The 72,089-nt window shown below is 39.9% G+C and overlaps 1 protein-coding gene and 1 non-coding gene across 4 annotated transcripts; both read left to right on the forward strand.

The window, feature by feature from the left end:
- Window positions 1–616: 616 nt before the first annotated feature.
- FMR1NB (FMR1 neighbor) lies at window positions 617–35,676 on the forward strand. Of its 3 annotated transcripts, none has more exons than XM_047844464.1 (6): window positions 617–1,024; window positions 15,425–15,544; window positions 20,284–20,424; window positions 21,799–21,895; window positions 33,904–34,065; window positions 35,525–35,676. In XM_047844464.1, the coding sequence occupies exons 1-5, from the start codon at window positions 703–705 to the stop codon at window positions 34,019–34,021; spliced, it is 798 nt and encodes a 265-aa protein (XP_047700420.1). In that variant the 5' UTR covers window positions 617–702; the 3' UTR covers window positions 34,022–34,065; window positions 35,525–35,676. The 3 variants fall into 3 exon arrangements, with proteins under 3 accessions (XP_047700420.1, XP_047700421.1, XP_047700422.1); XM_047844465.1 differs by having other exon boundaries at window positions 33,904–34,055; XM_047844466.1 differs by lacking the exon at window positions 20,284–20,424 and having other exon boundaries at window positions 620–1,024.
- A 16,554-nt stretch (window positions 35,677–52,230) lies between these two features.
- Window positions 52,231–52,358, forward strand: LOC125158021 (small nucleolar RNA SNORA70). Its single transcript, XR_007149146.1, has one exon. It is a non-coding gene; the product is annotated as a small nucleolar RNA SNORA70 (small nucleolar RNA).
- Window positions 52,359–72,089: the final 19,731 nt, after the last annotated feature.

The following is a 72,089-nucleotide window of genomic DNA, read 5'->3' on the forward strand; positions in this document are numbered from 1 at the left end:
CTCTCTCTCTCTCTCTCTCTCTCTCTCTCAGAAATAAACACTAACAAGTTATAAAAAGTTAAAGCAAAAACAAAAAAAAAAATTTATTTTTTAAAAGGTTTAGTGCACACACGCATGGGGGAGGGACAGAGAGGGAGGGGAGAGAGCATCCCAAGCAGGCTCCCCGCTGTCAGTGCAGAGGCAGGGCTCGAGCTCACCAACCCGTGAGATCAGGACCTGAGCTACCCCGGCCCCCCTGTTCGGTTTAATGTTAATGAATTAGAATTTACATTTAAACGGCCACATGTGGCTAGTGGCTACGTCTTGAGCCCCGCGGGGACTAACTGTAGGGATCGCAGAGCCCACAGCGCGTCACAGGGACGGAACCTGAGGGACAATCAGCAGCCAAGGCTGGAGTCGGATTCTCGCGAGGCGTTGTGCCGTCTGGGACGAGCGGACACTCACGCGGCGCGGGCCTCGGGCCCCATTCGTTCGTTCCTTCGACGACGTTCCACAAGCACCAGCAGCCCGGGCCTTGATTGGGGGAGGGCCCCAGGCACCACCCCCGCCCCGCCCATAGCCGTCAGAAAGGGGCGGGGCCTGGGGACGACGGTTGGCACGCGCGGCCGAGGGGGTGCCGCGCAAGCGCCACCGCCCGGGGGCTTGTGGGAGACGGGCCTGCCGTCCTGAGGCGTCGTCTCTGCGAGGCTGCCGTCCGGAGCCATGCCTTCTGACAGGAGGTCGTTGCGGAAGAGGACCAGGTCGAAGATCGGCTCGCTGAAGGGGCCTCACTCCAGGGTGATAAGCTGCAACGCGGGGTGCACCGGGGAGACCCCGGCCGACAAGTCGCACCCGGGAGGCAGCGTCCCCGGGCGCGAGGGAGGCGCGACGGCCAAGCCTCAGGCGGGCTGGCGGGCGTCCCTGCGCACCTTCGGGGCCGAGACGCGCCGCTGTCTGCTGAAGATGTGGGTCCACCGGTGCCTCGGGCTGCTCTTGCTCGCCTCGTGCGCCCTGCTGCTCGGGCTGTGCTACTACGTGAGCACCTGTGAGTCCCCCCCCCGCCCCCCGCAGGTCCCCTCACCCCCCGGCCCCCCGGCCCCCCGGCCGCCGCCCCGGCTGGCCGCGTCTGCGCGTGTACCTTCGGTGGGACGGGTCGTACCCACGGAAAACGGAACCTGTGTCCTGGACCCAGGTCATCCCACTTCGCGTCGCGTTCTCGAGATTTACGCCCGTGAGAGCAGGCGTCGCCCCTTCTTTCTGTTCAGTGGCCGAATGATATTCTGTTGTGTGAATATTTCGCATTTCGTGTCTCCGTTTCTCACTTGGTGGGCGTTTGGCTCACTTCAGGTGTTGGCTGTGGTGGCTAACAGTGCCGCGGATGTCCCCATACAAGGTTTCGCGGTACCAGTTCTCTTGGGCCTGCCCCTGGGAGTAAAATTGCCGGGGCATATGGGAAGCCCGTGTTGAATTCTTTGAGGGAGTCCTAAACTGTTCTACAAAGCGATTGAACCGTTTTTACGTGCCCACGAACGATGTGCGAGGGTCTCAAGTTCACCAGCATTTGTTATCCTCCCCCTCTTTGGTTATCACCGTCCTGGTCTGTATAAGTGATATCTTACTATGGATTTCGTTAGTATTCCTGTAAAGACTAATGATACTGAGCATCTTTTCATGTGCTTTTAGACATTTGTATGTTTGGAGAAATGTCTGTTCGTGTTCTTTGGCCATTTTTAACTGGATTGTTTGTGGTTTTGTTACTGAGTTGTAAGTGTTCTTTATATATTCCAGATATGTGAATTGGAAATATTTTCTCCCACCCTGTAGGTTGGCTTTTTACTTTCTTGTTAATGTGTTTGTTTGTTTGTTTGTTTGTTTGTTTGTTTTGGTGGACAAAAGTTTCTAATTTTGAGGAAGTCCAATTTATTTGTTTTTTTAAATTATTTTGTCACTTGTGCTTTTGGTGTCATATCTAAGAATCCATTGCCAAATCGAAAGTCATAAAGATTTATTTCTATGATTTCTGTAAAGAGTTTTGTGGTTCTAGCCCTTCTATGTAGGTTGTGGATCCATTTTGAATTAATTTTTGTATATGGTATGTGTTAGGGGGCCCAGCATCATTCTTTCTATATGTGGATATCCAGCTGTCTCGGCACCATTTGTTGAAGAGACTAGTCATTCCCCGTTGAATGGTCTTGCCACCCTTGTTGAAAATCAGTTGACCATAGATTTATGGGTTTATTTCTGGACTCTTAGGTTTTATTCTACTGGTCTGTGTATCTATCCCTATGCCAGTATCATCCTCTTTTGATTACTATAGCTTTGTAGCAAGTTGAGAAATTGGGACATGTGAGTTCCCCAATTCTGTCTTTTATTCATAATGTTTTGAGCATTCAAGGCCCCTTGTAATTCCATGTGACTTTAAGGATCAGCTTTTCCATTTATGCAAAAAAGCCACTGAAGTTTGTTTTTCTTTTAATTTTTTTATACATCCAAATTAGCATCTAGTGCAACAATGATTTCAGGAGTAGATTCCTTAATGCCCCTTCCCCATTTAGCCCATCCCCCCTCCCACACCCCCTCCAGGAACCCTCTGTTTGTTCTCCATATTTAAGAGTCTGTTATGTGTTGTCCCCCTCCCTGTTTTTAGATTATTTTTGTTTCCCTTCCCTTATGTTCATCTGTTTTGGATCTTAAAGTCCTCATATGAGTGAAGTCATACAATATTTGTCTTTCTCTGACTGAATAATTTCGCTTAGCATAATAGCCTCCAGTTCCATCCATGTAGTTGCAAATGGCAAGATTTCATTCTTTTTGATTGCCGAGTAATACTCCATTGTATATATATACCACATCTTCTTTATCCATTCATCCATCGATGGACATTTAGGCTCCTTCCATACTTTGGCTATTGTTGATAGTGCTGCTATAAACATGGGGGTGCATGTGTCCCTTCGAAACAGCACACCTGTATCCCTTGGATAAATACCTAGTATTGCTATTGCTGGGTCGTAGGGTAGTTCTATTTTTAGTTTTTTGAGGAACCTCCATACTGTTTTCCAGAGTGGCTGCACCAGCTTGCATTCCCAAGGCCACTGAAGTTTTGATAAGGATTACTGCGAATCTGTAGATCACTTTGGGCAGTCTTGCCATCTTAACAATATTAAGTCTTTCAACCCATAAAAATGAGATGTCTTCAGAGATGTTTTGTCGTTTTCAGGGTACAAGTCTTTACCCTCATTGGGTACATTTTATTCCTAGATATTTTGTTCTTTTGAATGCTGCTGTAAACGGAATTGTTTTCTTAATTTCCTTTTTGGATTGTTCATTGCTGCTGTATAGAAGCACAATTGATTTTTTCATGTTGATCTTGCAAATTCAGCAGAGCTGCAGGGTACAAGATCAACATGCAAAAATCAAAGTACTAGCCTCCATTTTACCCTCCCTTAAAGCTCTTCCACCTCTAACCTCATCTTACTAACCCCCCTTACCTCACCTCTCAAATTCCTTTCTCCATCACCTCCCTTCACAGAGACCTTTCCTTGCTCACTTCCCCATACCAAGGCCTTCCCTTCTTTTATGGTTGCCTCCTCTGCCTCCTTTACTCTCATAATTGACTTCCCTCTTTCACCCTTTTCCTTAAGGAAGTTCTTTTCTTTCCTTACACTCCTAAAAGCTTTCTCTTCATCACCGCAGTTCACAAATGTCTTCCCTCCATCATTATAGCTCAAAAATTCTTCTCAACTTTCAATCAAGGTCCTTTCATTCTTCACCTCCCCACAGACTTTTCTTGGATCACCTTACAGGCCTCCTCTTCCCTCATTCAAAGCTGGTCTTCTTTATCTCACAAAGCCCTTTACTTCTCTCACACAAGGTCTTCCCTCCCTCCCCTCCCTTTGAAAATACCTTCATTCACATTGTCCTCTCTCTAACTTACCTTCACAAAGCCCTTCCTTCCCTCAGTCAAAATACTTCTTTTACCTCCTCATTTACCCTCCTCCAGGCCTTCTTCACTCACTGTCCTCTTAGATGCCTCTTTCAGCCCTCCAAAGCCTCCCCCGCATCTCCCCACTCACAGGTTTCTCCTCCTTCTCCACTCAAAGGCACTGTCTCCCTCTTCCCCAAAGTCTTCTTTTCCTTCATTTTACTCCGTGGTCTTGCTGCCTCACTCTCCTCACTGAAAGTCTTTCTCAGCTCCTTCTCCAAATATTTCTTGCCCCCATTCAAATACTTTTCCTTTCCCCACAGCCTCTCTCCTTAGCTCCAAGTTGGCCTTCTCAAAAGGGCCTTCTCTACCTTACCTCCTGTGGCCTGCCCTCCCTCCCAACTCCCTCACAGTGGTATTCTGTCTCCTCATCTGTACAAAGGCCTTGGCTTTTCCACAGTCTTTCTCCCTCTCTCAAGCCCCAGCCTCAAGCCCAAAGCCCTTCTACCATCCCCACCTCTAATCTCAATGACTTCTCTCTCCCTGCCTGCTCCAGTGCCTTCCCTCCCCCCAGCCAATGTTCTCCCACAGTCAAAGAAGGAGGCAAAAATTGGGCAGGGGCATTGTAAGTAAATGGAACAAAGGCTTCTGTATACTATGTCATAAAGTTGTGGGTTTATAACTTTTGGTGAAGGATGAAATTCAAAGTTAAATAATGTATATCCTGTGCATTCTTTTTATCAGCTATTTTACATAAGTTAGGAAAATATGATTTCTGTTCTTTGACAAATATCTTAAGATACTTTTTAAATGATTGCTTGCAAATCATATTACTTCAAATTATTCATTTTTCCTACTATTCATCTAAAATACCAAAATATTTCTGAATTACTTTTACTGTATTTGTAAATGTTAGTTACAAATACATTTGAGAGCCTTACAAACTGAGGGCTTTTTCATTCTCTGAAAAAGAAAGTTAAAAAACAAAACTATAAATTGTACATCATTTTTTTCTTAGTCCATGAGTTCTTCATTTTCTGTTTCTATTTTGAGTAGAACTCTTACAAAAAAAGAATACTGTTATTCAGTGTGATTTCTTTATTTCCATGGGGACTTTTTCCAATATAGGTTTAACATGTTTTCTCCTAAAATAATCCATGATTCATTCTTTATATTGTCAGATTTCCCAGATTCTGAGGAGGTGATCTATGACTAGATGGATTAAGTATCATTTTGCATTTTAAATGATTTAACTTAATTAATGTAACTAAATGCACTGTGTTATGGGTGGAATTGTGTCCCTTCCTTCCATAAAAAAAAGTTGGAATTTTAACCCCAAGTACCTGAGAATGTGACCTTTTTAGAGAAGAGGTCTTTATAGAGTTAATCAAGTTAAAATGAAGTGAGCACTAATCCAATAGGACTGGTAGGTATCCTTATGAAAAAGGGGAAATCTGGACACAGAGTTAGACATTCATAGAGGGAAAGACCAAATGAATAAACACAGGAAGAAGATAGGCATCTACAAGCCAAGGAGAGGCTTTTTCTTCCATGCCTCAGAAGTAACCAGTCCTATTGACATCTTAATTTTGGACTTTTAGCCACCAGAACCGTGAGATAATAAGTTTCTGTTGTTTTAAGCCACCTAGTTTATGGTGCTTTGTTTCAACAACCCTAGCAAACTAATAAACACAGAAGGGTAAAATAATTTGGCCATAGGCTGGAGTTTAATGGTGAAAGCAGGGCATATGATCCTAGAGCTAAAATTTCCCTTCTCCTTTCTAGACAGACCCTTGTGAGTTCTCTTAGATTTAATGCCACAAATGGAAATTGAAGTTGAGGGACTTGAGGTAGCTCAAGTCTGGGATACCTCCAGTTTTGTATTGTCATTTGGGCTCCCAAGCCACTTTGCTTTTCAGGTTATATTTATGTAGAAGGCATATAGGCTAGTGGCATACAGGATGAGGAGACTAGCGGATTCGGGACTGGGAGTTTGATCCCCTCCTCCCCCACCAACTCTCTGTAACCTATTGGAACAGTCCTCACTGCACATCTTTTTCAGGGAGATTTAAAAAAAAAAAAGATTGACTAATAGGTGGTATTTTCAGAATGCTTTAGCTCCATGGACAAAACCATGGGACTGGTTTCTGTATTATATTAGAATACTTCATTTATCTGCTATCCTTGGGGAGTGAATGAGGCAGTGCACATTGAGAGAGGGTCTGGCTACTGGCCATGTACCTCATTAAGCACCAAGCTTGCTCGTGCCTTAACCATTTGTGTATGTGGTGTGGTTGGAGGAGCTCTGAACTAAGAGCTAGGAGACCCAAGTGGTCTTGATTATGACGTTGACTTGCTGTGGGACCTTTGATGAATCACTTTTCCTCTTTAGGTTTCAGTTACCCTGTCTAAAAACTGAGATTTCACTAGATCAATGTTTCTCCTGCCTCAGTCATTTGTATAACACCTGCACAGCTCTTGGTTATCTTAACGTTACCAGTTTTTCATATTTTTTTAAACTGCCTCACTTTTTTACATAAATATATTTTATTTATTTATTTATTTTTAAATATATTTATTGTAAAAGGACACACTAACTGTGTAGCACAATTATAATGGAAAGCTGGTCATATTTGCTATTAAGAGAATTATTTATAAAAATAAATATCCTGAAAACAAGATAATGTTATTAAATTTAAAATTATAAACAATAAAAATAAACAAAGGCATATAACAACATATTTACTCATTTTACATTGTACTAAGCACTTTATTTGTGACTTCATTTAATCCTTCTAATCCTTCAAAATAAATAGTATCCCCATTTTGCAGATGAATAAACTGAAGCATAGAGAGGTTTACTGACTTGAAGCTCACCAGCTAGTATGTGTCAGTGCCAGAATGCAAATTCAGGTCGAGGCCAAAGCCCAGAAAGACTGCAGCATAGGTAGACCCTCTACTTACTAAAGTCCCAGCAGAATCTTCTCCAGTGTGATACCATTAGCCATCAATATGCCATTAGCCACTGCTCCCATTCTGTCTCCTCACCATTTAATCCATTTAATCCAGTTCCTCATCTGAGAGACCTCCCTGCAGAGCAGAGCTGGCAACATAATCTGCATAATGAAAAGGTGGGATCCCTTGTTCAAAACGTATTACAGGGGCGCCTGGGTGGCGCAGTCGGTTGAGCGTCCGACTTCAGCCAGGTCACGATCTCGCGGTCCGCGAGTTCGAGCCCCGCGTCGGGCTCTGGGCTGATGGCTCAGAGCCTGGAGCCTGTTTCCGATTCTGTGTCTCCCTCTCTCTCTGCCCCTCCCCCGTTCATGCTCTGTCTCTCTCTGTCCCAAAAATAAATTAAAAAAACATTGGAAAAAAAATTAAAAAAAAAAAAAAAAAAACGTATTACACATTTCAAGAACATCGAACCAAGAGTAGGGTTCTTCTAAGAGCCAGACTGTAGATTACACAGGTCTCATAGCCATAGAGCCTGCAGCTTTGAGTTTGTTTGTTTTCTGAAATGTAGTTAGATTTTCAGTCTTTTATTTTTTAACAGGAAAATTAAAAATAAAATTCTTTGCGACTGGGAAACATAATTGGTTCTTTACCATTTCTTGCTGCCATTTAAGGAAGCTGGCTCCTAATCTTTTGTTTGCTGAGCATGTTAGTGAATGTACAGATGCAAATTAGAGGCAGAGAGGATGGAATTATTCTGCATATGAAAAGCAATTCAGGACGGGGAAAGAGTCTGGAGCCTAATAGGGTGGAAAGGAAGATCTGAGAAGACTTGGGTGAGGGCTGATGGGAGATTTTGGAGAGAGAAAAGGACAGTTGAGTTGCTCCCAGGGATGAAAGAAAGAGATGTTAAGGGGGATTTTATAAAGGTTTACCATGCAGTGAATTATGTCAACCTTGTTTGGTGTCATGGTAGTTTTGATATGCTAGTCATATGGAAAGACAGAGAGAGAGACACACACAATCGTATGTATTTCTTTCTATACTTTTAAAATAAATACATAAATAGTAAAAATAAATACATCCTAAATATACAACTGTGTTCCTCCTAAAATCAACTCATGTAATGCTGTTGGTACGGGATATACTGCTCAAAGCAACTTGTAAATAATTGTCTTTCAGAGTAGGGAAGAAACCAGTGGTAGAGGGCAGGTTAAACATGCTGCAGAATCTTGGTTCAGGCTGCCACTGATGGTGCCTACCTGTGTAAATGTTTAATTGCTTCCTCTATTTCAAATGCCCGTTGAAATGACTAAGAGATCTATAATGGTTGAAAACCAAGGGAACCAAGAAGGATGCCATCTGCCATCAATATGCCAGAAATTTGGAGGGATTTTTGAAAGATAGAGAGGAGGCCAGGCCAAATACTACTGAGAAAAGTTGCAGCGTCCTTCGTTTCACGTCAGGCTAAGGCCAAGCTTGTCTGGTAGGAGCTGGAGGCTAGGGTACTTTGAGTTGGGGATAATCTCTGTCCTGGAGGGACTCCAGAAAGCACACCACCTGTAGAAGATAACCTAGAGTGGAGACTCAGGCCACAGTATGCTATTACTGCCAGCCAACACTTTCTTCAGATGATGCTGGGACAGTCAGTTGGGGAAGGGGAGCGCCAAGTGAACAAATGGAGGTGTCTGGTCCTGTCAGAGCCACTTGAGATTGTAGTTCCTTTCCTATATGGTGTAGGACAATGAGCCCTCTACTCTGTTGAAGTATGCCTGGCAATACTAATCTCATTTTTTGTACCCTGTGCTGGAAGCACTCTTCCAAGACCTTTGTGTGCCCAGCTTCTTCTAATCCTTTTTTTAAGCTTAAATATTATCTCAGCTAGGCCATCCTCTAGTTAAAGTAGGTCCCCTACCTTACACTGTATTGATACGACTTTCTTTGTAGCACTCACTGCAATTTGTAATTATTTAATTTGTTAGTTTACTTATTTTTTGCCTGTTTTCTCCACGGTACTTTAAGCCCCATGAGGGCAGGGTTCTTTTTTTTTCTTAATATGAAATTTATTGTCAAATTGGTTTCCATACAACACCCAGTACTCATCCCAACAGTTGCCTTCCTCAATACCCATCACCCCCCCACCCCCCCCTCCCCCCACCCCCCCTCCCCCCACCCCCTCCCCCCCTCCCCCCACCCCCCCTCCCCCCACCCCCCTCCCCCCTCCCCCCACCCCCCCCCACCCCCCTGGTCAACCCTCAGATTGTTCTCAGTTTTTCAGAGTCTCTTATGGTTTGGCTCCCTCCCTAACTTTTTTTTTCCATCCCCTCCCCCATGGTTTTCTGTTAAGTTTCAAGGGCAGGGTTCTTATCTGATTTGTTCACTAATGTATCCTCCAAACCTAGAATATAGTAGGCATTAAATGTGTATCTATTGAATGAGTAGGAGTTAGGAAAAACAAACAGAACAAAATCGGTTATTTTACATATTGTTAAGATGTGTAATATACAGTGAAGATAAAACAGTCATGAATGAACGTTTATGCATAATGTTAAAATACATAAAACAGATGGTTTTAGAAATTCAAGTAGAAATGGACAGAACCACAATTGTGGTGGGAGACTGTAATACATATCTTTTAGTCCTAGAAAAAAAAATAAGGATATTGAGCATTTGAATAATACACTGTAACTTGATTTAACATGTATAATAAAGCTCATATTCATATAATGTTCATATCATAAGAAAGTACCCTACAGGCTGAGAATACTTACTCAAGTGTATGTGTATGGAAATTGCTCTCATTAAAATGAGAAAGAGAATATTATCATTGATGTAAAGGAGATTTAAAAATTATAAGTGAATATTCCTATAATTCCATCCTAATAATAATTTTGTAAGTGGATGATTTCCTAGGAAAATAAAAATCTAAATTGGCTCATGAGCACAAAGAAGTGAAATGTTATTAAGGCACCATTCCCTCCACAAAATACAGTCAGACTAAACTAAAGTTTTCACAAACTTTTAGTGGATCAAATATTTCCTATGCTGTTTAAATAATTTCAGTATAGAAAAAAGATGGGAAGCTTCCCATATTATTTTATGAAGTAAATATAAACCCCATGCCAAATCCTACATACATAGCACAAAAGGAAAGGCAGACACACTTTACTTAGGAATGTTGATCCACAAATCCTACATAAAGCATTAGCATTTGTGGGCTTTATTTCAGGAATGCAAGAATATTTTTTTTTGTCTGTTCAGAATTTTTAATTTAATTTTTTTAAATTTACATCCAAATTAGTTAGCATCTAGTGCAACAATGATTTCAGGAGTAGATTCCTTAATGCCCCTTCCCCATTTAGCCCATCCCCCCTCCCACACCCCCTCCAAGAACCCTCTGTTTGTTCTCCATATTTAAGAGTCTGTTATGTGTTGTCCCCCTCCCTGTTTTTAGATTATTTTTGTTTCCCTTCCCTTATGTTCATCTGTTTTGGATCTTAAAGTCCTCATATGAGTGAAGTCATACAATATTTGTCTTTCTCTGACTGAATAATTTCGCTTAGCATAATACCCTCCAGTTCCATCCATGTAGTTGCAAATGGCAAGATTTCATTGTTTTTGATTGCCGAGTAGTACTCCATTGTGTGTATGTATGTATATATATATATATATATATATATATATATATATATATATATACATACACACACACACCACATCTTCTTTATCCATTCATCCATCCATGGACATTTGGGCTCTTTCCATACTTTGGCTATTGTTGGTAGTGCTGCCATAAACATGGGGGTGCATGTGTCCCTTCGAAACAGCACACCTGTATCCATTGGATAAATACCTAGTAGTGCAATTGCTGGGTCGTAGGGTAGTTCTATTTTTAGTTTTTTGAGGAACCTCCATACTGTTTTCCAGAGTGGCTGCACCAGCTTGCATTCCCACCAACAATGCAAAAGAGATCCTCTTTCTCCACATCCTCGCCAACATCTGTTGTTGCCTGATTTGTTAATGTTAGCCATTCTGTCAGGTGTAAGGTGGCATCTCATTGTGGTTATGATTTGTATTTCCCTGATGATGAGTGATGTGGAGCATTTTTTCATGTGTCGGTTGGCCACCTGGATGTCTTCTTTGGAGAAGTGTCTATTCATGTCTTTTGCCCATTCCTTCACTGGATTATTTGTTTTTTGGGTGTTGAGTTTGATAAGTTATTTATAGATTTTGGATACTAACCCTTTATTGGATATGTCATTTGCAAATACATTCTCCCATTCTGTCAGTTGCCTTTTAGTTTTGTTGATTGTTCCCTTCAGCGTGTAGAAGATTTTTGTTTTGATGAGGTCCCAATAGTTCATTTTTGCTTTTGTTTCCCTTGCCTCCAGAGACGTGTTGAGTAAGGAGTTGCAGCAGCTGAGGTCTAAGAGGTTTTTGTCTGCTTTCTTCTCTAGGATTTTGATGGCTTCCTGTCTTATGTTTAGGTCTTTCATCCATTTTGAGTTTATTTTTGTGTATGGTGTAAGACAGTGGTCCAGGTTCATTCTTCTGCATGTCACTGTCCAGTTTTCCCAGCACCACTTGCTGAAGAGACTGTCTTTATTCCAATGGATATTCTTTCCTACTTTGTCAAAGATTAGTTGGCCATACGTTTGTGGGTCCATTTCTGGGTTCTCTATTCTGTTCCATTGATCTGAGTGTCTGTTCTTGTGCCAGTACCATACAGCTTGATGGTCTTGATGATTACAGCTTTGTAGTATAGCTTGACGTCCCGGATTGTGATACCTCCTGCTTTGGTTTTCTTTTTCAAGATTGCTTTGGCTATTCGGGGTCTTTTCTGGTCCCATACAAATTTTAGGATTATTTGTTCTAGTTCTGTGAAGAATGCTGGTGTTATTTTCATAGGGATTGCATTGAATATGTAGACTGCTTTGGGTAGTATCGACATTTTAACAATATTTGTTCTTCCTGTCCAATACCATGGAATCTTTCCCCATTTTTTTGTGTCTTCTTCAATTTCTTTCATAAGCTTTCTATAGTTTTCAGTGTATAGATTTTTCACCTCTTTGGTTAGATTTATTCCTAGGTATTTTATGGTTTTTGGTGCAATTGCAAATTGGATCGATTCCTTGATTTCTCTTTCTGTTGCTTCATTATTGGTGAATAGGAATGCAACTGATTTCTGTGCATTGATTTTATATCCTGCAACTTTGCTGAATTCATGAATCTAGCAGTTTTTTGGTGGAATATTTTGGGTTTTCCATCTCATCTGTGAAGAGTGAAAGTTTGACCCCTCCTGGCCGATTTGGATGCCTTTTATTTCTTTGTGTTGTCTGATTGTGGAGGCTAAGACTTCCAATACTGTGGTGAGTAACAGTGGCGAGAGTGGACATCCCTGTCTTGTTCCTGACCTTAGGGGGAAAGCTCTCAGTTTTTCCCCATTGAGGATGATATTAGCATTGGGTCATTCATATGTGGCTTTTATGATCTTGAGGTATGATCCTTCAATCCCTACTTTCTTGAGGGTTTTTATCAAGAAAGAATGTTGTATTTTGTCGAATGCTTTCTCTGCATCTATTGAGAGGATCATATGGTTCTTGTCCTTTCTTTTATTGATGTGATGAATCATGTTAATTGTTTTGCACATATTGAACCAGCCCTGCATCCCGTATAAATCCCATTTGGTCGTGGTGAATAATTTTTTTAATGTATTGTTTGATCCTGTTGGCTAATGTCTTGTTGAGGATTTTTGCATCTGTGTTCATCAGGGAAATTGGTCTATACTTCTCCTTTTTAGTGGGGTCTCTGTCTGGTTTTGGAAGGAATGCAAGAATATTTTAATATTGAGAGATATATTAATATTTAACAATTAATAATCAGGGGGAAATATAGTGGCAGTAAGTATTGAAAACATTTGATAAAATCCCACTTGCATTCTTAATTTTTTTTTAACATTTATTTATTTTTGAGAGAGAGAGAGAGAGAGAGAGACAGAGCATAAGCAGGGGAGGAGCAGAAAGAGAGGGAGGCACAGAATCCAAAGCAGGCTCCAGGCTGTGAGCTGTCAGCACAGACCCTGACGCGGGGCTTGAAATCATGGACCTTGAGATCATGACCTGAGCCGAAGTCGGACCCTTAACCGACTGAGCCACCCTGGCACCCCCCCCCCCCCGCCTTTTAAAAAAAATTTTGTTTTACATTAAAAAAATTTTTCCCCACTTCCGTTCTTGAATAAAAATGAAAAAAAAAAGAGAAAATTTGTAGTAAACTAGGACTAGAGCAATGTACCCTTAATTTAATAAAAAATATCTATCCTAAGCCAGCAGCCAAAATTATACTTAATGATGAAACACTAGTGCTTTCACATTAAAGTCAGGATCAACTGTAGTATGCCCATTATCATAGCGTTTTTTTTCTCACCATGGTTTCAGAAGTTCTAGGCAATGCAGTGAGAGAAAAAAAAGAAATGAACTGTTAGTATTGGAAAGAAAGGAGGCAAAACCATCTATATTTAGTGATAATATGATTATGAAGAAATGAAATGAACTTTCATTTTGAGAGAGAAGGAGAAGAGAGAGAGTGTGTGTGCACATGCAAGAGCAGAGGAATGGCAGAGAGAGAGGGAAAGAGAGAATCCCAAGCAGGCTCTGTGCTGTCACATTTGACACGGGGCTCAGTCTCACGAATGTGAGGTCATGGGCTGATCCAAAATCAAGAGTTAGAGGCTTACCTGACTGAGCCACCCAGGCACCTTGGAAATCTTAGAATTTAGAATGTTTTTCTAAACATGACCTGAAAGGCAGAAATGGTAAAGGAAGAGACTGATAGATTTGATTACATAAAACATTTAAAAATTTTGAACTTCCCAAAACATCATAAAAAATATAAATGTAGCTGATTACCTTGAAAAATATTTTTAACATATGTGGCAGACTGAAGGTAAATTTCTCTACCATACAACCAATTTATGGAAGATGTAAGCTCACCGATAACTTAAAGGTGCAAATTAAACCAAAGGAATACCATTATTTTGGCCATCAAACTGGCAAAGAACAACAAAAAGTCTAGAGTGCAAGAATATTGGTACTTGCCTGCACTACTGGTAGAAGTGTACCTTGGGGCCGCCTTGCTGGAGGGTAGTGTGGCCAAGATCAAGAGCCATTCCCTACCAATTTATCCTAAGGAAATTTTCATAGCTGTTTGCAAATATATGGTTCCAATGATAATCATTGCAGTTTTCTTTCTGTTTTTTTGTTTTGATTCTTGAAGTATAATTGACATACAACATTATATTAGTTTTAGGTGTACAAGATAATGATGGGATATTTGTGTATATTGCAGAATGATCACGGTAACTATAGTTAGCATCTATCATCAGACATAGTTACAAAATGTTTTTTTCTTGTGATGAAAACTTTTAAGATCTACTTTCTTAGCAACTTTATGAAATACAGTTTTTTTTTTTAATTTTTTTTCAACGTTTATTTATTTTTGGGACAGAGAGAGACAGAGCATGAACGGGGGAGGGGCAGAGAGAGAGGGAGACACAGAATTGGAAACAGGCTCCAGGCTCTGAGCCATCAGCCCAGAGCCCCACGCGGGGCTCGAACTCACGGAGCGCGAGATCGTGACCTGGCTGAAGTCGGACGCTTAACCGACTGCACCACCCAGGCGCCCCTGAAATACAGTTTTATTAACTGTAGTAAGCATGCTGTACATTTCATCCCCAGGACTTATTTATTTTGTAACTGGAAGTTTGTGCCTTTAATTCCCTTAATCCATTTCACCTACCCCCACTGCCTGCCTCTGACAACCGCCAGTCTCTTCTTTGTATCTATGAGTTCTATGCAGTGTTCTTTATAATATGAATATCTTGTGAATAACAGATGTCTTTCTATGGGGAGATGGTTAATTCAGTTGTAATAGAGCCACATAATGGAATACTGTGAAATTATTAAAGATAGTGTTGACAAATACTGAATAATATGGACAGATCCATGCTATGTGAACAAAGATAGATATACTTTCCTCTTATATAGGAAGGAATCGTGCAAAGAAAACTAAATGCAGTTTCTTTGAGGTATTGAGGAAGAAGGAAAGGAAAGTTTTACATTGTCCAAGGCCTTGATTTTTATCAGTAAATAAAGAAGGCAACATATATGCCAAGAGTTTCTGTGATGGGGTCTGATTTAGTTGGGATACATACTGTTTCCAAGTTGTTAATTGATAGGGCCTCTGAATATCAATGCTGTTTGTCAGAGGCAACTTCACTATTGTAATTTAGTTTACAGCACAGCAATGGGATGTGTTGGTCGATGGCTTAAGAATGTTAAAATTAATTAATTTTTTAATTAATTTTTTAAATTTAATACTTAGTTTTTCAGTTTCACAGCAGAATCACATTCTGATTATTAATAGTACCTAAGCTGTTATGAGATTTAAGTATAATATCTTAGCTCTTAGGCTTTCCATAGTTAATTTAAGCAAAGGATAGTTACTGTTAAAGGACCATAGAGAGTGATCAATGCTTTATATATGTTGGGATTAATAATTTCACTTTTTCTTAAGGGTCCTCAAATCCTGTGTCTTCAAGTGAATATAATGTGTGGAGCAGTGAAAATGCTGATGGACAAACTCCAGAAAAAACTTCTGCATGGGAAGCTCTGTTCAATTTTTTCTTTCCAACAAGTAAGTTCTTTTTTTTTCCCCTCCCAGTGTCCTCATTTTGTAAAGAGTAGTTAAATGGTTAGGAGGCAGTGTGGTCTATTGGCAATAGAGTGAGATAGACCTGGGTTTTAATCCTGATTCAACCCTTTGCCGTAGGCAAGATAGCATCTGTGAACCTCAGTGTCCTCAGCTTTAATGAAAATATTTACCACAAAGAATTGTGAGGATGACCTGAGACAGTATTTTTAAGACATTTCATAAATGCAGGTTACTCTTTATAGAAATACTTTTCCTTCACAAATATCTAAACCTTACACAACTTACCTTAATGGCATTGCCTGAAATTTAGTCACTGACCCAGTATTGTGAAATTAATGCCTTCTATATCATTAATCAGGGTACTGTGTGGCTCTGATGTTACGGAATATACCAGATGTTTTCCCATCTGTTTTAATGATAAAAAGTTCAGGTTTCAAGTCACATCATCTTTTTGTGATTCTGTATATAATGTGTTTATCAAGCACATGATGACCCCTGAGAATTATTAACCACAAATAAACATGTTTCATTTTCTGCAGCATGTGGTACCCTTTCAAGGAGAAGCTTCAAATAAATTGACATATGTGAATTACAAAGATGAAGCTTTTATTAACAATCATGTGGAATTTATTCTAACAGAATTTGATGTACATATGTAAGCACAAAATTATATCCGTTTGTTTAATTTCAGATTCTGCCACTGAATTCTTCTGTGATCTTGCAGAAGTCTCCTCATTTTTCTCTATACTGGTTTCATCAAGTACAAAACAGGCATTATAACACCTAATACTAATGAGAATAGCAAAATAAATGAGCCCCTTAAGTAAATTTTAAAAACCACCCTGTTCAAGTTGAGTGAAGAAAGAGAAATTTGAGGGCTCCCTAGCTGGCTCAGTCAGTAGAGCATGTGACTGTTGATTTTAGGTCGTAAGTTTGAGCCCTACGTTGGCCATAGAGCTTACTTAAAAAACATAAAAATAATAAAATCTTTAAAAAAAGAAAGAAATTTGAGAAGGTGTTATGTTGTGAAGCTAAATGAATGGCTTAGTGAGAGTGCCAAAGTTGGTCATAAACAACAAATGATGATTTAAGTTTTTTTTTTTTTTTTTAGAAATGTTTATTTATTTATTTTTGAGGAAGAGAGAGCACAAGCAGGGGAAGGGCAGAGAGAGAGAGGGAGACAGAATCTGAAGCAGACTCCAGGCTCTGAGCTGTCAGTGCAGAGCCTGACACAGGGCTCAAACTCACAAACTGTGAGATCGTGACCCGAGCCAAAGTCGGATGCTTAATCAGCTGAGCCACCCAGGTGCCCTGATGATTTAAGCTTTAGAGCTAATGAAGATAACAGACATAAACTGTTCCATAATTACCTCTAATAACAACATTATACAAACACTGAAGCCACCTTTTCACTCTTATGTGTATCCTGAGAAACTTAACAGAAGACCATGGGGGAGGGGAAGAAAAAAAAAGAAAGAAGAGGTTAGAGAGGGAGGGAGCCAAAACATAAGAGACTCTTAAAAACAGAACAAACTGAAGGTTGATGGGGGGTGGGAGGGTGGGGAGGGTGGGTGATGGGTATTGAGGAGGGCGCCTGTTGGGATGAACACTGGGTGTTGTATGGAAACCAATTTGACAATCAATTTCATATTTAAAAAAATCAAAATTAAAAAAGTAAATAAATAAAAACAGTCTAAATAAGAATATCTGCGTTTCCAAAATATTCCTTCAACCTGGCACAGTAAATTGAGTCAAAATCAATTGTATGAGATACCCAACAAAATCAGACGGTTCCATTTTAAGAGAAACATCTGACCCAGGTTGATTCAAATCTTTAAAAAACAGTGATTAATTATTTATAAAATGTATATGCTGTTTCTTTGAAAAGAATAACTACAAGTTCATAAAATGGGAAATACTTTTAACCAATTTATTTCCTCTCCTGTATAATTGAAAAGGAACACTCTTCCCACTTAAGCACTAAAAAAAAGTCTGCTGTTTTGTCATTAGGCTGTTGTTCGTAAAAGATTTATCTCTTGCACATTAAAGTGATAACCTTGAGACCGATTGACAGGGAAGCTTGAGAGGTCACACAGTCCTTCTCTCTTTGGACAAAATTATATACTTAACACCTGGTAAAAATTTTCTACCCTTTTTGTTCTTCAAAATACAATGTCTCAGTAATTTAAGTCTGAAAGTTAATTTTAGTATCTGGCATAAAGTCCATCAGATCCAACTGCAGTATAAAATAACAGAAGCTCAGGGACACCTGGGTGACTCAGTCAGTTAAGCACCCAACTTTGGCTCAGGTGTTGATCTCACGGTTCATGGGTTCGAGGCCCGTGTTGGGCTCTGCGCTGACAGCTCAAAGCCTGGAGCCTTCTTCAGATTCTGTGTCTCATCTCTCTCTGCCCCTCCCCTGCTCACACTCTGTCTCTCTCTCTCTCAGAAATGAATACACATTAAAAAAAATTTTTAACATTTATTATTTTTTTGAGACAGAGAGAGAGAGCATGAACGGGGTGAATGGGGGAGGGTCAGAGAGAGAGAGGGAGACACAGAATCTGAAACGGGCTCCAGGCTCTGTCAGCACAGAGCCCGATGCGGGACTCGAACTCATGGACCGCAAGATCATGACCTGAGCCGAAGTTGGACGCTCAACCGACTGAGCCACCCAGGCGCCCCCCATTAAAAAAATTTTTAAGGGGCGCCTGGGTGGCGCAGTCGGTTAAGCGTCCGACTTCAGCCAGGTCACGATCTCGCGGTCCGTGGGTTCGAGCCCCGCGTCGGGCTCTGGGCTGATGGCTCAGAGCCTGGAGCCTGTTTCCGATTCTGTGTCTCCCTCTCTCTCTGCCCCTCCCCCGTTCATGCTCTGTCTCTCTCTGTCCCAAAAATAAATAAACGTTGAAAAAAAAAATTAAAAAAAAAAAAAAAAAATTTTTAAATAACAGAAGCTCAGCATTAGATGAGATCTTAATCATCCAGTCCAGTCTCTTTTGTGATTTAAAATCTCTTCTATGATTTCCATTCCTGGAAAGTGATCTTTGAATGATGCCAATAGCAAAGAATTCTGCACATAGTAAGTCCATACCATCTCTAACCGGGCCCTGATCATGGTATTCCAGATGCACTCCAGCCTGGGGAGGGAAGTCACTGTGGGCTGGGTAGAATTGAGAATAGATTGCCTAGTGTATATAACAACAAAGTAGACCAAATTCTTATATGTCTAAAATGTTTGGGAAATGAATATGCAGGGCAACTGGTAATGCATTAAATTTGTGGCCTTGCATAGGTTACTTTGATCCTTCATTTCTTTATTTCTAGAATGGGGGTTGTAAAACTCATTTTGAGAGTTTGTTATAAAGATTAGAAATAACGTGTGTAAATCAAGGTACCTGGCCCAAGTAGGTGCCTAGTGAATGGTAGCTATTATTATTTTTACCTTAGTTTTGGGAACTGCAAATCTTTAAAAAAGAGGAATATAATAAAATATACCAAGAGATAAAAATATGCTTGTAAACATCATACTGTTCTTTGCTGATGTTCAAGTGCTTGAGAGTGATTATAAAACATCAGTTATTACTTTTCTAAGTCTGTAGTTGTTGACAGTATTGAAGATTGAACTGAATCTATGCTGGCCGTAAGCCATACTGTAGAAGTTTTCTTTTTGAATAAAAATCTGGTATCTGCCGTTTTGGTTGTCATTTGTTTCTCTTACAAAGCAGGATGTTTAAAAGAATCAGCTGTTTGAGCTTGCAAGTCTTATTTATTTATTTATTTATTTATTTATGAGCTTGCAAGTCTTATAGATTCTGATATGTATGAATTTATTGCAGTTGCATGAATCTTCTTGTTCATGCCATAAATCATTGCCTGTTCAGAATTATAGAGTCATAACTTAAGGTCAAAAGGAAGAATCTTAAAACATACCGTAGTGCCAATATGGTAAGTGTTCACAGAAAGTAGGTCAATACCAATAGTATCGTTTACCTTACACTCTAACAGTAAACTGAATTTTACTTACATTCATTTTCATTGACACATTCAGTGAGTTTCTGTAGCTTAGTAGAATTGAGTGAGAGGATATTCATGGTATTATGTTATTAACAAGGCATTAGTTTTAAGGACATTTGGTATGTTCTTGTTACTTAGCTCCTTCTGTGTTATATTTGTATTACTACTACTCAGCTTATGATCTATAGTCCTTTTAAAACTACCTTACCAATGACCTGTTAACAATTTACATTTTTCTGCCATTTATCTAGAATTGAAAATGTGATGTTAAATAACTTTGTGGTAATTTTTAGCTTAACTCTTTTTTTTCAACATTCATCACCATTTGTACATGTCATTCAGTCTTTAAATGTACCAGTTTGAGGGGCGCCTGGGTAGCTCAGTCAGTTAAGTGTCCAACTTTGGCTCGGGTCATGATCTTGCAGTTCAAGCCCTGTGTCAGGCTCTGTGCTGACAGCTCAGAGACTGCAGCCCACTTTGGATTCTATGTCTCCCTCTCTCTCTGCCCCTCCCCAGCTCATGCTCTGTCTCTGTGTTTCTCTCTCTCTCTCTCTCTCTCTCTCAAAAATAAATAATAAAACATTGAAAAATATTTAAACGCACCAGTTTGAATATTTTTCTTTTTTTTGTCTTGCAGTAATTATTTAATTAAGGAAAGTGCTTATTAACCATACTGAATTATTTTTCTTGGATTTTGTTGGTAAAAGCATGCATTCCAAAGCAGAATCAGGTGGTGAAGGCTTGCAATGAGCAGCAAGATTACAACAAGACTGAATGTTTGGGATATAAATGCTGTTACTCATCCTTCAAGATCAGTAACATCAACTGTTTTGTCCCATTAAAGGATAGTAAGTTCATCCTCTTACATTTATTATATCTATGTTTTTAAAAATTGAAGAAATAGGTCACAATGGCATAAGTTTAAATTTGGATCTCTCAGCTTAACACCGAAAGGGGGATCCCAGCCCTCGAGCAACACTGTCTGTAAAAGTCCAGAGGTGGGCAGGCCTCAATTCATCAACAGTTTCGGCTTAGCCTTTGATATGACTTTGGCAGTTCAAAATTAGTCTCCTCTTTTCTTTTGCTTTAGTCGATCTCTGTCTTGTTCCAGAGATTCCAGGCTCTGTGAGATCTAACCTTCAGTGCTTGGAAGAAGATACCAGTTGAGCATGCCTTAGCTTATTTTTCTCTTCTCACCTTTTCTTCCACTTGAGTAGAATTCTTCCCATTTATCTTGTCTTCAAACATAACGTTCAAAGTATGTAACGATAGACTTGCATGTTCCTTGTTAAGGTTTGTTTATTAGTTTCTCTTTGTTCTATTGTTTTTGAATCAGGTTCTTAAGATTTATTTTTTCTTTAAAAAGTTTTGAGAACTAGACCATCTGTTTTTGCTCCTGCATTTGGATTGTGGGGACATATTACCAGTTGGTCCCATGATGGACATATTAGATATGATTAAACACTAACAAATACTACAAAAAGGATGCATGCAAAACAATGTCTTAGGTTAATATAGTCCCTATTCAATTTACAGGTCTTTGTTGAACATCTAGTATTAATAATGGAAACTGAAACCTGATCATGAATACAGTATTACAGTTTCAGCACTGTCACACGGTGTTTATAATTCATTCATCAGTTTAGTCTTTATATTATGTGTGAAGAAACATTCAGCCTTTGTGGAGGGAAAAATTGTACCGTGACTTATAATTCCCCAATCATATTAGAATGCATTTCCAAATGAATATAAGAATAAAATATGCTTATTCACCTGCAAAGTCTTGATTTCTTATTTAATGTTTTATAATTTGAAGTAAACATTTAAGAAGCCATTTCTTTAACAAGTCAACTATTCGTAGTTTAATTCCCTCCTTGAGTGCTCTAGGATGTATAACATATGGCCAAGAAAAAAAACACACTTCGGCCATAGGAAGAAATATATAGTATGAGTCATAATAGTCTGCTAAGAAAAACAGTAGGATCATTTTGTTAAGGCTTCCTTAGGGAGGCATGTATTTCAAGTGTAGCTTTTAGTTGTATTTCAAGATTTCATAAACTCCTGCTACTGATAGAGTAGCAAAGATATTTACCTGTCATATAAGAATACTTCTCTTTTTTGCTTCATTCACTGATAGTTGTTTATAAAGGCTTTATGAAAGAGCTCAGATTTTCTTCTCTTGCTTAAGTCATAAAAGTAACAGAATATAATTAAACCAACAGAGCCTACACAGATGTTCCGGATGTTTGGGCTTGGTGTGATCGGCATGATCATCCTGGGATGTGTGCCCATTTTTTGCTGCTCTCTTTGGCGGAGGAGGTAGGCAAACATAAACTTTTATTTGCTGATTGCTGAGTGTATTTGGATATTTCTGTGTAGACACATTTATTCATATGCACTAGAAACACGGGGATTATGTTTGGGTCCCTTTTGTTTAAAAGAAGGTAGCTTAGGAAAAACATAAAATAGAGTTACCATCATATTTTTTAAATTTTTAAAAAATGTTTATTTATTTTTCTGAGAGAGAGAAAGAGTGAGTGAGCGCGAGCGAGCAGGGAAGGAGAAGAGAGAGAGGAGATACAGAATCCAAAACAGACTCCAGGTTCTGGGTTGTCAGAACAGAGCCCGATGCGTGGCTCGATCCCACGAGCTGTGAGATCGTGACCTGAGGTGAAGTCGGACACTTAACCGACTGAGGCACTCAGGCGCCCCAAGTTACCATAATATTTTTAAATACATGTTATTTTCTTTTTCCATAAATTTAGATGTCCTCTTGGAAGGAAAAATACATTAGTGATCTGGGAGCCTGTGAGTGGAAGTGGTTATTAACTGCAAATCAGAAAGGCTCCTAGAAGTGTTATCACCATCTAGTAAATGGTCATCTACCATTGGGTCTTAAAAGCCTTGGTCTCTCTTCAAACCAGTTTGCATCATGTTTCTTCTTAGCATCTTATATAAAATCCCTGTGGCCTATCAGTGTGATACCTCTAAGGTTTTTTTTTTTTAATTTTTTAAAAATTTAATGTTTATTTTTATTTTGAGAGAGAGAGAGAGAGAGAGAGACAGAGCATGAGTAGGGGGAGGGGCAGAGAGAGAGGGAGACACAGAATCTGAGGCAGGCTCCAGGCTCCAAGCTGTCAGCACAGAGCCTGACATGGGGCTCGAACCCACGAGCCGTGAGATCATGACCTGAGCTGAAGTCGGACGTTCAACTGACTGAGCCAACCAGGCGCCCCTATACATCTAAAGTTTTTTTTTAATTTTTTTTTTCAACGTTTATTTATTTTTGGGACAGAGAGAGACAGAGCATGAACGGGGGAGGGGCAGAGAGAGAGGGAGACACAGAATCAGAAACAGGCTCCAGGCTCTGAGCCATCAGCCCAGAGCCTGACGCGGGGCTCGAACTCACGGACCGCGAGATCGTGACCTGGCTGAAGTCGGACGCTTAACCGACTGCGCCACCCAGGCGCCCCTAAAGTTTTTTTTTTTTAAAATAGCTCACTACCTCCTGGAACGGTGGGTGTGGAGACAGAGCAGGGCCAGGAGCAGGGTGGTGTGAGTGAGGCAATTAGAGCACAAAATTTAAGGAGACACTCACTCTGAAGTTTGTGCAAGTGGAGGGTCGGCACTAGCATGACCCTGAGAGTATTTCCTTCAGTTCTCTGGTAAAGAAAAGCTACCAGTTGAAGAGTAAGCATCTTTGATGTTTTTATTTGAGTTAATAAGAAAGTAGTGGTATTTGAGTTACCAAAACGTTGGTTAGATTTCACAGGAAGATTGAGACTATACACAAGTTACCTTATTTTCCATAAAGATCATTAAGTCTTTTTTTTTCTTTTTTGTACCTTTTCCTTGAGTTTGATGAATGTGTTATATTCATCACTGTATTTTCAATCCATAGCACAGTGCGTCATGTGTTAAGATACTTAATACATTTTTGTTGAATAAATTAATGGTTGAGTGAATACAGAAATATAGTGGATGGCATTGACTAGCCTGGAAGGCAGTCCTATAGTAATTTAAACTTCTCATCACTCACATCATTTTCTCAGACCATTTTGAAGATACAGTAGAGTCATAGCCTTTCAACTCCTCCCATTTGCTATATGACAGTTCTTCTGTCAGTTTTCACTTAGTTTTGTATACTGAGTGTGTAATCCCTGTTCTTAGGCCTCTCCCATTTTCTTTGTTCCCACAAGTAATTGAGAATAGGAGTGGAATTTTTTACCCTTCCTTCTTCAGAGTCTGATTTCAGAAAAAAGATAACCATGAACAAAAATGAAATAATATTTGCTAGCAAATGGTGGCTAGGATTATGCCATGCAGTCTAGATGTCTGGTATAATAGGCCGGTGTAATAATTTCATTATGGCTCCTCCACTGTGTCTCTGCCAAGGAGTTTTAAAGGGATGTTCAGGTACGCTGGATTTTTCTTTAAAATTAATTTCAAAGAATTCTTCCCTGATAATATATTTTCTTCTTTATATATAGTAAAAACTGTTCGAGAGATTTGAACAGTGTGAATTGTGTATTTATTGAACCCCCAAAATTTGGTTTTCTATAAGTTATTTATTTATTTCTAAAATTTATTTGTTTCTTCAGACATCCTGGGTTGATTTTGCAACCCCAGAGTATGTGCTTAGTGCTTGGTGCTTAGCTTAATTTCCGGTAACAATGGGTGTGTGCGGGTGGATGGGGCACTGTCAAGATTTTCCTGGTAAGCTGATTTTAGAGGCAAGGAGAATAATTGTGTTCGAATAAAGATCCTATCCTTGATACCAAACAAGGAGCTTAAATGGAAGCCAAAGCCTGCTAACCACTCCTTTCTTTTTGGGGTCAAGATATCTCTTTAGAACTATCCCTTAACTTGTTTCCTGTTCTTCATTTCCAAGAATAAAGAGATAGATAAAATATTACAGTAGGTAGAATAAATGACCCATAAAAGGGAAATAGATGCAGCAGTAAAATCAATATGTAGTGGTTTAAAACAGAAAAGGAGGTAGCCAAACACAGTTGTTTATCTCAATCAACTAACTAGGGGCTAAAAGCCAGAAGCAGATCTGCAGTAACATGATCTGGGCCTATTTGTTGGAAGAACTCTTGAGGCATTGGAAGAAACTATTAAGCTCCTCCTCCTGCTGGGTCCTGTCCTTTACATTAAATATACGTTCCTTCAGATGTTGTAGCTCTCCCCTCTCGGCCTCCAGTTGTAAGCCAAAACAAGTGATGTTTTGACGTTCCGTAGCTCCTACAATTTGGACAGTGTGTTTTATTCACAGATCGCCTCAGGAGCTAACAACTGGCAAGGGTTAGAGGGATGAAACATGAGAAGTAATATGAGCAGGTGGGAGAAATGAAAGCAGTTTGGGGGAAGAGGATAATCACTTTCCAGAGCCAAATGTATTTTATTCTTTTGGTGTCTAATTTGTGCTTTCTACAGTTGAGCATATTTAGTTATTGCTTGTGCTAGGCATTGTGGATGATACAGAAATGTCTGAGACATAGGCCCTACTTTCAAAGAGCTTAAACCTACCTTAAAATAAGCCCCAAGCATGACATGTTAAATAATAACATATGATGGAATATAATTAAGGATTAAGAGAGTGGTGGCAATAACTTACCAAAGTTTTGAGGCAGTGGGGATCAGGATGAATGGGAGAGGGCACAGTGGGCTCTGTGGTGGAGGTACTATTTGAGCTGAGTTTTGAAGGGAGGACAAGATTTGGAGGGGGGGCTCCCGCATAATTCATTACATCCAGATGGAATCTCCTCACTATAGACCCCTTAACTGCTTGTCATTTCTAAGCAGAAGTGGCAGAATTTTGCCCCTGGAATAATCTGTAACGTAATCTCTAGTTTGCTTCTACTTGACTCAAGTTCAGGTGAGGTATGAACCAGGTACACCGAGAACTCAAGCCAGCTTGAATTGGTTGCACATGTACAGAAGAGAGCAGACAGCACTAGTGAAAGAAAGGCTTTCTAAGAATTTTCTACTAATAGCCTTATTAAACTTGCATATAAGATGCGTTTTGAAATTCATTACGTCTTCAAGGTTATGTAAGATCTATTTTTATTCTCATTAATAGGGATCAGAAACCTCGTTAGGTTTAAGTGTCACTGGCAGGCTTAAGACTTACATAGAGATGAAGGAAGGAGGAGATCAGGTGGATGAGGATGAAAGGAAGCAGGGGAGGGGGCTCTAGTGGGAGAGAAGAGAAGAGTGGTGGCTGAATTGTTCCCGTTAGAGTAATAGAGTGCCAATAGTTATAGTCTCAAGTGCCACATTTAGTTTCTAATCTTTATCTGTTTTTAGATAAAGTTTAATCTTTATACATAGACCAGTTAAACATCTGTGTATTATATAGTGATATGATACTTGAGTGTGTACATAGCTTTGGTAAGGTGGAAAATTCAAATATTATAATACCATGCCTATTAAACTCAGATGGAATGCATTTTCTTGTGTTTCTTTCTTCCTCAGATTGGATTTGCAACTTTGAATTAAGAAAAAATCCAGAACTCAGTCTGAAAATGACAAAACTATGTTTTCTTTCAACTAATAAAAAGCCATGTTTTTTTAAGATTGTAGATCATCTGATACACAGATGATGTAAATAGCACATCCCCCATACACTTTCAATGTTGCTACTTGCCAGATGGCTGTTACTGAAAATTTCTACATTTAGACAAATCCTGCTGCGTGATTCTCTGTATTATAATGTGGTTTTCATTATGCAGATAGTCTTAATACCACTTACTTTTTAGAATGGGAGGTAAAGAATTGGGAATAAATGTGTCAAAGATTGCCTAAAAATCATCACCCATTGAATTTTAAAAATAGGCATTTACATTTTCAAATCTCCATGTTTGTGTGTTTCATTATACTGTACAACATAATTAGTAATGTTATTTTGAAAAGCTTTATGCAGTAATTAGCCAACTGCTGAAAGGTTTGAAGTTCCTAGGATTATATACATGTGAATTCAGAGAAAGGAAATAAAGTCTGTAAATTTTAAAAGTATGGCTAGTCTGTAAGAACTTTGATAAAATATGATCAGATAAGAATGTGAGCAAACTGGAACCCTGCTCTAACATGACTCACTATAGATTTGAAACTCACATAAAGCCAGTTCTTCTTGGACCCTGTTCAAGGTAATTTAGTTACTGAAATAATAAGAGAATCTCATTATATGCAGATTATATGTCTGAAATGTTCCCATAAGAGAAGTCTGGAGTAGTAGGTACTATTAAAAAGAACATTTTGTTGCCAAGTAACTAATAACCTCAATGCAAAATGCAGTGGCCTTTTCTCAGTCCCCATCCAACTTGACCTTTTGGTCACATAGAACACTGTTGATTGCTCCCTTCTTGAAACTTTCGTTCCTTGGATTTCATTGTTCCCTTTACCATTCTGATTCTTCTCGGTTTGTTTTTCTTTGTTGTCTCAACTGTGGTTGTTTCCCAAAGTCTTATTCTCATCTACCAGAGAATATTACAGGTATGTAGCAGAAAGAACATGTAAAAAGATCTATGTTCTAGTTCTGCCTTTTTTACCAGTTTTATACTGAGGTTAACTTCTTTCGGTATTGGTTTTCTCATAAAATTAGGGTAGAGAATTGAGTTAGATAATTTCTAAGGTTCTTTCTTTTTGGCGTTTAAAAAAAATTTATGGGTGGGGGGGCAGAGAGAGAGAGAGAGAGAGAGAGAGAGAGAGAATCTTAAGCAGGATCCATGCTCAGCACAGAGCCCTATGCAGGGCTTGATCCCACGACCCTGGGATCATGACCTGAGCCAAAATCAGAAGTCAGACACTCAACTGACAGAGCCACCCAGGCGCCCCTAAGGTCCTTTCTGATCATAATATTCTGGGCTTCTCTGAGTGAATGAGTCTTTTAAATCTGAATCCTGAAATCCTTACCTCTACCTATTCCATATTTCCAAATGCCCTCATGAATTAGATGTTCTGTTAGCACCTTAAATGCAACATGTACAAAAGCAAATTTATCTTTTTTTTTTCTCTCAAACCATCTCCCCTTGATAGCTGTCCATTTCTTTCAGTGATTTTTTTAGTCTCCCAGGCTAGAAACCTTTCAGTCATCTGTGACTATTTCCTTTTCGTTATTTTTAATATGTAATCTATTCTCTTAGTCTACCTGTAATTTTTTGGTTTCCTTTGGAATGAGTCTGAGATTTGCCTCTTCTCAAATTTATTTATTGTTACATTTATTGTTACCTTAGTCCGGGTCTTATGGTGTCAATTTCTGTCCTGGGTAAGTGGTTTTAGGAGAGGAGCAAAAACAAACAAACAACAACAACAACCCCCCCCCCCCCAAGGTGTATTATTCTTCTAGGGTTGCCATAACAGAATTTCAGAGACCAGGCAACTTGAACAATAGACATTTATTTTCTCACTGTGAGAAATCATGTGTCCATGATCACAGTGCCAGCTGATTTGGTTTCTGGTAAGGGCTCTCTTCCTGGTTTGCAGTTGGCCATCTTCTCACTGTGTACTCACATTGCCTTTCCTTGATGCATGTGAGAAGGGGAGAGAGAAAGAGTAAACTCTCTTGTTTTTAATTTAAAAAACTGAAAAATCAGTTTTTATAATGACATTAATTGTACTGATTGGGGCCCCACCCTTATGACCTCATTTAAACTTAATTACTTCCTTAGAGCCCCCTATCTGCAAATTTAAACACACTGGAAGTTCGGCCTTAAATATGTGAGTTTTAGGGACACAGGCATTCAGTCCTATGAACACAAGGCTAGTTGGCATCCAAGGGCATAGAAAGGATTGAGAACTGCAGAGGACATTGGAATGAGGTGTTCAATCCAAAGAATTTATACAAGAGAGACTGTAAGTAACTAGGATGGGACTGCAAGTAGGGTTTGGAAGATGGCTAGGAGCTGAGTCCTGGAGAAGGTTCCTGGTACTTTGATAGGAATATATGACTTTGCCCTTAAGAAGGAGGGGATTTGTAAGGGTACTTGCCAAGCCAATTTGAACATATGCCTGGACTCCTAATCTACTCTCCTTCTAATCTATTATGTAATATCCTGCCAGATTCATCTTCAAGAGATAGTATATTATTTCATTTCATTATATTATTCAGGAACTTCTAATCCATTCAAGAATATCTGGATTCCAGACTTGTGTTAGGTGGTGTGAAGGACAAAATGGTGATTCAGATCATACTCTGCTCTCAAGGAGCACATAGTCTCATAAGGACTATATACAAATCCCCAAAGTAAAAAGTCACACTCCATAAAAAAATTAAAGGTAAAAACAATTAGCATGTTGGCCTTTTCTGGTTTATGTAAATTTTTCAAATACATTGTCTTATATGACCTTCAAAACAGAGGTGCAGGGAAGTTTGGTCTCTTGCTTAAGATTACATGATAGAGCAAGGATTACAATCTATCTTCTGAGTTACTTGCTTTTTCTAGTATAGAAAACAGGAAGAAAAGAAATGCAGATAAAAACACAATGGCATTTTGTTGCTTCAAGCCCACTCAAAGGGCTGTGGCTTTCAAAGTTTTCTATTTTAGACTCATTCTATAATTCCAATACCATTTCTTATAACACTACATGTATCTTTTGCTCCATCCAGGTAGCTATATTTGTTTTTCTTGGTATACCCCAGGCTTTATTCTTGCCTCTGTTCTTTTGCCCACGTTGCTCCCAAATCTTAGGATTGTTCTTCTTCATCCTCTTCATTCATTTGAATTCTTTCTTTACCTTCATATTGCAGTTGCCGCAACTCGTCCATGAAGTGTTCTGCAAAGGCTCCTGACCCCAACTTTTCTCTTTTCTCCCAGCCTCCTTCTGGACTTGTGTTCTTAACCACATAGTCTAACACATAATTATCCTTTGTTTCCTGTTATTAGTTTTCTTTCTCTGGCTAAATTGTAACTTCTGTGAGGACAAGGGGCTAAGCTTCATACTTCTTTGAATCTAGAGCTGTGGTTCCCCAAATGGGGTCCCTGTACTAGTCTCACCATCAACCCCTGGGAGCATGTCAGACATACATGTTCTCAGGCCCTACCCCAGACCTACTGAATCAGAACTCTGGGGTTAAAGCCCCAAGATTTGGGTTTTAACAAGCCCATGTATACTCAGGTCTGAGAACCATAGGTCTCTAAGACTGTTTGGTAGGCAACTCAGTAAATAATGATTGGAGTAATCTAGGCAGTTGTCTTGGTGGATTTTCTATCTTTTTGATGTTGCAAATGATAAATTTTTTGTCTATAAAATTTATGTTATGTTCTTTAACTGTCTTAAAGAATTTGTATTTATATCAGTGAATTAGAGTTTGTTAAGAAACATGGAAAAGCCAACCTATTACCAGTATTTATCATATTCTAGTCTGTAGATGGGTTCTATGGAAGTAACCTTGGGAATATTTAATAATATAGATTCCTAGGCTGTACTCAAGAGAACCTGATATAATAAGTGGGGGATTTGGACCTGAAATGTGTATTTTCTAAAGCACCCCAAATGAATCTGATACATAGTCCATTTAGAACTACACTAGACTCTCCACTTCGATCCTTTTTACATTCATTCTTTCTGCAAACATTTACTGAGCTCCTACTTTGGTCTGGGAACTTGCTAGGTGTTGTGTTCTTCTCTATCTGATCATCTCCCTGGGCAGCCTCGCTGTCCATGTTATGAGCCATCTAAGCCCATAGCTTCAGAGTTCTCTGATGTACTCAATTCTGAGTAATCTTTCCTGTATTCTGTATTGGCCAGCCACTTTCATGCCCATATCCTGAATCTTGTCATTCATCAAAAATTGAACCTCTGAGGAGGGCCTGGGTGGCAGTCGGTTAAGCTTCTGACTCTTGATTTTGGCTCAGGTCATGATCTCACGAGTTCGTGGGTTTGAGCACCACATTGGGCTCCTTGCACTGACAGTGTGGAGCCTGCTTGTAATTCTCTCTCTCTTCCTCTCTCTCTGCCCCTCCTGACATGCTCTCTCTCACAAAATTGGTAAATTCCACAAAAAAATTAAAAAATTGAACCTCAGTGTCTGAAATTTTAAACTTCAAATCTCAAACTATTCTTTGACCATAGGTGCTTTGTCTTCTAGGTTTTTCCCTTCTTTTACTCTTGCTACACCTGTTCTCATTGAGACATCCAGGTTCTTTAATTCTCTGTTTTCCCCTGGTTTTCTGTCTTTTTAGCATCGTCTGATTTCTTTATCCAGCCTGGATTCTATTGTCTGATGCATGAATCCATTGTTTCCAGTTCCTTGGTTTCATTAAAATTGAATCCACACCATTTTTCTGTTTCTAGATCTAGGTTCCTGGGAATTCTTAGAGAAAAAAATCTCACAACTATATAGATATGCATCACAAGAAATTCCCATTGTTTCCACTTAGTGTTTCCAGCCACACCACTCTGCTTGATGTTTACAAAGAACATGCTTCTTTACCACTCTGATATTTTCACACAATGTACCACCCACTGATTGAAATGCTCTTGTATTTCCCATCTCCACTCTTCTTTATCTGGCTCACCCCACTCTGAATGCAGGCCTAAGCTTAAAGTTCATCTCCTCTAGGAAGCTTACCCCAAACCTCCGCCCCAGACTGGGTCGATCTGTTTCTTGTCTGTTTCCTGTTTGTTTCCTACCAATCTCTGCTTACCTCTATTTAGATTATCTCGATGTGATAGAATTATCAGTTTATATATCTCTCTTCCATTCTAAATTTTAAGCTCCTTGAGGGCAGGACCCATATATTATTCATTTTTATGTCTCTAGTATTTAGAATGGTGTTTGTTTCAGGAATGAGCAAGTGTGTTAATGAGTGAATGCATATGAGATAAGTCGATCTGTACACTTCAAGTGTGAGTATGCTGGCCACAGTATGACATTTTATATAAAAAGAAGAAAATCACCTCTAGGACTCTGGACAAATCATTTCAACCCTACTTTCCCCCTTGGGCATTCTCATTAGATATTGAGTAGAATATCTAACTTTGGATCTCAGTAATAAATGTTAGAAGGCTGAACCTAAAACCTAGTTCTCTGCAACCTAGACTAGTACAGTACATTTTGAAATAATAAGGTCATGTTGCATTTTTCTTTGTCAGTTAAGGTGAAATTTAGGCCATTAAATTTAAAATAAAATCTTTGTATAAAGAAAACATAGTCATTTTATTTATGTGAAATAAAATATATTGAAGTCACAACATTAGAAAAAAGTGTAAGTCCCCAATTTCTTATCTAAAATTCTGAAATCCAAAAGGTCTGCAAACCTAAAGCTTTTTTCGTCTTTTGGCAGCAAAACCTGAGCTGACCTGACCTGAGACATTTTTAGTCCTTGCTTGATGCTTAAAATGAATGTTCATATATTTTGTTGTAGAAATATTACTCTGTTTGATCATGAGATGTTGCCCGGGACTTCATGGGAGTATCATGTAATATTCAGTATGTCATGTCATATTGCCTTTCTAAAACCCCAAATATTCTGCATTCTGAAACACATCTGGCCCCAAGAGACTGAGAACTACAGAGTTGTTTCAGCTATTATTATTTTTTTGATACTGAAGTTAATAGCTCTACCAAGAGGCCATAGGTAAATCATAAATACATTTTTGGCCTTCACCCACTATTTCATTTATGCCTGGATATTTTTTTATGATTGAGAAAAAAGTATTTATTTGCTCCATATCTATTCTTACCTAGTAGAGCTCAGTGACAACCTAGTAATGCAATTTGAGGGGAGAAAAGTGAATACTACCTTCAAAGTCATCATTTCAGGGGCAGGCTTAGCAATCTCTGGGCCCCACATGCTAAGAACCTGGTTGCTCTGTATAGCTAAGTAGCACCACCTGGAGCCAGGTGTCCTCTTCTGTACACTACCTAGCTTTGAGCTGAGGATAGGACTATGTATCTGTCATTCCCTGTTGGTAATATCATATGCAAATGTTTCTTTCTCTTTTGGGTTTCCATCCATACTTTTGCTTTGAGCATTTTCTAGTTTTTCTCCTTGGCTTGTGCTTAGGTCTTTAGAAAGTGAAAGCTCTTGGGGCACCTGGCTGGCTCAGTCAATACAGCATGCACCTCTTGATATTGTGGTTGTAAGTTCGAGTCCCACATTGGGTGTAGAGATTACTTAAAAATAAAATCTTTTAAAAAAAGAAAGTGGAAGCTCTTATAAATATCAACTAACATTTCCAGAACCCTCATTGGGTACCAGGCTCTCTGGGATATATAAAGTTACAAGGTAAAGCTCTAGCCTGCAGTTATTTCCAAGCTCTGAGAGGGGAAAGGGACAGGTTTGCATAGTGAATGAGAGATTGCTTTTTAGATTTAGGAAGGTCTGGATTTGAATCCTGGCACCACCAAAGAGTATTCTGATGACCTCATGCAAGTTACTTCCCTTCTCAGTGCCTCAGTTTCCCCACCTGAAAAATGGAAATGCCTCATCAGGTCATCATGAAGATTAAATAAGATCCTGCACATGAAGTGCTTATACACAGGTCTTGGCACATGGAGAAGTCTATCACACTTGTTATTAGTCATTATCTGCTAATGCTGCAGTGGTCTAATGGAAAGAGTGCATTTTAGAGTCAAACAGACCTTAGTTCAAATGCTAGCATCTCCATTTACTATCTGTGTGTGACCTTGGGTGAGTTATCTTACTTCTCCAAGCCTCAGCTTAATTATTTGGAAAGCAGGAAACACAATATCCATCTTATAGGGTTGTTGTGAGGATTAAGTGAGATCAAGTATGTAAAACACCTGGCCAAGTTCTTAGCCTGTGATATATCGGCTCTCTGGCACCCCCAACCCTGACTGTACAAATTCAAGGAAGTACAAGATTGAATTCCAAATGATCGCAATAGTGAGTAAAAGTGCAAACTTGTAAAGTTGTAGAAGATAATATAATATGAGCTATTACTATTTAGTTTTGATATTCGTAGGAGGGAAGAATCCCTATAAGCTAGGAATAAAAGGGAAGGCTACCTAGGCAAATAACATAGAAGCTAGGTCTTGAAGGGTGAGTAACATTGATGTCAGCAGAGGGAAGGTAGGACAGCATTCCTGTTGTGGAGGATCAAATGATCAAAATGACGCTATACAGAGTGATAGTAATGGTGACAATGATAAATATGAGTGAGCCAGGTACAATGTTTTCTATCAGATTTGCCGAATATGGTGAGTTAAGCGGTCAGGTGGGAATGTGTAAAAAGAGTTATGTGGGTAACTAGCCTTTTCCCTGTACCCCATCATTGTTTTCTTTTAGAACCCACCATTGTTATTGTTCTATCACTGTTGAGGAACAAGGTTTCACTTTGAACTTTTAATTTTACAGCAAATGGGCCAATCCTTTAGGAAGGAAAGTCAACAAAATTGGAAAGGGTGTGAAGAAACAAAAAAAGAAACTAAAGAAGGATGCTGAGATGTTAGGGACAGCAGCAGAAGATGAGTAAAGTTTAGGTGGTGGAAAGCAGTGAGAGAACAAAGGTAACTGGCGGTAGGTATAAAATTGAAGTGTTTAATATTTGATTATTGTTACCACCATCTTGGTTCAATGATGTATATATTTTTTTACCCGACAAATGTTTAGACCACAGAATTATCAGGTTCTGAAACCATATTATCACTAGGGATATTTGGATGCAGGAAGGTGGGCAAGAAGTGTGCCAAGTTGTTTTGGGTACAACATTATTTGGTTCAGCCCTTTAGAAGAAACAAATGGAATCTTCTTGCTTTGACTCTGAGGATCCATGAAAGATACCTTTGCTAAATAACAATGGTTATAGTTCCCCATATGTATTGACCATGGTACATATCTGGGGGAAGGAGGTTCAGGAATCTGACAGATCTGCAATTGAATCCTGGATTCTAGCTGTTAGTTTCAGCTCTCTGTTTCTCAAACTTAAATAATTCAGTATCATAAGTGATTGAGAGAGTGGATCCCAGAATCATACGCCAGGGACTACCTGGCCCTCAGGCTTACAGATTCCCCCAGGCTTGGCCTGTGTTTCCACCTCCCAAAGTAATTATGAAGATCCAACTAAAAATAAAATGGTTGGTAAGAAAAGAGGTATACTTTGGGGAATAGAATATTGGAATGGGGGTCAGGAGACTCAAGCCACTAACTAGTGGCATTTTCACGGGCAAGTAAGTTAACCTATCAGCAACTTGATACCATCAGCTGAAATTTTTTGTGTAGCTTAAACAATATAATGTATGTGAAGATGCTTTGAAAATTATAATACAATACTCAAATTTAAATTGTTAATTTCTAGCCTCAGTTGCAGAGGAGAGGAGTGGAATAATAGACTGTTGATCTTAGTGTCAGGAGACTCTCGTTTTACTCTCAATTCTGTCATTTTGTACCATGGGAGCTTGGGCAACTCCCTTAGCTTTCCTGGGCTTCAGTTCACCAAGCTGCAAAATGAGAAGTTTGGACTAGATGAATAGGAAATGTGACTTATCTAAAAAGAATTGAAATCCTTACAACAAGGCAGTTTATATTTATATATATGTGTGTATATACATATATATATATAAAATGATTTATGTAAGGTAATACATAAGTATATATAATAATAATCATACGTGTATATGATTATACATACCTATATATTACTGCTTTGTATAAGTTTAATGCAGCACATGCATGTGCATATGTATGCACACACAGACACACATATATGACATAAATAGACCAAACAATCTCTGTGTGCCATTTACTGGGGCATGGAAGTTCACTTTGTTATTCAGAAATTTTCATTGTATTTGCCACAGTGTATTTTGTCTTTACACCTCACAGATAGTACACTGGCAAACTGAAAATACATAAGTTAAACATAACGTTGAATACAGTTTGAGAACTCTGTTGCAGTCATTTCCTGTTCTAACAAAGTGTGATGTATGTATACTAGTCCTTTCGAGTTGTTTAACTCTACTTTACTTTTTTCCTGTAGCATTCTTTTCCCACTGAGAAGAATACAAACCATTCCAAGCAGAAGAGACTGTCCCAGTCATCTCAACCTGATGGAGCATTTTAGAAAGACAAAAATTTGTTCTTATTTTTGTCATGTTTACTTACAAATATGAAATAAAGTTGATAGTTCTGTTTTTGTGCATCAAACCAGGATCTGAATTCTTCTTATTAAAACTAGTTTCTACAGAATTAAAAAAAAATGTATGAAAAGCACTGGTGGCATTTCAGGTCCTATGTAGTGATTTTTGCAACTTGGGTTATGTTATCAAGATATACTTCTGTTGGTGTTAAGGCAGAGATTTCATGTTGTTATTCACCTTCTATTCAGTGAGGTGGGGCAATGAGAGGAAGGGCAGGTTTGGCAGGGGAAGATGAATCATTTGGGGATAGGCTGTTTGAAGTGCTTATGGACCATCAAGGTACAGATGACTAGTAGGCAGTTGTATATAGTTTATATATATCTAGTAGCCAGTTATATATAAATCTATGGGTCTGGAGCTCAGGGAAAAGGTCTGGCTGGATATAAAAGGTTAGGAACCATCAATATAGAGATGATAATTGAAATCATGATTTCAACCAGGAAGAATAAAAAAAGAAGGGACTGGAATAAACTGTAGAGGACCACAAGCATTTAAAAGATTATCAGAGAGACCTGAGAAGTATGAAGAAAAGCAGGAGAGTGCTGTTGGGGAGGAAAAGTTTTTCTATACTTTTCAAAATTCTTTTGGCTGGTCTAAGAATTAAATTGACACGAGACAAATTAACAGGAGAAATAAAATTTAATTATATACATACAGAGGCTCCATAAAGAATTTGAGGCCTATAGATAGTCAGACAATTGAGGCTTATATGCCATTCAGAGCTACAGAGAAATGTGGTAGGAGTCTGGGACTTCAAAGGGAAGAAGATAATTGACAGGTAGATGAAAAAGAATAAATGTTGGGTCAATAAATGTTTTCTGGGCCATACAAAAACAATGGGATATGGAGAGAAATTTTAACAAACAGATTTTGTTAGGATCCTCCCTGGCTGCCACACCTAGTTCATATTATACTATAGTTATCTATGGTAATAGCTCCCTTTCTGGAGCAGGTCCTCTATCTAAATTCTTTTAGGCAGTTAGCAGGAAGGCAAAAAAAAAAAAAACAACAAAAAACAATGAGCCTTCTGTTTCTTAAAAATAATCAGCCTAAAATAATCTGCATGCCAAAGAGACACATTTTAGGGTGCCAAATTTTGCTCCCCTACAGAGCAGTGTAATGAATTCCAAGAGGCTGGCATGTTTCAAGGAAGAGGGAATGATCAACGGTATCAAAATTCTGATTCATTTCCACTGGATTTGGCAACATGGAAATCATTGGTGACTTTGGCAATAGCAATTTCAGTGATGAGGTAGGTAGGAGCAGAAACTAGGTAAGTTTGAGTTGCATAGTGACTGGGAAGTGAGAAAGTGAAAGTGTGGACAGCTTGTTGAAGAAATTTGGCTGTGAAGGGAGTCAGAGGAACAATGGTATAGTAATTGATTGGTAGTTTAGGATAGGGAGAAAATCTTCAAGATAGGGGAGTAGAAGAACATGGAATGTAAAGACTGGGGGTGTGGGGAAGTTTCAACCTGTCCTTCTGACCCCCAATTTATCCTGTTCTGTTTTTTCCATTGCGTTTATCACCTGTGAACACACCATATAATTTAGTTATTTATTATCCTTCTCATTTATTATGCTTCCCCTGCCAGAATATAAGCTCTCCTAGGGCAGGGAGTTTTATGTGTTCAGTTCAGGGATACATCCCAAGTGCCTAGGACAGTGTCTGGCACGTATTAGGTGCTCAAGAAATAAAATACCTATTGTATGATTGGATTGGAAACAAAATATTTTTGTGGTATTCTTCACTTTTGCTATGATTATGGGTGCTTCCAAGGCAAACGGAAGTCTTAGGAAAAAAGCCAAGCTAAACTACAACAAATGATGACTAGAGTTTAGTAAACAAGTGGTTGCTTTTAAAGCCATTCCCCAAGAATCCGGTACTGCTGCTCTAAAATTTAAGAGCTGCATTTAGGGAAAACTAAATGAAAAAGACCAACCAAAGAAGTTCTCTGGGTAGAAATAGGAAGTAATAAAACAACTCATAAGGAAACAAATAATTTAGAATGTAAGATTGAAATTTTAGTAAAAGCAGGGGCAATCTGTGAATACAAACATAGTCTGATGCAGTACTTTGAAAGCTACAGATAGGAATGTCTGCAACTATTCTCTGACAGATTAGAAACTGGGTTGCAGGGGACACTGACAGAGATTACCATTAAGCGGTAATGTGAGGGGAAAGAATGTGAGTTTAGAGTGGCGGTCAAACAACTAGATATGCAGAATAAATGCTGGCCCTGAGATGAGAAGTTGAAGCGATTGTGGGTTGTTGTTATTAAAGATTAAAAGCCAAAAGGATCCTCACAAGAGTAGGAAGGATATAAGGTTGTTCAGAATGCTATCTCCAACACCAGTGCCTGATACACTACTAAATCATGTCTGACATGGGTGACCAGGTCCTATAAGAGGTAGATTGGTAGGTCATAAGCGTGTGACTAATATGCAGACTTTAATAGTCACAGAGTCATTTCCCTGAAGCCATTACCGTATCTGTTCCAAATGAAAAGACACTAGCTACAGAAGAAGTATTTCTGATACAGAACCTAAACTTAAACTGATTAGGGTGACTGCTTTAAAATCAGAGGTGATACACTTTCTCCCCAACTCCACAGAGACATTGAGACTTTAAACCAAGAATGACCAAATGGTCAAAAACAAAGCTCTTTCTCCTTAGCCTGTGGCCAACCAGACATTGGTAGAGATCTGGATAGATGTAAAGTTCAGTAGTTTGGAAAATGAGGAAAAGATCTCTCTTAGATATCAACATCATGGACAATGGAAGACATAAAATGTCTTCTTTAAAGTATAAGAATACATGTTTTATTCATTATGGAATTTTGTAAATATTTCTTGACTATGGTCTAAATGATGCACAACTTTCCCTTGGGAGGACTAGGAAAACTGATAATACTTACTATGGGATTGCCAGGCTGAATTTAAAGCCTCACACCAAGCTGTAATATGTGGGTTAGCTCCTGCCTGCCTCAGATTTCAGCCAGAGGGCTTGCCAAAAAAATGTAGCTGTACATGGGTTGTAACTTCAGGGTAGAAAGAGCAGAGGGAGGTGAAACTTACTTGGAAAATATTTAGGACTTAATGGAAAATTGTTTAGGAATAGCAAGACTAGCTCTAAAATGTGTGGGGCCTAGTACAAAATGAAAATACAGGGCTTCATGTTTACAGTTCTTAAGAATTTCAAGAAGGTGGGATGCCTGGCTGGCTCAGTCTGAAGAGCACCAGCTTTTTTTTGCAATTATTATTTTTTAATTTTTTAAAATGTTTATTTTTGAGAGACGGAGAGAGAGAGTGTGAGTGAGGAAGGGGCAGAGAGAGAGGGAGGCAGAGAATCTGAGGCAGGCTCTGTCTGCACTGACAGCAGAGAGCCCAGTGCGGGGCTCGAACCCACAAACTGTGAGATCGTGACCTGAGCCAAAATCAAGAGTCAGACGCTTAACCAACTGAGCCACCCAGGTGCCTCAGAAAAGCACCAACTCTTGATCTCGGGGTCATGAGTTCAAGCCCCACATTGGGTGTAGAGATTAATAATAATAATAATATATAATAATAATAAATAATTTCAAAATGGTGACAGCAGAACATTAACCAAGCACAGGGCCTTTTTAAGAGCTGGGCCTGTGTATGACTGCACAGGTTGTATGCCCATGAAACCAGCCTTCAGGAATAGTTGTCATATATGGCAAATTGAGTTATCATATATGGATCCCTCCCCAACCTTCACCCTTACCAATGCCCAAAAAGTGATAGAGAAGTTAATGGAACTCCGTGTCAAACTTAGCAACTAAAAATCTATCTTTAAAAGCTTTATGGCAAGGTCAGTACCTGAAGGGAAATGTAGGCAATGGCCAGGGCCTACAGATGGCAGAATGATTAGGGTAAGGGTTTGCACTCTTTAGTTTCCCCTCATTGTTCCCAGAGTCAACAATGGGGAGTCAACAATTTTTAAAGATTAATATTTTAAAGATGAATATTACTGAAATTTCAAGAACACATAATCCCAATCATACACAAATTGATCCATAAAGTAGAATAACAGAAAAAGCTGCTCATCACTTTTATGAAGCTAGTATGCTATGGATACCATGACCAGAAGAAGATAGCGCAAGAATATATTAGAGAATACAAGAGACCAATTTAACTTAAGGACACAGATACAAAAATCCTACAAGTTGTGTGTGTGTTTGTGTGTGCGCCCGCGCACGCGTATACAAACCAATGGTGTATTTGTTCCAGGAGTACAAGGATGTTCCAATCCTCAAATGCATAAGAATATAATTACATTAATGAACTGAAGGAGAAAAATTACATGATTTTCTGAAAAGGTACAGAAGAAAGCAATTGACAAATATCAACACCCATTTATGATTTAAAGAAACCTTAGAAAACTAGAAATAGAAGGAAACTCCCTTAACCTTTTAAAAGTAAATACAATAAACAGTAAGTATTGATGAAGACAACTTAGAGGTGTTCCCTTTAAGGTCAGGAACAGGGCAACGAAGCCTGGTGTCACAGCCACTATTTTGTTTTGTTTTTGTTTTGTTTAAGTAAACTCTACCCCCTACATGGGGCTTAAACCCATGACCCCAAGATCAAGAGTCGTACCACACGCTCCACGAACTGAGCCAGCCTGCCCCCCACCCCATAAAGCTGCTATTTAATATAATACTAGAGGATCTAGCCAAAGAAATAATTTAATAGAAACAAATCTCTTTTAGGGGAGCTTAGGTGGCTCAGTCAGTTAAGCCATTCGGCTCTTCATTTCAGCTCAGGTCATGATCTCCTGGTCATCAGATGGAACCCCCTGCGTCAGGCTTCAGGCTGAGTGTGGAGCCTGCTTGGGATTCTGTCTCTCCTTCTCTCTCTCTCTCTCTCTCTCTCTCTCTCTCTCTCTGTCCCTTCCCTGCGTCTCTCTCTTTCAAAATAAGTAAATAAATATTAAAACATTTTCTTTAATAAAAAAAGAAACATATCTTTTAAAGACTAGATGAGGAAATCTGTCATTTGCATACAGTGTCATCATTTACGTAGAAAATACAAGAGAATTAACAAACAATTGGGACTAGTAAAACAGTTAAGAGTGCTATATCCAGCACCTAGAGTCCATAACAAGTCCATTGCATATCAGTTTCCCTTTACTTATTGCTCCGAGCAAGGATAACCACTGTTCTGATTGTCCAGAACTGAGGGGTTTTCTTGGATGCAAGACTTTCCATGCTAAACCCAAGACAGCCAGCTTAGCTATGGCTCTGATTTCTTCTTTCCCCTTATAACCCCTGGAAATTTACTTTGCTTTCAAGCTAGTCTATGTACTAAAATTTGTTTGGGTATTATATTTTATCCAATATTCCTAGATATTTTTAGCATAAGGTATGGATCTACATCAGCTCAATCTGCTCTTTTGTCAGAATTCTCCTTATTGAACCTTTAAGAATAATGAAATGTTTAATGACATGGGAAAATGTTCATGTGTAGAGTGAAAAAGATTACATAACTGTATAGTTGAGTACTGTTTTTATTACAAAATATGTCATGTATTCATGTCTTTGAAAATTTTGAGACAGCTAATAGAATTTCTACAGACATAAATGACTTCAGTGTCTTTTGAAGGTGGATTATTGTGGGTAGGGGAGAAAAATCTGAGGTTGAGCAGTTTGGAAAAGGGGAAGGATGGTAGGGTAGGAAAAGCAAACTGGTGAAGATTGGGACAAGTAGCACAGAGGGAATGTTTCCATTGTAGTGAGAGGGTTTGTATTTTAAACATTTATGACCCATATCTCTTTCTCTTTTTTCACGTTGTGTGACTTCTCTCACACTGGAGAGAGAAAGTGATCAACTGTTATTCCTCAGAGGCTTGGATCCAGATTGCATCGTCTTATTGAGCATGCAACTAGGTCCTTGGAGCAGGCATTTTAAACAATCGCTTACTAAGGGGATTTTGTAAAATCTATGCTTCAACCAGGACAAGTTAACTAAAATATATTTGAATGTTAAATATTCTTAGGAAGGCTCTGATATATGTCGGTTTTTTTTTCTTTTTATGGTAATAAAGCAAATAAATAGCTGTGAGTCCAGACTCAAAACAGCTTTGATGAGTTGTCAGGGATTTCTTGGTCATGAAAATGATGGAGATCTGCTCTTGGAATTTTTAGGTATATATGTGTCACAATAGGGAAATCCCGTCTGAGGCAGTTTAGTCTTTTAAGAGTTAAACACAGGTTACATAGAGAGGAGTGGGTGTGTATAAATATAAAGGAGTAGCACTAGGGAGATCTTTGAGGTGATGGAATAGTTCTGTATCTGAATTGCAGTGATGGTAACAGTGAACCAACACATGTGAAAAAATGAAAGAACTATGCACACACGTTGTACCAATGTTAATTTCCTGGTTTTGATATTGCACTGTAGCCAAATGAGATGTACCTACTGGGGAAAACTAGGTGATGGATATGTGGGAATCCTCTGTTCTATCCTTGCAACTTCCTGTGAATCTATAATTATTTCAAAATAAAATTTTTAAAAATTAGGTCTTATAGACTAACATCACCCAGGAAAAGCCAACAGGACTCCCAGATATTCTGTCTACTTTGTCTTAGTTGAGCCCCATGGTTGGGAGAAGAGGTTTGGCTGACACATCTGTGTGTCTTCCTGAGTAATGTGTTAGACAATGAAAAGGTAAATATAGCCTGAAAAGCCTTGTTCATCTTCACTGTTATATAAGCCAAAGTGTCTTGCTGCAGTTAGAGAAATGACATTCCAAAACATTCTTCTACAACTGGTTTATTTTGACAGTTTAGTCAATGACCAGTTGATTCACTGAAGGGTGAAAAAAATCACCTAATGAACTGAATGATTGATCAGTCAGAATGTTAAGCCCTTCACTCTGTATAGACAGACATGGGATGCATATTCATGATAAAATTGGTTACAGAACAGCTTTTAGACAATTTGACTTACAATTTTTTTTTAAAATAGAGGGTCATTCATACTTGGAATAAGCATTAAAAATGACTAGTTCATTGGAAAATGGACTTTAACTGTCTAAGTTTAAATGTAATAACATTTAGAATTAGAAAAGATGAAAAATTGTCTAATCCAACCACCTTATTTATTTATTTATTTATTTATTTATTTAATTTTGAGAGAGAAAGAGTGTGTGAGCAGGGGAGGGGTGGAGAGAGAGAGAGGAAGAGAAAGAATCCCAAGCAGGCTCCACTCTCAGCATGGATCCTGATGCAGGGCTCAGTCCCATGACTGCAAGATCACAACCTGAGCCATTATCAAGGGTTGGATGCTTAACTAACTGAGCCACCTAAGCACCCCCAGTCACCTCATTTTATATGTGGCAGTTTTTATCTGAGTGAAAACTAAGATTTAGATATATCTAGACATCCATTTTCATTGGTTCATTACATCAGGCCTGGGGCCTGGTTAGGTGTGTGTCTGGCCACTGGGGGCAGAATCTTAGTGATCACTGGTGAGTAGAGTGTCTGTTCCTCTGATTGGCCCCATAGACTAGGCCAGAGTCCTATGGAGAGAAGAGCATTCTTTCCATTTCTCCTTGGAACATAGCATGTGTTAAAAAGAGAAGAAATAATATGCATAATAAGTAAAATATGTGGTATGTTAGAATGTAATAAATACTATAGAAAAAAGTAAAAAGTAGAGCAGAAGAGGAGGGGTTCAGGGTGGCACTGACAGGAGGCACAGGTTGTGCTACTGAACAAGATGTGATCCACAGCCAAATGCTGCGAATAGGTCGATAAGATGAGAGCTTACACTTGAAGCCTTGTCAATTCCGAGGTCATTGTAGAATTTGATGAGGGCAGTGTGGTGGAGTGGATGGAGTGAAAGCCTGCTTCAAATGAGTTTAAGAAAGACTAAGTAGAGGAATTAGAGATAGCAGATATAGGCAACTCTTTTGAGAGGTTTTGTTTCAGACAGGAACAAAGAAATCAAGCAGTGGTTGATTGGTTGGTAGGTTGAGTGGTTGGTAGGTGGTGGGGACTGAGATAAAGAGAAGTGTGGTTTTCTTGGGGCGCCTGGGTGGCGCAGTCGGTTAAGCGTCCGACTTCAGCCAGGTCACGATCTCGTGGTCCGTGAGTTCGAGCCCCGCGTCAGGCTCTGGGCTGATGGCTCAGAGCCTGGAGCCTGCTTCCGATTCTGTGTCTCCCTCTCTCTCTGCCCCTCCCCCGTTCATGCTCTGTCTCTCTCTGTCCCAAAAATAAATAAATGTTGAAAAAAAAATTTAAAGAGAAGTGTGGTTTTCTTAAGGTAATGTATTTCATAATTGGAAAAAAAGGTATTTCCCCATTTGAAGTTTATTGACAAAGGCACAATTAATGCAGATCGTGTTGAATGAAGACATGACGTGTCAAATGGAAAAAGAGGAAGTAAAGCAGAGGTTTTGAAAGTGAGGTTTTGAACAGCAAGATCAGTATCACTTGGGAGATATGTTAGAAATGCCAGTGTTAGCACCCCACCCCCACCCCAAGACGTACAGAGTCAGAAATCTGTGCTTTAACAAGTCCTTCAGTGTGATTCTGCTGCGCACTAAAATTTGAGAGCCACTGGTGAAAGCATTATTATCAGGTGAATGTACTTCAAAATCATTAACAGAGAATGTTTCCATTTCTTCATTAAGAGCAGAAGGTATACTTTTTGCCTCCCCCTTCCCATCTCTATGTTGTTCAAGTGTCTTTGCCCTAAAAGAAGTCTTTGTCTCTCATGGGAGAAATAAGAGCATATTTGTATGCTGAGGCGAATGATCCAGTACAGAGTAAAACATTGATGACGTAGGAGAGAGGTTGTAAAATTGTCAGGGTCATGTGCTTCAGCAGATGAGGGTGGAGGGACCTGATGCAGAAGTGGCGTTAGACACGGGCAAGCAAGACTCATCTACAATAAAAGGCAAGGAGGCAGAGAGACAACAAAGGCTGTGGCAGTGGGAGTCTCTGGAAGTTCTTATTGCTCTGGTTTTCTCAGTTACGTAGGAAGCAACATCATTAGTTGAGAGTGAGGACGGAGGAGTTTTGGCAAGCTTGGCATCACATTCTGTGAGCAGCACTCTGTAGAAACAGCTGCTCTCAAACATTGCTTGTGGGAGTATGGAATCATTATCAAATGACTCCTGTGGAGAAAGGTTTAGCAAGATTTTTATCCCTTGACACAGAAGTCTCACTTCTAGGAATTTAGCCTGAAGATATCCCTCCACAAATGCAAAACAACATAGGTATGAGGTTATTTATTGCAGCATTATTTGTAGTAGCAATATATTGGAAACAACCTCACTGACCATTCACAAGGTACCAGTCGATGCACTACCGTGCATCTGTAGAAAGAGTAAGGGAGATCCCTACAAGCTGATGTACAGTGATTTCCTGGCTATATTATTAAGTGAAAAATGCAAGGTACAAGAGAGTTTATATAATATGCTACCTTTTGTGTAAGAAAGAAAAGGGAATGAGAATATATACTTATTTTTACAAAAAGACACATAAGGATAAACTGGAAACTAAGAAAAATGATTACATAGAAGGGGTGGGTAGAAATAGGGTAAAGGAAACATGGATGAGGGTAAGAATTCTGAGTATCTCTTAGCATGGTATTCTTAAATAGCCTTACTGAGATATAATTCAATACATAAAGTTCACCCTTTTAAAGTGTACAATTCAATGGTTTTTAGTACATTCACAAAGTTTTTCATAATAACCACCATCTAACCCGGAATATTTTCATCAACCCCAGAAGAAACCCCATACCTATTAACACTTACCCTCTTGACTTAACCTTCCCCAGCCCCTGGCAACAACTGATATACTTTCCGTGTCTATGAATTTGCCTATCCTGGATACTTCCTATAAATGCAGCCTTTTGTGTCTGGCTTCTTTCACTGAGTATATTCAAGGTTCATCCGGGTTGTAGCATGTGTCAGTACTTCATGCCTTTTAATAGTTCAATAATATTCCACTGTATGGATATACCACATTTTGTTTATCCATTCATTAGTTTCGTGGCCATTTGAGTTGCTTCCAATTTGGGGCTATTATGAACAATGAACTTACAAACTTTCATGTACAACTTTTTCATCTCTCTTGAGTATATATCTAGTATATACCTGGAATTGCTGAGTCATATGGTACTACTGTTGAAGAACTGCCAAACTAGCAATGCATAAGGGTTCCAGTGTCTCCAAATTCTCACCAACATTTGTCATTTTCTGTCTTTTTGACTGTAACCGTTCTAGTGCGTATGAAGTGGTAATGCACCGTGGTTTTGATTTGCATTTCCCATGTGGTTGTTGAAGTTGAGCATCTTCTTAGGTGTTTTTGGTCAATGCTAGATCCTCTTTGGAGAAAAGCCTATTCAGATCCTTTGCCAAGTTTTTAATTGGGTTGTCTTTTCACTCTTGACTTATAAGACTTCTTTATGTATTCTGGATAAAAGTCTCTAATCAGGTACATGGTTTGCAAATATTTTCTCCTCTTAAGGAAAGGTTCCATAAGGTTGTCTTTTCACTGTATTGATAGTATTCTTTGAGGCACAAGTTTTTCATTTTGACAATGTCTAATTTGTTGATTTTTATTTGGTTGCTTGTACTTTTGGTGTCATATTTAAGAATGCATTACCTAACCCAGTGTCAAAAAATTTACTCGTAAGTTTTCTTGTAAGGCTTTTATACTTTTACCCCTTACATTTAGGTATATGATCCATTTTGAGATTATTGTTCTATATGGTATGAGGCGGGGGTTCAATTCAAATTCATCGTTTTGCATGTGGGTATGCAGTTGTCCCAGCACCGTTTTTTGAAAAGACTATCCTTTCCCAATTTGACTGTCTTGTCACTCTTGTTGAAAATCAATTGACCATGAATGTATTTATTTCTAGACTCTCAATTCTATTCCATTAATCTTTTATTTCTATCCTTATGTCTATACCACACTTTTTAAAAAATATCAAAGTGGATGGAACTGGAGGGTATTATGCTAAGTGAAGTAAGTCAGTCAGAGAAAGGCAGATACCATGTTTTCACTCATATGTGGAACTTGAGAAATTTAACAGAAGACCATGGGGGAAGGGAAGGGGAAAAAATAGTTCCAAACAGAGAGGGAGGGAAGCAAACCATAAGAGACTCTTAAATACAGAGAACAAGCTGAGGGTTGATGGGGGGGTGGGAGATAGGGGAAAATGGGTGATGGGCATTGAGGAGGGCACTTGTTAGGATGAGCCCTCGGTGTTGTATGTAAGCAATGAACCACAGGAATGTACCCCAAAAACCAAGAGCACACTGTACACACTGTAGGTTAGCCAATTTGACCATAAATTATATTTTAAAAAAATAATAAACTTAAAAAAATTTTTAATTAAAAAAATTTAGGGGCGCCTGGGTGGCGCAGTCGGTTAAGCGTCCGACTTCAGCCAGGTCACGATCTCGCGGTCCGTGAGTTCGAGCCCCGCGTCAGGCTCTGGGCTGATGGCTCAGAGCCTGGAGCCTGTTTCCGATCTGTGTCTCCCTCTCTCTCTGCCCCTCCCCCGTTCATTCTCTGTCTCTCTCTGTCCCAAAAATAAATAAACGTTGAAAAAAAAATTAAAAAAAAAAATTTTAAAAATACTAATCAATTTATTTTTGAGAGAGAGAGAGAGAGAGAGAGAGAGAGAGAGAGAGAGAGAGGTAGCATGTGAGCATGAATGGGGGAGAGGAAAAGAGAGAGGAAGAGAGAGAATCCCAAGGAGGGCCTGCACTGTCAGTGCAGAGCCTGCCACAGCACTCAAACTCATGGAACCGTGAGATCATGACCAGAGGGAAAATCAAGAGTCAGAGGCTTAACCGACTGAGCCACTAAAGTGCCCCTGTACCACACTGTTTTGATTACTCTTGCTTTATAGTGAGTTTTGGTTAGGAAGTGTGAGTCTTCCAACTGTTTTTTTCCTTTTCAGATTGCTTTTACTTTTCCAGACCCCTTGTATTTCCATTTGAGCTATAGTGTCTGCTTATTCATTTTTGTAAAAATGGCAGCTTGGATTTGGGTAAGGATTTCATGGACTCTGAAGATCATTTTGGGGAGTACTGCCATATTAAAATATTAAGTCTTCCAATCCCAAGACAATCTCATTTATTTAGGTCTTTAATATCTTTCACAGTTATTTCCTTAAAGCTTTCAGTGAACTAGTCCTGTATCTCCTTGGTTAGTTTTATTCCTAAGGATTTTACTTTTTTGTTGCTATTGTAAATGAAATTGTTCTCTTAATTTCATTTTCTTATTTTTATCGCTAGTGAATAAAAATACTGTTGATATTTGTATATTGATCTTGTCTCCTAAAACCTTGCTGAACTCATTTATTAGTTCTAATAGTTATTTTTAGCAGATTACTTACTATTATATATATAAAAGATAATATCTTCTATGTATAGACAGAGATAGAAAGTATGGTTTTGCTTCTTCCTTTCTAATATGAATGCTTTTTATTTCTTTTATTGGTTAATTGCCCCTTCTAGAACCTCCAGTATAACATTGAATAGAGGTGGAAAGAATGGGCAGCTTTTTCCTGTTCCTGATCTTTAGGAGAAACATCCAGTCTTTCATCTTTGAGTACAGTGTGCAGTTTTTGTAGATGTCCTTTATCAGGTTGAGAAAGATTCCTTTTATTCCTAGTTTATTCCTAGTTTATTGTCGATGGGGTGTTAGATTTTGTCAAATGCTTTTTCTGTGTCTATCAAGATTATCATGTGGTTTTTCACTTTGTTTTATTGATATGGCATATTACATTGATTGATCTTCGTATGTTGAACCAACCTTGCATTCTTGAGGTAAATCCCATTTAGTGAGGTGTATAATCCTTTTTATATACTGCTGGATTTGGTACTTTGATGAGGATTTTTGTGCCTATATTCATAATGGATATTGGTCTGTCATCTTTTTTATTGTGATGTCTGTGTCTTTTTTTATCATGAAAAAATTCAGATTTAGCCAACTGGACTCAGTTTAGATGATCCAGTTTTGTTGGCAACAGCCAAAGCATCATAGTCAAGAGCCAGTCAAACATATGCCTTCTTTTCTCCAATGATCCTGATCAAGGTGTTGACCTTGGCCACATCAATGCCATAGAGCTTCACAGCTTCACAGCCTGGTACTTGTTGGTCTTGACATCCACCATGAACGTGTGTTGTTGTTGCCTTCCATTTTCTTCATGGCTGACTCAGTAGTCAGGAGGAACTTGATGATGGCATAGTGGTCAAGCTGGTCTCTCCTGGGGGTGTTCTTTCAAGGATATCTGGGCTGCCTTCAGAGACACAGTGTCTTGGGTCATCGGAAGGTAAGTGACATGTGGATATATATTTTTTGTGACTGTGGACACCTTTCAGCACCACTTTCTTGGCCTTCTAAACCTTTGCCTTGGCTTCAGCTTTGGTAAAAGGCGAAAGATTTATACGATCTGAAGAGAAACCAGAGTATTGGCTTCACCTTTGGGAGGGGCAGGGGCCTCCTTCTTCACTTTCGGTACCATCCTCATGAAAGGGCTATGTCTGCTTTTGATATCAGAGTAATAAAGGCGTCATAGAATGAGTTGAGAAGACTTCCCTCTTCTCCTGTTGTCTGGAAGAGATTATGAAACTCAATGAAGCTATCTAGACCTGGGCTTTTGTTTGGGGATAGTGTTGAAATTACTAATTGAACCTCTTTTTTTTTTTTAATATATGAAATTTATTGTCAAATTGTTTTCCATACATCACCCAGTGCTCATCCCAAAAGGTGCCCTCCTCAATACCCATCACCCACCCTCCCCTCCCTCCCACCCCCCATCAACCCTCAGTTTGTTCTCAGTTTTTAACAGTCTCTTATGCTTTGGCTCTCTCCCACTCTAACCTCTCTTTTTTTTCCTTCCCCTCCCCCATGGGTTTCTGTTAAGTTTCTCAGGATCCACATAAGAGTGAAACCATATGGTATCTGTCTTTCTCTGTATGGCTTATTTCACTTAGCATCACACTCTCCAGTTCCATCCACGTTGCTACAAAAGGCCATATTTCATTTTTTCTCATTGCCACGTAGTATTCCATTGTGTCTATAAACCACAATTTCTTTATCCATTCATCAGTTGATGGACATTTAGGCTCTTTCCATAATTTGGCTATTGTTGAGAGTGCTGCTATACACATTGGGGTACAAGTGCCCCTATGCATCAGTCCTCCTGTATCCCTTGGATAAATTCCTAGCAGTGCTATTGCTGGGTCATAGGGTAGAACCTCTGTTTTTTAAAGGTGTATTTGGATTTTTGTATTTCTTCTTGAGTTTCAGTAATTTGTACCTTTCTAGGAATTTATCCCTTTCATCTAAGTTATCTAAGTTTTTGGCATCTAATTGTTTATAGTATTCTTTTTATTTATGTATCCTTTTTTTATTTCTATAAGGTTGATAATAATGTTCCTTCTTTCATTTATGATTTTAATAAGTTCAGTCTTCTCTCTTTTTGGTTGGTCAGTATAGTTAAAAATTTGTCAGTTCGGTTGACCTATTGAGAGAACCAACCTTTAGTGTCATTGATCACTATTTTCAACTTGCTATTTTATTCATTTCTGCTCTAATCTGTATTGTTTCCTTCCTTCTGCTTGCTTTAGGTTTAGTTTGCTCTTTCTCTTCTTGTTTCTTAAGTTGGAAGATGAGGTTATTGGTTTGAGATCTTCTTTTAATATAGGTCTTCACAGCTATAAATTTTCATCTAAACACTGTTTTAGGTGTACTTTATAAGTTTGCTATGTTGTGTTTATTTTCATTCATCTCAAAGTATTTTGCAATTTTCTTTGTAATTTCTTCTTTTTAAATTAATTTTTTTAAGTTTATTTTTGAGAGAGAGAGAGAGTCAGAGAGAGAGAGAGAGAATGAGTAGGGGAGGGGCAGAGAGAAAGGGAGAAACAGAATCCGAAGCAGGCTTCAGGCTCTGAGCTGACAGCACAGAGCCCAATGCAGGGTTCAAACCCATGAACCATGAGATCATGACCCCAGCTGAAGTCGGACGCTTAACCAACTGAGCCACCCAGGCGCCCTTGTGATTTCTTCTTATGGTTATGAAGGAGTGTATTGTTTAATTTGTACTCTTTTAATATAATTTTGACTTTTGAACCATGTAAATATCTAACATATCCAAAGGTAGAGTCAAAAGATATTTAAGAAAAGCAAATCTTAAGTTGAATGCATATAAAAACAAATGTTCCTAATTTTATCAGGTTGATAACTTAATCACAGAAGACAGAATTCAAGTAGATTTTGATTCTGACCAATCTCAGTTGGATATATCTTAAGGATATAAAAATCAGGTGATTATATAATTATGGTTTGTTCCCATACTTTTTATTTTTTTATAATTTAGTTTTTAATGTTTATTTTTGAGAGAGAGAGAGAGCAAGTGGGGGAGGGGCAGACAGAGAGGGAGACAGAGGAGCCAAAGCAGTCTCCATGCTGAGAGTGGAGAGCACGATGTGGGGCTTAAACTCACAAACAGTAAGATCATGACCTGAGCTGAAGTCAGATACTCAACCAACTGAGCCACCCAGGTGACCCTCCCATACTTTTAATTTTGTTTCATATATTTATCTATATATTTAATTTTGTTTCATATCTATTTGCTGTCCCCAATACCATACTATCTCATTATAGCTGAATAGTGGGTCTTGATATCTGATTGTGTAAGTTCCTCCAGCTTTGTTTTTTTTTTTTTTTAATTTTTTTTTCTTTAAAAAAATTTTTTTTCAACGTTTATTTATTTTTTGGGGGACAGAGAGAGACAGAGCATGAACGGGGGAGGGGCAGAGAGAGGGGGAGACACAGAATCAGAAACAGGCTCCAGGCTCTGAGCCATCAGCCCAGAGCCCGACCCGGGGCTCGAACTCACGGACAGCGAGATCGTGACCTGGCTGAAGTCGGACGCTTAACCGACTGCGCCACCCAGGTGCCCCTTAATTTTTTTTTCAACATTTATTTATTTTTGGGACAGAGAGAGACAGAGCATGAACGGGGGAGGGGCAGAGAGAGAGGGAGACACAGAATTGGAAACAGGCTCCAGGCTCTGAGCCATCAGCCCAGAGCCTGACGCGGGGCTCGAACTCACGGGCCGCGAGATCGTGACCTGGCTGAAGTCGGACGCTTAACCGACTGCACCACCCAGGCGCCCCCAGCTTTGTTTTTTAAGGTTGCTTTGGACTTTTGCATTTCCATATAAATTTAAATATCAGCTTGTCAGTTTTCATAACAAACCTGCTGCAGTTATTTAAAAAATGTTTTAGTTTATTTATTTTGAGAGAGAGAGAGCACGAGTGTGAGCAGGGGAGGGGGAGAGGCAGAGAGAGAGAGGGAGAGAAAAAATCCCAAGCAGGCTCTGCACTGTCAGCACAGAGTCCAACATGGGGCTCGAGCCCACAGACTATGAGATCATGCCCTGAGCCAAAACCAAGAGTAGGTCGCCTAACCGACTGAGCCACCCAGGTGCCCCAAATCGGCTGCAGTTTTTATTGGGATTTCATTGACTCTATAAATCAAGGATGAATTGACATATTAACAGTGTTTATCATGGGGGCCCAGTGTGCAATGGCTGCAAACAGTAGCCTCCTTGGTAGTGTATGCAGCCTATTGATTGTATGGGTTGCCCTAAGAGACCTTGGAGACAGCCCTTTCCAGTAGACATTGATGTCTGACCTCACGCTATCACCAATTTAGGCTCCAGACAGGTATGAGGTGTGCCAGGGTCCACATTAGCCAAATCATCATGTCCATCTGTACCAAGCTACAGAACAAGAAGCATGTGATTGAAGCCCTACACAGGGCCAAGTTCAAGTTCCCTGGCTGCCAGAAGATCCACTTTCCAAGAAGTGGGGCTTTACTAAGTTTAATATAGATGAATTTGAAGACATGGTGGCTGAAAAGTGTCTCATCCAAGATGGCTTTGGGGTCATATACATCCTTAATTGTGGCCCCTTGGACAAATGGTGGGCTCTACACTCATGAGAACCTCGGCACTGCCCCCCTCCCTGTTCATGCCACCAATAAATCCTTCTTCCTGTCAAAAAAAAGTATTAACAATATTGAGACTCTAACCTATGAATATAGTATATTTATACATTTACATAGGTTTCCTTTAATTTTCTGTCAACAATATTTTCTAGTTTTCAGTGTAAAGATCTTACATATCTTTTGTTAAATTTATTCTTAGGTATTTGATTGTTTTTAGGTGGTACTGTATATTAAACAATTTTTTTTTACTTATCCTGATCTATATAAATTAAATTGGTTTTTAAACTCTGGCTTTATATCAACATTGTTAAATACACTTATTAATTCATTGTTTTAGATTCTTTTGGATTTCCTATGTAAACAATCATGCCTCATGTCAATGATAGTTTTTTATTTCTTCCTTTCGACTCCTTATGCCTTTTATATGTTTTCCTTGCTTGATTTAACTGTCTAGGACCTCCAGGACAGTGTTAAATAGAAGTGTTGCTAGCAGATATCGTTATCTTATTCTTGATCTCAGGAAAAACTTTAAAAGTATCAATTCAAATAAAAAACAAATTTTTTGGTAGTTACATTTATTCAGACTAAAAAAAGTTGCCTTTTCTTCCAAGTTTGCTGTGAGTTATTTTTAAAGTCAAGTGGGAGCACAATTTTATTAAATGCCTTTTCTGCATCTATTGAAATGATCATATAATTTTCTAGCTTTTTCTTGTTAATATGCTAAATTCCACTAATTGATTTTCTCATAAACTTCACATGGTACAGATGTATTATCATTGCTAAATATCACTGGATTAGATTTATACATATATATTATTGTTTACAATTTTCATTTCTTTCTTAAACCACTTTATTAAGTTATATTTGACATGTTGAAAGCTGTACATATTTAATGTATATGACTTGATGAGTTTGGGGATAAGTATATACCTGTGAAACCATCACCACCATTAAGACCATAGACATACCCATCACCTTCCAAAGTTCCTTCCTGCCCCCTTCATTATTATGGTTCTGTGATTTTCATTTCTTGTAATTTCCCCCAAGTTTTGGCTTATGCTGGCTTCATAAAACATGTTGGCAGATATCCCTTTTTTCTGATCTCTGGAAGTGTTTGTGTAAGATCAATGTTATTTCTTCTTTAAGTGTTTGAAAGAACTTATCAGTGAAGACATTTAGGTATGAGGTTTAACTTTGTTAAGAGGTTTTTGGGGGGAGGATTTTTTTTTAAGTTTTTGAAAATATAATTTATTGTCAAATTGGCTTACATACAACACCCAGTGCTCATCCCAACAAGTGCCCTCCTCAATACCCATCATCCATTTCCCCTCTCCCCCACCCCCCCATCCACCCTCAATTTGTTCTCTGTATTTAAGAGTCTCTTATGGTTTACTTCCCTCCCCTGCTGTTTGTAACTATTTTTCCCCCTTCCCTTCCCCCATGGACTTCTGTTAAGTTTCTCAAGATCCACATATGAGTGAAAATATATGATATCTGCCCTTCTCTGACTGACATATTTCACACAGCATAATACCTTCCAGTTCCATCCACGTTGCTGCAAATGGCATGATTTCGTTGTTTGGCGGGGGGATTTTAATAAGAAGTTTCATTTCTTACACACATATAGGAGTCTTTCTTCTTGTGTCACTTTTTTTATTTTTTATTTTTTAAAATTTATATCCAAATTAGTTAGCATATAGTGCAACAGTGATTTCAGGTGTAGATTCCTTAGTGCCCCTTACCCAGTTAGCCCATCCCCCCTCCCACAACCCCTCCAGTAACCCTCAATTTGTTCTCCATATTTAAGAGTCTCTTCTGTTTTGTCCCCCTCCTGGTTTTTGTATTATTTTTGTTTCCCTTCCCTTACGTTCATCTGTTTTGTCTCTTCAAGTCCTCATATGAGTGAAGTCATATGATTTTTGTCTTTCTCTGACTGACTAATTTCACTTAGCATAATACCCTCCAGTTCCATCCACGTAGTTACAAATGGCAAGATTTCCTTCTTTCTGATTGCTGAGTAATACTCCATTATATACACATACATTGTGTGTGTGTGTGTGTGTGTGTCTATATATATATATATATATATATATACACACACATACATCGATGGATGAATGGATAAAGAAGGCATGGTATATATATATATATATATATATATATACACACACATTTGGGCTCTTCCCATACTTCGGCTATTGTTGACAGTGCTGTTATAAACATGGGGTGCATGTGTCCCTCTGAAACAGCACACCTGCATCCCTTGGATAAATACCTAGTAGTGCAATTGCTCTACTGGTTGTAGGGTCGTAGGGTAGTTCTATTTTTAGTTTTTTGAGGAACCTTCATACTGTTTTCCAGAGTGGCTGCACCAGCTTGCATTCCCATTCTTGTGTCATTTTTTATTGAATTGTGTTTCTCAAGAAATTTGTCTGCTTCTGTGAGCACTGCTTCTGACCCCTTCTCTCACTTTTGTTTTCCTGGGTCTCCCAAGTACACTTCCTACCATGTCTCATTTCCATCCTTTCTGCTCTCCATTCTTCTTTCTAGATATTATCTATCGACCTATCTTTTAATGCACTAATCCTGTTTTCAACTTTGCCCAACCTGCTGTTAAATCCATCTGTGGAGGTCTTAGTTTTAGTTATTTTATTTTCTGTTGCAGACTTCCCATTTGGCTTTTTATTATAGTTTCCAGTTCTCTGAGGAAAATTTCTCTCTTGCCATGTATTTTCTTGAACCTCTTCATCACAGTTCTTTCAGAGTGTGTGTGTGATGACTCCAGTATCACCCGTGTTTCTGTTTCTATCTTCTCTCTATTGCTCCTGGTCTTTATTTGTATGACTGTAAATTTTGATTGAGTGCCCAAAATTATGTATGAAAAATTGTAGAGGCTCCAGATCATGTTATCCTCCTCCAGAGAGGATTACCCCTCTCTTCTGGGCAGGAAACAGAGATTCAGATTGGCTTACTTCAACTAGAGACTTTGCTGACTCAAGGCTAGTTTGCAGTTTTTATATGTCCAGGTTTGCCTCTGGTTCACCCCCACTTCTAGGGTGTAGGCCTCTAGGAATTCCGCGTAAGAATCAGGGTTGTTTGCTACAGCTCTTTCTTCTTGACGGGTAATAACCTCCTCTTTTTCTCTCCCCAGCACTGTGAGCTTGTTATAAAAATGCTCTGCCTTGCCGATGTTTTCTGCCTGACTTCTTAGCCTCATTCTGTCTGCGCAACTTAAACTGTAAATGCCTCTAGAAGAAAACCAAGTGTTAGATCCAAGTGTTAGATTCTATTCTACGTCCTATCTCTCTAGGATCTTGGTCTCTCAACAGTCTTGGCAACTCCAAACTTTATTGTTGGTCTTCCTAACCCCATGAGTTAACCTAAAGTTGATCTGCCGGCTTCTTTGTTTCATGATCTCTGCCGAAAAGATCTTGAGGGAAAAGTAATGTGCAGAAAGTAAGGCTTATCTTAATGAGCCTCTCTTTTTTCTTGATCTGATCTCTCAAGTCTTGGCTGCTTCAGTAGTCCCTTGATTCCTTCCCAAAAGATGTTTTTTAAAACCCAACTTTTCTAGCTTTTCTTATTGGAATATTGATCTGCTAGAAGGCTGCTCTATCACAGAAGTCTTCTGAACTCATGATTAAAATGTGTGTGTATGTGTATTCATGCATTTCCCTTTATCTCTGTACATTGATCAGAAGGATATAGGAGTGGGGCGCCTGGGTGGCTCAGTTGGTTGAGCGTCCGGCTTCGGCTCAGGTCATGGTCTCACAGTTTGTGAGTTCAAGCCCAGCTTCAGGCTCTGTGCTGACAGCTCAGAGCCTGGAGCCTGCTTCAGATTCTGTGTCTCCCTCTCGCTCTGCCCCTCCCCTGCTCATGCTCTGTCTCTCTGTGTCTCTCAAAGATAAATAAACATTTAAAAAAAAAAAGGAGATAGGAGCAAAAACTCTCCAGTAGCAGTGAACACTCCTACCACTCAGATCTTGGTTTCTATACATCATTTCCAACTAAGATGAATCAGGTTTCCTTGAAAAAATAGCTAATTTCAAGGAAAGTACAAGATGAGCCTGAGTATCTTGCTGGACCAGAAATTAAGAAAAAGATCGGAGGGGCGCCTGGGTGGTCTCAGTTGATTAAGTGTCCACCTCTTGATTTTGGCTCAGGTCATGATCTCATGGTTCATGAGTTCAAGCCCTGCATCAGGCTCTGTGTGGACAGTGTGGAGCCCTCTTGGGGTTCTCTCTCTCTCTCTTTGTTCCTCCCCCTGCTTGTGCTTTCTCTCTCTCAAAATAAAAAACTTAAAAACAAGAAAAAGAAAAAGATCAGAGAATGATGGGAACATGTCATAAGGACACAGAAGCCAAACTGAAGGGACACCAACTAGCTAAGCCTGGAATAATTTGAACATCAAAAATTATGATGGTAGGGGTACCTGACTGACTCAGTTGGAAGAGCATGCAACTCTTGATCCTGGAGTCATGGGTTCAGGCCCCATGTTGAGTGTAGAGATTACTTAAATAAATAAATAAACTTAAAAAAAATAATGATGGTAATACCTTATAATACATTGAGTTATGAAAATTCATGACTCCATGATAATATTTAAAATCAGAGAATAAAAGAGGAAAGCTCTGTTTTTGTTTTTATTTTTACAGAAGGATGCCAGCTATTAAATGTAAAAGGAATGGTTTAATTAGAAAATTGCTGTTGTCCGACTTCGACTCAGGTCGTGATCTCATGGATGGTGGGTTCGAGCCCCAAGTCCGGCTCTGTGCTGACAGCTCAGAGCCTGGAGCCTGCTCCTGATTCTGTGTCTCCCTCTCTCTCTGCCCCTCCCCTGCTTGTTCTCTGTCTCTCTCTGTCTCTCAAAAATACACATTTAAAAACTGTAAAATAGATATATATTTAAAAAGTGAAAATTGCTGTTTTATAACCCTCAAAATATTGAGGGTTATAACTCTCAAAATAATTGGTTGAGGTAAAGATCATCAGATGATGCAAATATGACTGGGTAAAATGTTCCTGGGAAGTCTCAAATTATCACTCCACAGATTACTTTTAATAAAGGGGAGAATGTGCTCTTGCAATGGGAAATTCCAGTGGTCACCACCTTAACCAAGGAGTTAAGCCCGGCAGTGCCAGTAACGGTTTAGCCTGACACCAAGTGCCTTCAGTATGACCCAGTGGGAGGTACACGATGTCATTTGTGTGATGTTCCTGCTGGAAATGTTTTACCTGAATCTCATCATGAGGAAACAGACAATTCTGTAATGTGGGGAATGATGAAGGACAACTGAGCTGGAGTCTTCAAAGGATTTGATGTCATGAAGGACAGAAGGAGTCAGGGGGATTGTTCTGGATTGTAGGACCATAAAGAGATACAAACTAAATGCTCTGAATGTCTTGAGTGTATCCTGGATTGGAAAAACAGAAGCCACAAAGGGCGTTTTGGGGACAATAGAAGAAATTTTAGTAAAGGCTAAATGCTGAATACTGAATTTCTGCTGATTTTTTTGGAGTGTGCAAATGTAGTTAAATGAAGGGATCTTATTCTTGGGAAATGGATACTGAAATATTTCATGGGGAAGTGTCATGATGAAAGTAACCTACTTTTCTATGATTTGAAAAAAAGGAAATGTGGGTTTGTAGCCAGATGGACTGGGTGTAGCAAGATGTTAACAGTTGGTGAACACAGGTGAGGGGTATTTGGGGTTGAAAATGAAGAAAAGAAAACCCTTGTAGCTTTTTACTGTTTCTTTTTTCCCAACAAAAATCCACAAGATGGCAGTAGAGGAACACTCTTAAAATGTGTTTCTCTGCAGCCTTCTATAAGGTGACCTTATTATCTGATTTGAAAAGCAAGATGTGAAATCCAACAAAGGATTGTTTTTGCTTTGTGAACACATTTATATGAAAAATTGTACATAAGTATGAACACAAAATGCTATTTGGCTGTGTCATTCTATGAATTGTTTTTATTCAAATACCATTTTGTTAAATTTGGTCCAAACTGTATCTGAAATGCTGTGTGTATGGGCATTTCTTTCTGGTGAGAATATCTGCAACTTTCACCATGTCTCAGAGTAGTCCGTTATCACCCCCCAAACAGAGAAGGTTGAGGGGTTCAAGAAAGTGGCACTATGTCAATGCCTCAATGACATTAGAGTTGGTGGTAGTTTAAACCGTTTTTTTTCTGTAATAAGTTCTCTGAAAGTATTTGAGTTTAATTCAGTGCCTTGGCAATGAGTATTTGTTAAATGGATTGATGTAGGAATGAATGGATATAGATGGATGCAAGTCAGAAGACCTAGGTGTGAACAAAAATAAACTCAAAATGGATGAAAGACCTCAATGTAAGACAGAAAGCCATCAAAATCCTCTAGGGGAAAGCAGGCAACAACCTCTTTGATCTTGGCCGCAGCAACTTCTTACTCAACACATCTCCAGAGGCAAGGAAAACAAAAGCATAAATGATCTATTGGGACCTCGTCAAAATAAAAAGCTTCTGCACAGCAAAGGAAACAATCAGCAAAACTAAAGACAACTAATGGAATGGGAGAAGATATTTGCAAACGACATATCAGATAAAGGTTAGTATCCAAAATCTATAAAGAACTTATCAAACTCAACACCCAAAAACCAAATAATCCAGTGAAGAAATGGGCAAAAGACATGAATAGACACTTCTCCAAAGAAAACATCCAGATGGCCAACTGACACATGGAAAAATGCTCCACATCACTCATCATCAGGGAAATACAAATCAAAACCACCATGAGATACCACCTCACACCTGTCAGAATGGCTAACATGAACAACTCAAGCAACAACAGATGTTGGTGAGGATGTAGAGAAAGAGGATCTCTTGCATTCCTGGTGGGAATGCAAGCTGGTGCAGCCACTCTGGAAAACAGGATGGAGGTTCCTCAAAAAATTAAAAGTAGAACTACCTTATGACCCAGCAATTGCACTACTAAGTATTTATCCAAGGGATACAGGTGTGCTGTTTTGAAGAGACACGTGCACCCCAATGTTTATAGCAGCTCTATCAACAACAGCCAAAGTATGGAAAGAGCCCAAATCTCCATCGATGGATGAATGGATAAAGAAGATGTGGTATACATATACAATGGAGTCTTACTCGGCAATCAAAAAGAACGAAATCTTGCCATTTGCAACTACATGGATGGAACTGGAGGGTATTATGCTAGGTGAAATTAGTCAGAGAAAGACAAACATCATATGACTTCACTCATATGAGGACTGTAAGACACAGAACAGATGAACACAAGGGAAGAGAAGCAAAGAAGCAAAAATCATATAAAAACAGGGAGGCACCAAAACATAAGAGAGTCTTAAATATGGAGAACAAACAGAGGGTTACTGGACGGGTTGTGGGAGGGGTGATGGGCTAAATGGGTAAGGGTCATTAAGGAATCTACTTCTGAAATCATTGTTGTACTATATGCTAACTTGGATGTAAAATAAAGAAATAAAATTAAAAAATTAAAAAAAGAAGACCTAGGTGTGAATATGACACTCCATGTCCCTCCGCCCTACCCTACTCCCCAAACCCACATACCAAAATCAAATGTATTTAGCAAAATATTTGTGGTCACATAAAGCAATTCCATGCCAAACAGAATCTGTTGTTTGCATCTGTTTATTGTTTTACTTCCCAAAGAAAAATAGTTTATTGGTCAATGGAGATGCTAGCCATATAAAACTTTCTCTTTATAAACAATTATCAAAGGAGTTCATTTTTAATTTTTAAAATATTTATTCCCCCCCCCCACACATATATATACATGAGAGGGGAGGGGCACGGAGAGAGAAAATCACAAGCCCGGTTCGTGCTGTCAGTGCAGAGCCCAATGGGGGGCTCGAACTCATACACCGAGAGATCATGACCTGAGCTGAAATCAAGAGTCAGATGCTTAACTGACTGAGCCACCCAGAGACCCTCAGGAGTTCACTTTTTCATGACAACATAAGCCAAGCTTCTTGTGACTACAGAAAGCTTCTACTGTCTGGTGAGTGTCACCTGTGCCTCTTGGTTTCCTTCTAAAGTTCCTGGTTTGGATCAGGACTAAGTTTCCACAGATTGCAATACGAGCCACATAACACTCTTCTTTTGATGAACTAACCAAAGAGGAGGCTTTGTTTTCAGTGGAATTGAAAAACAACCTGGCAGATAGCTGTCTTCAAAACTTGTGTATTGACTTGATTGTAGAAGAAAATCCCTGCTAAACATCTTGATCTGGCTATCTGGGTGGTATGCATTTTTTTTGTTTTGTTTTGTTTTTACTATCTGGGTGGTATGGATTTTTTTTTTTAAAGGCTCATGTATTAGAATCAACCAAAGGAAAATAAAATGCCCATTTGAGCTGTGTTGGCAGTGTGCAGTTGGTTTAAAGTATCATTTACTGAATTCTTATCATGTTTTTGCTCTCTCAACTTCATTAATGTTAGAGGATTCCTCGTTGAGGATTATGAAATAACAGTAGTTAGCAATGTGACTGCAAGTGAGAGACGAAATAGTAAAATAGGTATATCTTTAGAAAGGAACTTTTAACTTCTTTCCCCCTGCACCTTCAAAGATGTTTTTTTTTTTTAATGAGAACATAGTCTGAATAACGATATAAAGGGAGCATATGTTGGCACAATCCTCTGAGACCTACATATGCTGAATATAATTGTTGCTCAGTATAATCAATTCTGTCATTCATCTTGAACAGACCCCAAACCAAAGAATGCCAATTAATTAACTTATAAATTATATCCTTTCTACATTCAAAGCTATTTACGATATTAAAAGACCTGAAATGGAACAATAAAAATAAACGTATAAATTTAAAAAGACAAATTGTTTAGAAGGAATGAGATAACTGTACGAGGAATATGGAATGACTTCTCCACAGCAGAGAGCAGAGTTAGCTCTGAGCTTTCTGGTTCCCAAGCCAAAAAGGCAAGCAGGTTGGCTCTGTTGTTTGTATTTATGCTTGTATTTATACTAAAGGAAGAGTATTACAAGAAATTTATTGTATGGTACCTTGGGTAAGCAACATTGAGTGACATATTGGACAATGTTATTGATTAGACGTTTACAAAAGACACAGAAACCTTTGAGTATTTTCTCCAATTACCATCTCTAGAAACGCAGACAAAATATCCAGTTACAATTCAATCACTGAAAAACTTTCTTTGGAGAAACTGAGGGTATACAGTTCAGGAGCATATTTTCCTGAAGATCCAAACCAATTGTTTTCAAATCTGGCTGCACATCAGAATCAACGGGGAAGCTCTTAGAAATTCAGATTCCATGGTCCATCATGCATCTCCAAAGATTCTCATTCTGAAGGTCTGGGTTTGGGTCCAAGAGCCTATAGTTATTGACGTATCCACTCATGCACATCCTGGTTTGGGGGCTACTGATCTATGATACACAATCGGCATAGTGTGTTTTCCTCTAACATCTATTTTATTTGAAGGTACAAAATTAAAAAAAAATGTCCTATGAAAACAAGCAGATGAATTATGAATCAGAATTCCAATTTTGCCTTCATTTCTGAAATTAAACATGAGCCTGAGACCTTTAATGCTTGCGACGGTCATTTGGGGCTGTGTTCCCAGACCCTGAGGAGATGGAGTTCATGCCTCAGTACTGTTGAAGTATTTACGGTGTTTAGAGCACCTAGGGAATTGCATCAGTCAGGGTTCAGTGCCTAGAAAATCCTTGGAAGGACTCAAAGATTGAGGATCCGGAGGCACCACTGTAACTGGGACCCAGAGGCCAGAAGATGCTGCTCCAGCCCCTGCCGACAGTGCTGCTGCCTCCACTACTTCTCAGTGACACTCGACCAGCAGTGACGACGGCAGCAGGAAGGTGGTCTTTGCCTCGCTTCCACCTTCCAAATCTTGTGCAAGTGCATCTCAGTGGTTATATGGAATTCGCATCCAGAATCCTGGATGTAAGAGAGCCTGGGAAATTGACTTTTTTGTTTTTCCATCCCCGTGGTCTGTAGGCAGGTACATGGAAGAGGGCAGGAATGGAAACTGTCCAAGGACACTGTCAAACACAACCATGAGTCAAAAGTGCTTAGCGGCTGGATGTAACCGGCTAGGGAAGGCCCTGAGAGTTACAACAATGGAGATATTGCCGTCCATTTGTAAAGCCGAGTGAGATAGTCTTTTTAGACACTGGCTAAAATGGGAATTAATTTTTCACTTTTATGGAAGACATTCTATAGATGACTCTGTCCCCCAAATGGCATTTGTTATTGGCACTGGCATCTGAGCCAAATATCTTCAAGCGAGAATTTATAAATCACATTTTTTCCCCAAATAATAAGTTGTTTATGAAAAACTTTTCCTTGGGGGTGTCTGGGTGGCTCAGTCGGTTAAGCATCTGACTCTTGGTTTCGGCTCAGGTCATGATCTCACAGTTCGTGGGTTTGAGTCCCACATCAGGTTCTGCACTGATAGTGTGGAGCCTGCTTGGGATTTTCTCTCTCTCTCTCTCTCTCTCAAAACAAATAAACTTAAAAAAAAGAAAAGCTGTTTCCTTCAGTACGTATGTGATTGAATCTGAGTTATATGTGAATTGCTTTCCTGTTACTTTGCTTCGCGTGTGCGTGCTTCCTGGAAGGCTTTACTGAGGTGGGAGGTAGGCTGGCGATTCCCCTAGGATTGTCCAGACATGGGCTATTCAAGGCTGACTTTAGCCTGAGTGTATCTGTGTTGGTGTGGTGTCAGAAGGGAAACTTCTCTGAGAGGATCTCTTTAACAATAAATATTGAGCACTTGTTCTCTGCCTAGCATTGTGCTAAATGCTTGCCATATATTATTTCTCTAATGCTTACGGCTCCTCAAGGTATGTGTTACTACCCTCATTCTACAGATGAGAAGACAAGCACGAGGAGGTTAAATGACTTTCCAAGGTGACAGAGCTAGTAAATGGCAGAGCCAGAATTTGAACCCAGGTGTCTGAGGCCAAAGCGTCACTGCCTTACGTGACACTGAGGAGAACTGCTGAGATATCTTTTCTGTTTTACTCTTATTATCCCCTTAGTTCCTCCATTTGGGCCCAATGTATGACCAGACTCTGCAATATTGAGGGTAATAGTGCATTTAAGGGGGGGAGGGAACATTTTTAGTATGAGTTAAGATACCCACCCAAGGATTCAGGCAGGCCCAAAGTCTCTGGTTTTTATTCTGATTATGGAATAATCGATTGTTCCAGTGCAGATGTAAGACAAGAATCCTCTTATTTCCCCCTCCTTTCATGCAATTTGCAGTATCTGATTATGGGGTGAGGCTATATAGTACCTTCCGTGTATTCCTATAATGCTTGGGATTTAGTGAAATATATTGGGGAAAATAATAACAAGGTAGAGAAATAACATGCATTTGTCCAGTGTCTTGTCTGAACAAATTCTGAGTTAAAGAACTTTCTCTCAGAAAACCATGAGTATTGAGGAATGGCAATTTGTTGCTTGTCATTGGAGTGATGGCAACAGAATTGGAGTGATTTCTGCTCATTCTCTCACTTGTTATCCCATAATTTCACCATCCCAGTTTTGTTTGTGGCAAAGGACCATACATGGTCAAAGAGAGCAATTTCTATCCATGATAACACATCCAACTCAACAATACAATAAGTACAGTTGCCCTTATCCCACAAGCATCTGGTAAAGTGCTTCTCAAATGAGGCACCGTTTGTTTGAGGAGAGATTTTTTTTTAATGTTTTTTATTTATTTTTAAGACAGAGACAGATTATGAGTGGGGATGGGGCAGAGAGAGAGGGAGTCACAGAATCCGAAGCAGGCTCCAGGCTCTGAGCTGGCAGCACAGAGCCCGACGTGGGGCTCGAACTCACGCACTGAGAGATCATGACCTGAGCTGAAGTCGGACGCCCAACCTACTGAGCCACCCGGGTGCCCCCGAGGCACCATTTGTACTTTGGGAGGGACCGTTCTTCTTTGGGAAAGGCTACAAGTAGGTTGTTTAAGCGTTTCTGACTTCAGGGCACTAAGTGTCTAGTAGCCTGGAGTCCATTCTGGAGAGGCAGAATGGGCCAGGGCTCTGCTTCATCCATGCTGTGACTCAGATTAGGGAAGGCTGATTTTCTGTGGGACATTTCTCCAGGGAAAACTGCCTGAATCACAGAGAATTAGTTTGCTTAAAATAGAATCACCAGATAAAATATGGGATGCCCAGTAAAATATTAACTGCAGATAAACAATGAACAATTTTTTTGTATAAATATGCCTGCTAAATTTAACTTGAGTGCCTTGTATTTTTATTTGCTGAAACTGGCAAATAATCAGGCCACCCAAACACAAGGTCAGTTGCAGATCCATTGACTCAGTGAGTGGTAGATCTGCGACTTGAAGGCAGGCCTGTTTTTTTTTTCTTTTAATTTTTTACAATGTCATCTCTATGCCCAGCGTGGGGCCTGAACTCACGACCCCAAGATCAAGAGCCCCACGCTCTACCCACTGAGCCAGCCAGGTGCCTCAAAGGCAGGCCTGTTTAGAGTAACTTCAGCTTGCATGTTTTCCACTGCTCTGTATTCTGTTATATCTTTATTAAGCAGCTTGTATGTGCAAAAACCATGCCCTGCAGGATGCAAAGATAGAGGCATCATTCCTGCCTTTAAAATATTTGGCTTCTCCATAATGCGAGAAGACAGCTGGGAAGAACTGTGTATCAGGGTTACCTTCTCTAGGGCCTACGGTGTGATAAAGCTGTATCAGTTTATGTTCTAGAAGAATTTTGAAAGCGTAAACAAGGAACTATTTCATGCCTGCCTCTGATGAATCTTGTAGAAACATTCAAGTTATTTTAGGGAGTGAGCTATCCGTAGAGGCAGTACCTTCCTGGGAGTGAGTTCCCGCTCTTCTTTGGTTCCAGGGATAGCTGATTAGGAGGCTCGACCAAGGTCTGAAGCTTATGTTTGTTAATGGGTTACACATGTTGGGCAGGACGGTACTGCAGATGAGAATACAACCCATCCAAGTAGCTTTCTCAAGCTAACCAAGTCTTTGCTAACAATTCTCAGGATTTCAAAAACTGAAGAAGCACTTTTTAACATTTAAGCCTTCATCTTCGCATTTGCCTTTTTTTAATGAGGCTGTGTATATGAAAGTGCTTTGCAAATTGGGAAAGATATTTAAATGAAATAACTGTAAATACTATTTTGAGATCTGTATTTTATTTTTTTTTAAATTTCTTAAATGTTCATTTATTTTTTTTTTCTGAGAGAGAGACACACAGAGCACAAGCTAGGAGGGGCAGAGAGAGAGGGAGACACAGAATCCGAAGCAGGCTCCAGGTTCTGAGCTGTCGGCACAGAGCCCGACGTGGGGTTCGAACTCACAAACTGTGAGATCGTGACCTGAGCTGAAGTCAGACACTTAATCGACTGAGCCACCCAGGCGCCCCTGAGATCTGTATTTTTTTAAATTTTTTTTAACATTTATTTATTTTTGAGACAGAGAGAGACAGAGCATGAATGGGGGAGGGTCAGAGAGAGAGGGAGACACAGAATCCGAAACAGGCTCCAGGCTCTGAGCGGTCAGCACAGAGCCTGATGCGGGGCTTGAACTCACGGACCGGACCGTGAGATCGTGACCTGAGCTGAAGTCGGACGCTTAACGGACTGAGCCACCCAGGCACCCCATGATATCTGTATTTTAAATGTGAAGGGATAGGCATCACAAAAATTAAAGTTACAGAGGAGTTAAACAGGTGAGTAGTTGGTATTCTGCATGTATGATTTTGTAACTTGCTTTATTCACTCAGCATCATTTTTGAGATTTATTTGTGTTGATACATGTAGATCTAGTCCATTAATTTTAACTGTAGCGTAGTATTCCACTGTATGCATAAAACACAGTTCTATTTATCTGTTCCCCTACTGGTGGATGATTAGGTTGTATTCACTTTCTGTTTTGCTGTTGCAAACAGTACTACAATGAATATACTATAATGTACATGTCTCCTTGTGCACGTGCATGAAAGGTTTCCTAGGACTGAAACCTACAAGTGGTCAGTTTGATGCCAGCTGTGCAAATTAAAAATCACACACATATAGAGACCAGAATGAGAACATTCATGGGGATATTTACTGTCGGACCCATTGCTTCAATAAACCGGAAGACAAGTAATTGTATATGGGTTAATAAAAAACATGAACTTAAAAAAAATAAAAAGAACATTCATGGGAAAAATACACACCAACTTCAAGAAAGTGGTTATGGGACACTTGGCTGACTCAGTCGGTAGAGCATCTAGCTCTTGATCCCAGGGTTGGGAGTTCAAGCCCCATGTGGGGTGTGGAGCCTACTTACAAGAAAAAAAGAGAGAGAAAAGGGGCACGTGGGTGGTTCCGTCAGTTAAGCGTCTGAGTCCTGATTTCGGTTCAGGTCATGATCTCACGGTCGTGAGATGAAGCCCCGCCATGGGCTGTGTGCTGGGCGTGGAACATGCTTAAGATTCTCTCTCTCCCTCTGCCTCTCCCCTACTCGTGCTCTCTCTCTCTCTGTCTGTCAACGACAACAACAACACAGAGTGGGTTACTTTGGAAAAGCAAAAGGAGGGAAGACATGGGAGGGGGTTGGAGCTTGAGCTATAACTTTTTATATCTTAAAAAAGAGAAAGGTCAGAAGCGTATGTGGCAAAATGTTAACTTCTGTTAAATCTGGGTGGCGAGTAGCTGAATGATGTATAATTTTGCTTAATATAAATATTTAATAAATGATAATGAGAAATGAAGTTATAAAACTAAAATGGTAAGTTGAAGGAATTCAGGACATCATCCTCCGTATCTGATGAAGAGTATAGAATTCTCCTTCCCTTTGCCCAGCATAGGGTCACTTCCTGACGTTCCAGACTCCCAGAAACAGGGTCATGCTTGTTCAAACCGAAGCAAAATATACCAAAATAAAAAAGATGGGCAGAGCTTTCCTAAACACATCCCTGTAGAGTATAGTGACAAATCACACGGGGGAGCTCTGGGCAAAGGGAACGAGGAGAAGGTACTAAGGGAGGAGGGATATTCTGCCCTAGAAACAGACACAAACCCTGTCTGAAAGCAGTGTCTAACTAGCTTTCTTAAGCCACTTGCTTTTTGAGCAAGGGTGAGTGTTCTCTTGCAATTGCACGGCGGATCTGAAAACAAAAGGGCAATGGGAATGTTTTAGCAATTCCTCAATCCCAAAGCCAAACCAGATCAAAACAATAGGTAACTAGGGCCCAAATGCTAAATCTCAAGAATAGACATTTTCCTCCCTAATTAAATACAAGGCTATGTCCCTATTTGATGTTACCGGCCAGGAGTTGTAGGGGAAATTACTGAACGCTGGCACATAGATATTTGATTAAGAAATGTAATAACATTAAGAGACAAAAATAGAGGAGTCAAATCATTTTTGTTTAATGCATAAGAATATACAAAAAAAAATAAAACTTGCTTTTTGGTCTTCCACTAAATTAAAAGGATTTTCATTGAGGGGCACCTGGGTGGCTCAGTCGGTTAAGCGTCCGACTTCGGCTCAGGTAATGATCTCATGGTTCTTGAGTCCAAGCCCCGCATCGGGCTCTGTGCTGACAGCTCGGAGCCTGGAGCCTGCTTTGGATTCTGTGTCTCCCTCTGTCTGCCTCTCTCCCATTCACACTCTGTCTCTCTCTGTGCCTGTGTCTCTGTCTCTCTCTCAAAAATAAATAAAACCAAAAACTGTAAAAAAAAGAGACAGGACTAGAAAGCCAAGGCCTCTATAAGCAGGGAACAAAAATCACATTGGTGCCCAATCGTAAAGTGATTTAACATTAATCAGCGGTCACTAAGTAATTAATGTAACCTAGCAAACCAGGGAGTAGTTTATTATGGTTTGCTGCTCAATCCCTAATCAATGCAGAAGCCATTTTACTTTAGATGAAACCACATTCACGTGGAAAATTTCTGCTTTATATTTTACTGCCACATAAACTCATCCCCCACTGCGTTTCACAGATCAGCTTAATCTACCAATATTAATAACAGAGGTGAAATCAAACACGAGATCCCAGCCAGTCATGCAAACTACTTAACCAGCACAGAATTAAGAAGGAGCCCCGTGTTTTCCTCTCCCTGGAACCCACACACAGCAGAGGGCCTTGTTCTGGTTGCTGATCTGACCACCTAGGAGAAATTTGCTAAAGCGGCCTTTGTGCACGCGGTGGCATCACCGGGGCCGGCCGCTGCTGTGCTTCTTTGCCAACAACTGCTACTGAGCATTTGCCCCCTTCCCTGCTGCTGCCGAGGCCCGGATTAGACGCGGGGAAGCCAGCAGCCCTGACAAGTTCATCTGTTGGCGCGGCAGGCAGGCCGGAGCCACGCAGCACGGCAGAGGGAGAAACCTTAGAAATCATGTTTGAAGTCGGAAGGGAAAGGGGAGGAAACTGGACCCAAAGTCAAAGGGCTGGACCGCTCCTGAGAGGGAGCCCTTTCTGAGCAGGCTGGGGACAGAGGGCCACTCTTCCCATGGGGACAGTATGGGAGGCAGACAAGGTTTTTGGTTTTTTGCTTTTTTTTTTTTTTTCTCTGTGGCATAAGGGTTCTCCACCTGGCACTGTGGGCTGATTTCTCCTTGTTGCGGGGGGCTGTCCTGTGCTCTGTAGGAGGTTCACAGCATCCCCGGCCCTTCCCCTCTGGATGCCAGTCACACCTTTCCCCACTCCACCAGATGAGACAAGCAAGATGTCTCCAGACATTGCCAGCTGATCCCTCCCCCCACCCCGCCCCACTGGTGTAGCACACGATGGCCTTGACAGCAGTCTGCATTGTGGGTTTGGGTGAGGCACACGTGGGCTAATTCACATCTATTACGAGTTGACTTGTGTCTCCCGCCAAAAGATATATTGAAATCTGAACCCTCGGTACCTCAACATGTGACGTTATTTGGAAAGAGGGTTCTAGAGATGCAGGGTTAAGGTGAGGGAGGTCCTGTTAGTGTAAGGTGGGCCCTGATCCATGACCGATGGATGTCCTTATAGGAAGACAGCCCGGTGAAGACAGAGAAGCGCACAGGGAGAAGGCAACGCGAAGATGGCCGCAGAGTGGGGTGAACCCAGGGAAGGCCAGCAGCGTAGAAGCTAAGAGAAAGGCGTGCTAAGATAGGGTGCCCCGCCGACACCTGGATCTTGGATTTCTAGCCTCCAGAAGTGTGAGACAAATTTCTCTTGTTTAAGCCATCTGGTTTGTGGTACCTTTTTTATGGCCGCTGTAGCAGATAAATACAACATCCTTGCTAATGTGGGTCTGTTCATGAAATTGCGTCGCAGGGAGGATGTTTTCAGGCAGGGGTGTCACAGGCTTGCTAGCTCTCTCCGGGCCCACGTCTGCTTCCTTGTGCTGTGTCTCATCCCCCCCTTCTATCCCTCTCCCGTATCTTCCTCTCCCATTATTTCATCCAAACGCAACACTCGCCAGAGGGTTATGCTAGGCAAAATAAGTCGGGCAGAGAAAGATACCATATGATTTCACTCATATGTGGAATTTAGGGAAAAAAACAGATGAGCATAGGGGGAAAAAAGAGAGGCAAACCGGGAAACGGACTCTTAAAGATAAAGAACTGAGGGCTGCTGGAGCAATGTGGGGGGGGGGTGGGCTAGGTGGGTGACAGGCACGAATGAGGGCACTTGTTGGGATGAGCACCGGGTGTTGCACATAAGTGATGAGCCACTGGGTTCTACTCCTGAAACCAATATTGCACTGAATGTTACCTCGCTGGAATTTGGATAAAAACTTGGGGCGGGGGAGAAAACCTCAGAAGCCGTAGAGTAAGCATTTTTCTTATTTCCCTGACAACGGCATTAGCCTATGGGGACCTCCAATCCAACCAGTCTTCCGTGCTTGTGGTCAAACAGTGGCAAAGTTAGTTCGGATCTCAAGTGCCCGGCACTGCTTCTTTCCGCCCCCCTCCCGAAAAACTGTGGCTCGGCCCCAAAATTGGCTTCAAGTGAGGTTGTGCTCACTTAAGAGACAGAGGAGAGATGATTGCAAGGGCACTGGGCGAGGGGTTGACGGTATAGATTTTCTTGCTTTTAGAATTTGAAGTCTAGGGTCTTTCGCATGTTCAGAACTACCCTGGCCTTTGGCTTCAGGGTCTCCCCAGGTTGGTGTCCTTTGCAGCTTTCAGTCCCAAGACCAGGGAAGACGGGCAGACAAAAGGGAGAAGCCAGGATGGGAGGCTGTGGGCCCCTGGAGTGGTCCCTGCCCCCACCTGGCCTGGGGCCTCTTCGTTTAGCTCTTCCTGTGCCTTGGTAGGGCCAGCTGGTCACACAGAAAAATTTGCTGTTTCAAAGTAGAATAGAAGTGTCAGTGAGAATAATTATGTGGAACAAAGTTCTACTTTGTTTCTCAAAAGTTGGGGTGTAGGGACACGTGATAGCAGCTCCCACATCACGTGTGCTTTCCAGACCTGCCTCATGGCATCGTGGCATCTACCCTTGGGAACTGGAGGTGAGGAGACCCGTTTCGAGACGACATAAGGGAGACTCAGGGAGGCGAAAGGGTTTGCTCTAAGCCTGTACAATTGCGAGGAGTAGGGATCGATTTGAATCTACTCTGGCAAGGGAAGGACTCTTTTCACATCACCACACTGGTCCTTGCTGGCTGGCCCTGGCCTCTCCTGCGAGGCCTGGAGGTCTTGACAGTGTGGATAAGCGAAGCTGCCTGGAGAATCTGGACACATTGGGCAGAACACTGACCCCCCCGATGTCCCTGTCCCGACCCCCAGAACCTTACGTGGTGTTAAGGATCAACTTACGTCCCGCACCACCGAAGATATGTTGGTATCCTAATCCCAGATATCGCAGAATGTGACCTTATTTGAGAATGGGGTCGCTGCCGATGTACTTAAATGAAGTCAGATCGGAGCAGGGAAGGCCCTTAACCCAGTATGACTGGTGTCCTTACACGAAGAGAGAATTTTGGACCCAAGACCGTGAGAACAGTGAACGCCATGTGATGATGGAGGCAGACATTTAGGTGCTGCAGCTGCAAGCCAAGGAACACCCGTGACTCCCAGGAGCCGGGAGCGGGAAGAGGCAGGGAAGTCTCCTCCTCCGGAGCCTTTGGAGGGAGTATGCCTGATAACACCTTGACTTTCAGCCTTCCAGCCTCTAGACTGGGAGGCGGAACATTTTTTTTTTAATGTTTATTTCTTTTTGAGAGAGAGACAGAGCATGAGCAGAGGAGGGGCAGAGAGAGGGAGACACAGAATCCGAAGCAGGCTCCAGGCTCCAAACTGTTGCACAGAGCCCGACGTGGGGCTCGAACTCACAGACTGTGAGATCACGACCTGAGCCGAAGTCAGACGCTTAACCGACTGAGCCACCCAGGTG

Source organism: Prionailurus viverrinus, chromosome X (genome assembly GCF_022837055.1).
Source record: "Prionailurus viverrinus isolate Anna chromosome X, UM_Priviv_1.0, whole genome shotgun sequence".
NCBI lineage: Eukaryota > Metazoa > Chordata > Mammalia > Carnivora > Felidae > Prionailurus > Prionailurus viverrinus.

Coding starts and splice junctions, on each gene's coding strand:
- FMR1NB (XM_047844464.1), top strand. CDS start 703: ATGCCTTCTGACAGGAGGTCGTTGCGGAAGAGGACCAGGTCGAAGATC. Junction 15,545..20,283: donor CAATTTTTTCTTTCCAACAA/GTAAGTTCTTTT, acceptor TGTTGGTAAAAG/CATGCATTCCAAAGCAGAAT. Junction 21,896..33,903: donor TGCTCTCTTTGGCGGAGGAG/GTAGGCAAACAT, acceptor TTAATTTTACAG/CAAATGGGCCAATCCTTTAG.